We start from the raw sequence: 70,724 nt of genomic DNA on the forward strand, positions 1-70,724 counted from the left end.
AAGTGAAATAAGCCAGGCAGAGAAAGAAAAATATCATATGACCTCACTCATTTGAGGAATTCAATGAACAATGAGAACTGAGGAACAGAATTGAGACAGAGGAGAGATCAAAGGGACCAGAGGAAAAGAGGACAGAGGGAAAGGGGAAGATAGGAAGGGATAAACCTGAAGGGAAGGGGGGAGGGTGCTCTGGGGAGGGGGGCAAGGGAGATGTTGAGGGGAATATGGGGGATGGGGGATGCATTCAGAGCAACACTAGAATCTATATAAACACATTAAATTAAAATCAATTAAAAAAAGTTTCCTTCAGCCTTTATGATAATAATAATAGTAATAATAATAAAGAGTGACTCAGAAAGAGATGTAAAAACTTAGGGCCAAGAAAGTTAAGACTGAATTATATTCTGGGAAGTGCTCAGCAATGTCAAACTGTTATTAAAGATTCTATTCTAGACATCTGAGCAAATACAGCGACCTCACACTAAAAAAGAACACCACACTTTGTGTGTTTTCTTCCCCCGAGGACGGTCAGGGTTTATCAGTGCCGCGGCTCTCCGAGCCTTCCCCTGCTTGTCCGGGGCATTAAGAGGCGGCTGGATTTGGAGGAGCAGAGGAGAAGGGACAGGAGTGGACACCAGTGGTGGTGCCAGCGGGGTTGGGGAGCTTCTCAGGGAGGTAGGTCTCCAGGGGCCGTAAGGGTAAATAAAGGACAGAGGGCTTGAATGCCAAGCTGAGGACAGCCAAGCCGGCTTTCTCCCAGGACAATGGGGAACCACTGAGAGGCTTTCATCATGAGAATGACAAGGTGGAAAGGTGTTTCCAAAGCCAGAATCTCACAGAAACAGGTGAACCCCTGGAGCGGTCTAGAGGGTGACTGCGAAAGGAACCTCCTGACCACTCACTGAGAGTGTAGAAAGCAAGGTGAGCTCTCCTCCCCAAAACCAGTGACATTCTCTGCATGTGACAGCTGGGCCTTCGGGGCTCCCCCAGGCCTCTGCAAGAATAATGACACAAGCATCCCCAAAACGCTGGGCTGCACAGAGGTTTGCAGACTCCAGGATCACTGCTGTGGGCCCTCAGTTCTCCCGGCAGCTCACAGGAGTCACGGGAAAGTTGTAACCCGCTGGGAACCCCCAAACCCTGGTTTGCTCCGCGCCTACTTGCCTCTGTATGGAAGCAGGTCAGGAGCACGTTGGGGGAGGGCAGAGGTAGGTGGGAGAGGAAGGTGAGTCAGTCCACGGTCCTCCCATCCCATCAGCCAGGTTCCAAGGGCCTTTCAAACGGCACACATACAACAGCTCACTCCAGTATACCAATACGCATAGACATCAAGACATGCAAATTAAAACCGGGTACTCGGTTTACCCCTATCAAATTGGTGAGGACTTCTACCACCAAGATTTTAGCGAACACATCAATGATTGGCGAAGGGAATGGAAAAACAGGCACTTCACCACCGCTGTGGGAGATAAACCAGCGCAGGCTGCGTTGGCCGCAATTTGGCAAAAGCCGTCCAAACACTTCAAAGGCAGCATCGCCGTTGCCTTGGCTACTCTCTCTCCGAGAATAATTCTGAATGGGCCCAACGGCACATGCTTAGGAAAATGGCCGGGAATGAGACTGTTGTCCTGAGACAAGTCTTTGGTGCGGACTCTGGAACGCCAAGTCCTGCGGGGGCGGAACGCTGCCCCGGCAAGCACTGATAAGATTGTTTAAGGAAGCAGCTGATTTCTATGGCCTTTCCCCTACATACCTGAAAGCTATTAATTATCCTTCTCTGCACCTGAATCCACTCTAGGCTAATTTGACCCAGGCTCTGCTAACTTGCTTGATGAGCAAAGACACGAATAAATGCGATGAGGCTGCAGAGATCTGGGCTCTCAGTCCTAGAGGCTGGGAGTCTCCGTACCCGTCTTTTCTCTATGTGTGTCTTGTGTGTTTTTCTTAAGTCCTGCAGCGCCTTCCTCTCGTGCACGCTCATTGCAGAGCTGGTCACGGCACACACGTATCAGATGGCTCTCCTCGGTGATATCAACAGTAGTAAAAACTATGAAATCACCTGGTGTTCAAAACAGTAAATACATAATACTTAACAATCTGTTAAGTATTCCTACAATGGGATGCTAGAAACACACATATAATACTGTTTGTAAAAGCCCGTTTAAAAAAGTTCTCCACTTCCTCTTAAAGAAGGATCAGACACTTGCATTTATTTCTACTCCTTCCCCAAATTCTTCTAAAAGGGAAGAAATAAAGTCTTTAAACTAGAGGCACAAGGCCACAGGTGCCAACAGAATGGAAGAGGAGACCACAGTAGCAGCAGTGTGGGGACGGGAAAAGGGACAGAGCGCTGACAACTGTCTTCTAAGCAGAGAAGGTGAAAGTCGGTGCACGGGGAGGGGGGAGCCCCCAGACAAAGGGATTCACGATGGCCACGGCAGAGAACTCTCTGGATTTAGAGTTACCAGGTGCCTGTGGAAGTGGGGGTACAGATACCCCCATTTGTGCACATGGGGGTACAGCTCTGCCCTCTGAGGCCCACCCCCAGGCCAGCGTTCCCACGTGTGCCTCTGCCAGTCCTGGGACTGAACTGAGTCCAGGGAATCCAACCAACTGATTACGACAGAGATCAGAAGCCTTGGCAGGGTCAACACAATATGGTTCCTGTCCAGAAATCTGAGTGTCAAAAGGGGGGGAGTTCCCTGAAGCTCAAGAAGTGGCCGCTGTATCCTGCAGTGGCTCCGGATGATGCCAATGCCTGGCCACCTGCCCAGTGGTCATGATGGTGAACAATGTTGTTCCTGCCCTCATCTCACTAAGCGACCATCCATGGTCCACTTTTCCCATCAAGTAATTTATTTTCTGGGATGCAGTTTTGTAAATCAGTTGTTACATATAACAAAAGCCAAGAAATATACAGTAATTACTAAGAATAAAAGTGTAGAAAATACCAAGTATTGACAACAACATGGAGAACCAGACATCTCTCAGTCGGCTGGCAGGAAAGCGAATTTGTATGATCACTTTGGGAAGCTTTTGGTGTGTCGAATAAAACTGTCTTATGCAACCCCCATGACCCAGCAAAGCCACTGATAGATAAGTAGCCAGAAGAAAGGCATGCAGGTAGTCACTAAATGACAAGTTCTAGCACATTCATAATAAACTGAAACTGGAAACTATCCAAGTGCCCATCACGAGGAGCATGGATAATGTATGACATAGTCACGCAAATAGTGAGTCCACAGCAATGATTAAAAACAGCAGCGGCCACCTGCTAGCTGGAGAGCGTCATCAACACGATGTTGAGAGAAAGAAGTCAGATGCCAGAGTCCGCGACTCTGTGTCTGTGAAGTACAACATCCAGGCAAAGGACACTCACTACACTGCCCGGAGTCAGGACAGTGGTCACCACTGTGGATCGACGGGTGGTGGGCAGGGTCCGGAACTGAGTTCAAGGTGCAGGGATGCCGACCATGTTGTGCCTCGATCTGGATGCTGGGTACACAAACATGATCACTCATGAAACTTCATGAGGGTGCCACATAGTCTGTACATGCGTTACCTATACTATCCTGTACGTATGACATATTACATATCAGCATATATTATATACAGTAAAACCTCAGTTTTCACTGACTTTCGGTTATCATCTGTTTCAGTTTTCGTCAATTTTTTCCGTGAAAAATTTGTCTCGGATTTCCTCGGTGTGCCCACGTGACCTCCCTGCTAATTCTGTGAAAACAAAGGGCGACCCAGGCATTCTCCTGCTCAGTGTGACGTTGTTTCTCATTGTGTGAGCATCACCCCGCGCATCTAGCCAAACAATTCCATTGCTTCCCAGTGTTTTTGTGCTTTTTTTATTGATTGGGAGTGCTAGTACTACAATTACATGTGAGTGATTACTGCATACAGTAATTGAATTTACATGGATTCATATGGAAATAATTGCCTCCGTTTTTGTTGGTTGGGATTTCACCAATTCTTTTCAGACAGATTATCAACAAAAACCAAGGTATCACTGTATTATGATACACTACATATTACATGTTAACATTATCTATTGTTATACTATATATAACACATATATGTTTACTTTCCTATATGTATATTATGTTCAATTAAAAGCTTAAAAATTTGTTCTAGGTTTTAAGAACTTATTATCTAATAGAGGCAATGAGATTGTTATAGATAAAATTAGCAAAGATATATAAATTATAGAAATAGAATAGAATGAGGCCCTGGCCGGTTGGCTCAGCAGTAGAGTGTGGCCCAGCGTGTAGAAGTCCCGGGTTTGATTCCCAGTCAGGGTACACAGGAGAAGTGCCCATCTGCTTCTCCACCCTTCCCCCTCTACTTCCTCTCTGTCTCTCTCTTCCCTTCCTGCAGCCAAGGCTCCATGGGAGCAAAGCTGGCCCGGGTGCAGCGGATGGCTCCATGGCCTCTGCCTCAGGTGCTAGAATGGCTCCGGTTGCAGTGGAGCAACGGCCCAGATGGGCAGAGCATCACCCCCTGGTGGGCATGCCGGGTGGATCCTGGTCAGGAGTTTGTCTGCTGCCCCCCCTCTCCTCACTTTGGAAAAATACAAAAAAGAAATACAAAGAAAAATTACAAAATAAAAAAGAAAGAATAGAATGTAAATAGTCAAATGTGCAATTATTTTAATCAGGATTCTATTGTATGTACTAACAGAAGTCTTACTTAAACTTACCCAAAGTGTATATTGAATATATTGGCTCTTGTATATGAAAATTCCAGGAGGTAAATAGAGCTGCAAGTGCAATAATATAAAGGGGCCCAGATAGATTAGATAGATAGATAGATAATAGGCAGCTAGATCGGTAGATAAATTCACCTTTTACCAATCATACCCCCTGGGAAGAAAGAAATCTGTTTCCTGCAGGTCAAGGTTAAAAGCTTTCCATCTAAGCCTCCAAGACATGTTCCAGCAACCTCGCCCATGGCTGCCCCCGGCCATCACTGAACCTCCCTGGCCGCTGCCACCACTCCTTTGCTGGCCTTTACCCTCCTGTCCATCCTTTCAGTCCCAACCTGAACTCTGCCCCATCCATGGAGAACAGCCATCTCTTTGCCAAGAAATTGCTTTGTCCTTCGACATAATCGTTTGACAAGGTATGTTTCCCCCTCCCCGCTCCTTCCATCTTAGGGAATAAAATGATGTGCGCTCTGAACACAAACTACAGTGTGTCCGTAAAGTCATGGTGCACTTTTGACCGGTCACAGGAAAGCAACAAAAGACGATAGAAATGTGAAATCTGCACCAAATAAAAGGAAAACTCTCCCAGTTTCATACCTATTCAGGGCAGTTTGATGTGGCAGTAGATATCTATCTATCTATCTATCTAATCTATCTGGGCCCCTTTATATAATTGCACTTGCAGCGCTATTTATCTCCTGGAATTTTCATATACACAGGGCACAGATTTTTTTAGGGCTCCTTAGGTAGCTAGCCCGTATAGCCTCTACAGACTCGTCACTGACTGATGCCCTACCAGAACGGGGTTTCTCCACCAAACTGCCGGTTTCCTTCAACTGCTTATCCCACCGAGTAATGTTATTCCTATGTGGTGGTGCTTCGTTATAAACGCGCCGATATTCACGGTGCACTTTGGTCACGGATTCGAATTTAGCGAGCCACAGAACACACTGAACTTTCCTCTGTACCGTCCACATCTCAACTGGCATGGCCGTGGGCTGCTCCTCTGTATACACGGTGTTACGTCATCATCTGCGCATGCGCACATGCTATCACATCATCCTACAGAAACTGGGAGGGTTTCCCTTTTATTTGGTGCAGATTTCACATTTCTATCATCTTTTGTTGCTTTCCTGTGACCGGTCAAAAGTGCACCATGACTTTACGGACACACTGTATTAGCAGAACACAACGCACTGACTGACTAGGTCTGCCTCAGCTGCAGGAAGGGAGGTTTGTCTATCATGTGTTGCCTGGGGTAGCGCTAGGCAGGACAGCTTCCCAGGTGTTGGGGTGAGCCCACCTGTACCCTCATTTCCCTCCTTCCCCCCACCCCTCCATTGCCCAGGGAAAAAATCTTGACTTGCAGCCAGGGCCAGAGGCTGACAGGGAGGAGAATTGGGCTCGAGGTTGGGCAGAAAGGTCCGGAGTCCAAAGCACCGTTGAGGGAGGAAGAGGGAGCTAGAGGGGAAGGGACCCCTTTCTGCCCATCTGAGGCAGGTTCCTAGGCTAGAAGGACAAGTACAAACACTAGGAAAGAAAAACACAGCCAGCCCCAACCTCTGCTCTGCCCGTGAGTTATTTCCGCCCGACTTCTCAGGCGATAGACTGCTTTCTCGCCTTCCCAATGTTACAGGGAGAAAGGACAAGGATAGACAGTATTGGTTTGTAATTTAACTATTTTGACTGGTGTTTTCTTCCTTCCAAGTTCTACTCTATCCCATCGCAACCACTCAAGCCTCCGAGGGGAGGGAAGCAGGTTTTTATTCCCCTTTTATGATGCTTCCCTCTGCTGGAAATTAGGAAATTCACAGGCAAAGATATCTGATCTGGTTCTGGAGTTTTTTGTTTGGGTTTGATTTAGTGATTCTGATCTAGTAATTCGAGATTATTTGGGCTGGGGGAGAAGATTTTCTGTAAAAAAGTAAATATTTAATTTACAATTAGGAAGTCAAATATTTTGTTTTTGCGATTAGTAGAAAGCAGAGGTGGTTGTGAAATATATGTACTGGTGTTTCCCATGAATATCAAGTGTCATGACTCTTTGGGGAAGTGAATTTTAAGAACATAAGGGTGATTTTAAAAGTGCCTGGCCTTTGACCCTGTCCATCTTCTCCTTTAAATCCAGATGCTAGAAATAATTTTAGAAACTAAAAGTACTCATTCCCAAAGTTGCTCATCGAATTATGCCCACAAACGTGCAGGAGTAGGCTAGTGGCTAAAGAGATCACGCTGTGTTCACGACAGGCAGACATACAAGCTGATTTTTAAAGACCCTTTGGCAACTTGGACTATGCCTAAGCCACACTGTTACTACCGAGTAATTCTGAATCGGGGATGTTCACCGAGTGCCTAAAAACAGAAAATATAGATTTCCAGGCCCCTGAATTTTCTGCTTCAGATGACCTGGGGTATGGCTTGGGCATTGGAATTTTGGGAAAGTCTTCCAAGTTAATCTCCTAATCGTATCCCTAAAAGAAAACCCTGAGTTAAATGAAGAAATCGGGATGCCGAGTGGCATTTCTATTTCAACCTTAATTCAGTAACACATCTGATTGCACACGGACAGGAACAAGGAGGGAAGAGGGCCCCATCTCTGGATGATTTGGAAATAAGCTCTCTCTTGCAAGACATCTACCAAAATCAGAACCACATTTGAGGAGGCTGGGCCTATGAGCCGTATAGAAATAATATGTGTACTGTCATTTAATATGACAGTATTTTAAAAAGGAGTTGAGTGTTTTCTAGCCGTTAGTTTACTGAGATGTCAATGTAGAAACTAGCCTCCCTCTGCTGCTGAAGCAACTGAAGTTCCAGCGTGCTTCCGCGTGGCTCCGCCCCTCTTCCCAGAGCCCTGAAGCGGCCCGAGCATCACGGACCCGCCCCTCCAGCAACCACCTCCGCAGGAGACCGTCAGCAGCTCAGGCTCAGATAGATGCTGAGGGAGGCAGGCGGCCCAGTGGGAAGAGTCCTGCTCTGGAGAGACCAGAGACTCGGAGTCTGGTTTTGACCTGCTGCTAACCTTCTAAGGGATCTTAGGGGAATCCCTTCACCTTCTCAGATGACTGCAGGGGTCTAATCTTAAAAACACCTTCAAAGGTCAGATAATATTAGGGAGTAAAAAAGGTCAGGCATGAGACTAAGGGGAATGGTGAGGACTGTGGAAAGTTGAGAGCCCGTGCCTTTGTAACTGTGTGTGTGTGGGGGGGGGTCACCCCTCAGTTCCTGCTGATGGCCCTGTCAGGGTCACCGAGCACAGGGGAGCAGGCTGTGCACTGCACAAGGGCACTCCTTCAGAGGTGGGGTCGCTCACATCACAGATGTAGTTCTTTACCGACGACAGTTTCCCGGAGGATGTCTGCAGAGGCTCCTGAGGAAAGGATGCCCCCTAACTGGCACAAAGGCGCTGCATGCGCCGTCGGAACCCTGGTGACTATGTGAGAACGTAGCTCCAATGTTGCCTGTCACCTTTTAATTTTTTTTTCTGGAGAAGCTGGACACATGGCTATTAATGTGAACGTCCTCAAATTTTAAAATTAGTTGAAAACTGATTCCAAAACATTTCTGACCTTAGGGGAGTTAAAGAAAACACTTCTGGGTCCCGGATTCAGACTCTGAGTTGAGATCGCTGGCCCAGGGGAACCCTCAGTCACTGATTTCTGAGACATCCTCTTATCCTAGGCACATCATGCGTAACCTGGAAGCCATCGCAAAGAAAAATGACTACCCTGGACCCTGATGTCAGGAGATAATAGGGATTATGTGGATATAAAAAGTGAAAATGCACCCTTTGAGTGAAGGTCTATACAATTCTCCCTGTCCATCGTCTGGTTCATTTCAATCCATCCTTTCTTACTTTGTTATCTTTCCAGCGACTACCTCCTAAGACTTCAAGCTAGAGTAGGTTCTCTTAGAATGCCTTACTTTCACTGAGTGAACTTAACAGACGCACATGATTAGATAGTCACTTGTGTGAATGTCCGCATCCTGTTGATCTGCTCACTGTGGGGAGGAGAGCGTGTGTTGGATCCCTGTGGTATTCTAGTGTGTGTGTGTGTGTGGGGGGGGTGCCGGATGCACAGCAGACGCCCACTGGAGATTTACTGGATGATGGGTTAGTGTCAACCGCATCAGGTAAACATCTTTACTCCTTGGTGTCTGTGACCTGACCTTGTTACATGAGGTTTGCCTTCTGGGTTCCTGCCCTTAGAGCCGGGGTAGTCAACCTTTTGATACCTACCGCCCACTTTTGTATCTCTGTTAGTAGTAAAATATTCTAACCGTCCACTGGTTCCTCAATAAAGGTGATTTATAAAGTAGGGAAGTAACTTTACTTTATAAAACTTATAAAGCAGAGTTATAGCAAGTTAAAGCATATAATAATAATTACAAGTACTTTATGTCAGATTTTCGCTAAGTTTGGCAGAATAAATCTTTATAAAACAACTTACTATAGTTAAATCTATCTTTTTATTTATACTTTGGTTGCTCCGCTACCACCCACCATTAAAGCTGGAACGCCCACTAGTGGGCGGTAGAGACCAGCTTGACCACCACTGCCTTAGAGGATGCCTGGTTTCTATCCCTGGGAAGAAGGCTTTCTGGCTTGTCTCCCTCCCCCACTGAGTGAAAGAAGGAGCCCGGCTCTAGCCAGTGATGTTCAGGACATCCATGCTTGGCTTGTGGCCGAAACCTGCCTGGACTGGGGTTGGGAGACTCGCGTTGCACATCACACAAACAGACACCTTCTCTGACAGGCACGCCACTTCATCTTGGATGTCTGAGGCTGGGGAGAAAAGGGTAGTTTTCAGCCCAGAATTGAATTCTATTCCCTGTACGTAGTTTCCATTCTGCTTTTATTTCATGTGCATGACAAGATCATGTTTATGCCAAGGAGCAGGCCAGCCCTCCTGCAGACGGACGGAACTAATCTGGTAGCCTGCACGGCAAACTGCACTTTCTTGATGTTGAAAAGAATTCCCTGAGGACCAGCTCAAGCAGCCGATTCCAGCCAGTAGCTAAACACAGAATGAAGCCGGTGATGGCGGGAGAAATTGCGGTAGGAGACGGGAAACCAAATTCACACACGGGTAAGTTCTCAGTGAGCCAGAGAGAAAAAGAAAGGCAGGAGCAGGGAAAGGAAGGTTAAGGAGGAAGGAGGACCGCGGCGCTCTCCGGAAGTGGACATGATCACAGGGACGGTCTTCGTCCAAAACGCCACCGCCGGCGCTTTCAGCCTCCGTCCCACGCTCTGCTTCAAGGCCAGCTGCATGTAGCGCTCCTCCTGAGTGTAGGCTGGCCACTGAGGCAGGTTTTTCCCATTCGGATTCCTGGGAGGGAGAGAGTACAGAAACGGGGTGAGCTTTCTCCACCCTCAAACAGCAGGGAGGTTGCGGGGGAGGGGGGGGAGGCCGACTCACCCGGTCCGAGCGAAGTTGGCCCAGTATTTCATCATCTTCCTGCTCAGCGACTTCTCCTCCATGGTGGCCCCTTCTGCAGGACAGAATCACAAAACCTGGCTCCCACAACGACCTGCCAGAAGCCCTCGGGGTCTCACAGGTGATGAATGCCTTTCACATCTCTCCTCCGTTGGGTCCTCACTGGCCTGCCAGACCATGTTTCTCATTCTGTATTTGCAGATGCTGAGGCCCAGAGCCCCTGTGTCTTCCCCAGGAAGTCACGGCTTCCAAATGGTGGAGGCTGAACACCCATCTTCCTGTGCGCCCGCTGCTCTGCCAGCCCGTCCCCTGAGGCTCCAAGTTCCATGGGGCACAGAGACCGTCCACCTTTCTCTCTCTCTTTCTCTTGTTCTCTCTCCTCCCTGAATTATTGTATTTCTTTATTTGAAAAAGTATTGCTCAAAGCATGTTGCTCAAAGTACAAAACCAAAAACGCAGAAAGAGTGTCTAATAAACATTAGTTTCCTTCCCATCTCTTCTCCCCCACTGTTCCTGGCCTTGGAGGCAACCAGAGCTACCAGGTGCCTGGGCGCCCTCTCTCCAGAGGCAGGCTAGACAAGTGCCAGGGTGCGGGCGGGCACGTTCCTGCACACGCAGGAGTATAATGGACACGGGCTTGGCATCTCTGCTTTTGCTAAAATTCTATCTAGGTGACAATTCCACAAGGTCACCCATGAAACGTCCATTTATTATCACTTATTGTTATATATGTTTTATATATATATATGTATGTATATGTGTGTGTGTGTGTGTGTGTGTGTATCTCTCTCTCTCTCTCTCTGTATGCAATTATATAAGCATATACTTCGGGTACCCAGTTCTCTACTGATGGGTCTTTACATTATTTCCAACCCTTTGATGGTAAAAGCAATGCTCTAGGGAAGTGGTCCCCAACCTGTTTTGGGTCACGGACCAGTTTAATGTCAGAAAATATTTTCACGGACTGGCCTTTAGGGTGGGACGGATAAATGTATCATGTGACCGAGACAAGCGTCAAGAGTGAGTCTTAGACAGATGTAACAGAGGGAATTTGGTCATTTCTAAAAAATAAAACATCATTCAGACTTAAATATAAATAAAACAGAAATAATGTAAGTTATTTATTCTTTCTCTGCGGATCGGTACCAAATGGCCCATGGACCGGTACCGGTTTGCGGCCCGGGGGTTGGGGACCACTGCTCTAGTGGACAGGAAGAAAAATTGTGCACAAAGAAAAACAACAAAACCCCAGATGTTGAATGGCTAGGCTAAGAGACCATACGCATTTCAGATTTCACAGTTTTCCACTCAGACTCCAGGCTGGCGGACTCCCCACGCCTGCTCCAGCAATTGTGTAAGACATGTTGTTCTTCCCAACCTCGGTCAGTGAACAAGGATCCTCCAGTCAAGGCGAGTCTGCAGACCACTTGTCATGAGGGAGGGTGGGTGGCTTTGCATGTTTTAAAAGCCACTGTGTTTCTCTCGCCACAAACTGTCTATTTATATCTGTTACCCAGTATTCAACTGAGGTGTTTATTTTCGTATTGATTTTCATATTGGACACACAGGTCACTCATTTCTTTTCCAGTTTGGAGAGTCTGTGGACCCATCAAATAGTCCCGGCGTGGTCACGGTTGCTGAGTAATAGCAATAGTATCACTCACTGTGTGCTTATGAGAATTATTTCACCTAATCCCCACGACAACCTAGGAGGTAGTTATTATCTGTACTATAAGAAGAGAATGAATAAATGAAATGCTAAATAAACCACAGGGCACACTTATACTCTAGACGAGAGGCTCTGTCCTCCTTGTCAAGAGGTCAGCATGAACTGGCCAAGAGCCTGCATTGTGCCATTTCTTAAAACTAAATACCTTAGTGATAGTTTCCGAGTGTAGTCACTATAACGTTTTCTATTGAGAACCTCGTTTGAATGGCTTATTATTGTAGGCGCTGAACAGGTCGTAAATTCAAGAATAAACGAGCTAGCCTCGGTAGTAACAGTTCACAAGCATCTGTATTAGATCGCCTGGATCCAGACCACGTCAAGTAGGGGTTATGAAAAATGCGGTTCTTGTCTTTGAAAGCCCTGGGTGTAGCCCCATGGGAGGTCTGGAAAGGGTAGGGAGGTTGAGGCCGGTGGCCAGAGAGATGGAAGAAAGTGGTTCTAGTTTTTTTTTTTTTAAATTACATTGCACGAGTGCCCCCAAGTGCCCACCCCTTTGGGCTTTAGTACAAAGGGGAACGCTCATCAGGCCAATGTTGGCAGCTCTTCTTCATCCTGGTTTGTAAAAATACGAGTAGGGGGCATCTTCCAGGGGAGGGTCAGGTGTGTAAACCACAGACCAAACGAGAAAGTTACGACTTGTTTTGGGACGGGTGAGGGGCTTCTCGCAAACGGTGGAGAGTCACATCTGCTGCCCAGCTCACCTACTAAAGATTGCCGAGCAGGAACCCCTGGGCCAGCTCCTTACCGAACATGACTACATCACCCTTCAGGAAGGCACCTCCGAAGACAAAGCGGATCTCATCCGTGTGGTCGGCTTTGACGAAATCAGGCCTGCTGTCCTGGAAGCAGTGGGCCCGGTGCTGGAACTCGTAGAAGTAAACAGGTGCGCCTGCATCTGCAGAGAGGGGAGAAGGAGGCCATGGCAGGCACCCTCGCAGGGGGAGCCCGTGCCAGGCACCGACACAGGGGGAGCCCTGCCAGGCACCCTCGCAGGGGGAGCCCGTGCCAGGCACCCACGCAGGGGGAGCCCGTGCCAGGCACCCTCGCAGGGGGAGCCCGGCTGGCCCTGCATCCCCACTCCTCTGTGCTGGGTTCGCAGGTCCATGGGGAGCCCAGCTGGCCCTGCATCTCCACTCCTCTGTGCTGGGTTCACAGGTCCATGGGGAGCCCGGCTGGCCCCGCATCTCCACTCCTCTGTGCTGGGCTCGCAGGTCCGGGGGAGCCCGGCTGGCCCCGCATCCCCACTCCTCTGTGCTGGGCTCGCAGGTCCGGGGGAGCCCGGCTGGCCCTGCATCCCCACTCCTCTGTGCTGGGTTCGCAGGTCCGGGGGAGCCCGGCTGGCCCCGCATCTCCACTCCTCTGTGCTGGGTTCGCAGGTCCGGGGGAGCCCGGCTGGCCCCGCATCCCCACTCCTCTGTGCTGGGCTCGCAGGTCCGGGGGAGCCCGGCTGGCCCCGCATCTCCACTCCTCTGTGCTGGGCTCGCAGGTCCGGGGGAGCCCGGCTGGCCCCGCATCTCCACTCCTCTGTGCTGAGCTCGCAGGTCTGGGGGAGCCCGGCTGGCCCTGCATCTCCACTCCTCTGTGCTGAGCTCGCAGGTCTGGGGGAGCCCAGCTGGCCCTGCATCCCCACTCCTCTGTGCTGAGCTCGCAGGTCTGGGGGAGCCCAGCTGGCCCTGCATCCCCACTCCTCTGTGCTGGGTTCACAGGGGTGAGCCCGGCTGGCCCTGCATCTCCACTCCTCTGTGCTGGGTTCACAGGGGTGAGCCCGGCTGGCCCTGCATCTCCACTCCTCTGTGCTGGGTTCGCAGGTCCGGGGGAGCCCGGCTGGCCCTGCATCTCCACTCCTCTGTGCTGGGTTCACAGGTCTATGGGGAGGGGCGGCCTCCGATTCAAGAGGTGACCCAAACAAAGCTCACGTCCCTCTTCCTTATTGGACACTGTCCTGACCTGCTCAGAGGCACTCACACCCTGGTGACAAAGAACTCACCATCCCTCAGGGCAGCCCGAGAGGGCAAGAATTCTACTTTAAAAAAAAGAAGAAGAAGAAGAAGAAGAAGGAGGAGGAGGAGGAGGAGGAGGAGGGGAGGAGGAAGAAGAAGAAGAAGAAGCCCTTCCTACTGATCCAAGTGACTTCCTCTCACTGACCTGGTCCAAATGCCTAAGAAAAACAGAACTAAGTTACTCCCTGCTTCCAAGATGCTCCGCGTCTTACATTTCTTCACCTCTTTATACTGAAGGTCTTTGCCCTCTAACTCCCCCCCCCCCTTTCTCTGAATCATCATTTTTTTCTCTACTGGATAGGGGCACTCATGCTTGCAAAGTCTCCAATTAAAGCACACAGACAAAGACACATGTGCACAGACAGCCATATACATGCACACACGTACACATGAACGGGCAAACACAAACATCTTGGTCTTGGTCTCATTCTCGCCTTCAGTTACCGGCTGATTTCTCCCACTCCCTTCTAGCAAGACCTCCCAATCCAGTTATGATCTCTGCTTCCTCCCCTCTCCTTTTGTCTTTTCACTGCGGTCTCATTTATGGACAATAAGAAGCACAGATTTCAAATGTATGGTTTGATGAGTTTTTATACATGATGTGTATACACATTCACATAACCACTACCCTGGTCAGGCTACACAGTATTTCCATCACCCTAGAAAGTTCCTTGTGTCTCTTTGTGGTCACTCTACCAAGACACCATGTCTTTTTTCCGGTCACCATAGATCATTTTTGCCTGTTCTTGACCTCCGTGCAGAGGGAACAATATAATATATATTGTTTTGTGTCTGGCTTCTTTTTCTCTGCATAATGCTTCTGATATTCACCCATGGTGCTGTGTGTATCAGTAGCCAATACCTTTGCATCCCAAGTCATTTATCTATTCATCTGACGATGGCCATTTGGGTTCGTTCCAGCGTGGGGCTATTACGATTAAAGCTGCTACGGAGAACCACAGGCCAGTCTTTTATATGAACGCATGCTCTCACTTCACGTCAGTGAATACCTAGGGGCAGAGGGGCCGAGTGAAAGATCGGGCGGTTGTTTAACTTTACAAGACACTGGCAGTTTTCCAGAGTGGCCGCCCCATTTTCCATCCCCAGCAGAGCAGAAGACCGCTCTGAACACTCCGCCTCCGTGGCAGCACGCGCGGTCTGGTCTGTGCTCTGACGTTAGCCATTCCAGCAGGTATAAGTGGTCTTACCTCACTGTGCGTTTACTCTGTCTTTCCCTGGTGACTGACGTGGAGCCTCTTTTCCTGTGCTTTTGCTTTGCACATATCTGCTTTTGTGAAGTGTCTTTTCAAGCCCTTCGACCATTTGTAATTGGATCCTTTGTGCATTTTGGAAAATACACATAACATAAAATTCACCACTTTCACCATTTCAAAGTGTGGAAGTCGGTGGCTTTAAGCACATTCCGGATGCTGGGCAGCCATCAATCACCACGGTCTAGGTCCGGAACATTTTCAGCCCCCGAAACAGAAACCACAGCCCAGCTGAGCAGACCCTCCTCATCGGCCCTTCTGCTCCCCCCAGAAACCTTATGTTTCTATGGATTTGCCTATTTTAGACATTTCATATAAATGGAATTATACATGTGACCTTTTGCATCTGGCTTCTGTCATTTAACGTGTTCAAGGGTCATCTGTATCACAACATGTATCAGTACCTCTTTTCTCTTTACGGCCAAAAACTAATCCACTGTATGCAGAGACCACGCTTGGTTTATCCGTTCACCGGTGATGCGCAGTTGGGTTGCTGCCACTTCCTGCTTACTCTGATAAGGTTACTGAACATTCATGGACAGTTTTTGTTTGACCATCTGTTTGCATTGCTTGGGTATGTCCCTAGGAGTGGAATTGCTGGATTAGATGGTAACTCGATGTTTAGCTTTTGGAGGAACAACCAAGCTGCTTTCTACAATGGGCTCACCATTTTCCATTCCTATCAGCAGCCTGCGAAGGTTCCAGGTTGTCCATATTCTCAATGGCTTTATCATTTACTAGTTTTTTGTTTCTTTGCTTTTCGTTGTTGTTGTTGTTCTTTTAGTATAGCCTCCCTAGTGGTTGTAACGTGGTATCTCATTATGATTATGATTGGCATTTCCTAGTGACTAATAATGTTGAATATCTTTTCATGTACTTATAGTCATATGCATATCTTCTTTGGAGAAATGTTCATCCAATGCTTTATTCATTTTTGAATTGAGTTGTTTTTTTGTTGTTCAGTTATAAGAGTTCTTTATAAATTCTGAATAATAAGCCCTTATCTGATCTATGCTTTGCAAATATTTTCTCATATCACGTGGGTCATGCCTTCACTTTTTTTATGCTGTCCTTTCCTTTGATACACGATAGTTTTCCATTTTGATGAAGTCCAGTTTATCTATTTTGCTTCTTGTTCGATTTTGCTTTTGGTGCTATACCTAAGAATCCGTTGCCAAATCTGAGGTCTTGGAAATTTACTCCTATGCTTTCTTTTAAGATATTTACAGTTGTGGCTCTTAAATCCAGGGCTTTGATCCATTTGAGATAATTTTTATATATGGTGTGAGGTAAGGGTCCAACTTCATTCTTTTTTGCATGTGGCTATTTGTCCCAGCACCATTTGTTGAAAAGACTATTCTTTCCCCCATTAAATGGTTGTGGCAGCTTTGTCTAAATAATCAACCATAGGTATATAGGGTTATTTCTGAACTTTCAATTCTATTGCATTCTTTAGACTTTTCTATACATAAGATCATGTCATTTGTGAATATAGTTTTGCTTTTCTTTTCTTTTTTTTTTCCAAATTTGGATATCTCTTCATTTCTTTTTCTTATGTAATTGCCTTGGCTAGAACTGCTGGTACCCGGTTAAGTAGAAGTGGTGAGATATCAGCTGTGGGTTATTCATAGAAGTTCTTTACCAAGTTGAAAAAGTCTCCTTCTATTTCTAGTTTTTATAGTGTTTTCATCATGAATGTGTGTTGAATTTTGTGAAAAATTTTCCCCTGCATCTATTAAGGTAACCATGTGTTTTTTCTTTATTCTCTTACAATGGTATGTTACACTGATTGTTTTACATATGGTGAACCATCCTTATATTCCTAGGATAAATTCTAGTACACCATAGTGTAAAATTCCCTTTAATATGCTGCTAGACTCAGTTTTATAGTATTTTGTTGAGGAAATTTGCAGATTTTGTTCTGTAGTGTTTCTTATGATGTCTTTGTCTGGTTTACTATCAGGGTAATACTGGCCTCGTAGAATGAGTTAAGAAATGTTCTCTTTCACTTTTTGGAAGATCACTTTTAGTCTTGTTGATAATTTATTACAATTCACCGACAAAGCCAAGTGGCCCTTGAATTTCCTTTGTTGACAAGTTTTTGCTTATTGATTCAGTGTTTTTATTTGTTATACATATATTCATATTTTCTATTCCTTATTCAGTTGGTTCTGGTAGTTTGTGTGTTTTTAGGAATTTCCAAAATTTACCTAAGTTGTTGCCATACAATTGTTCATAGTGTTCTCTTATAATTCTTTTATTTCTGTCATTTCTGTAGTAATGTCCTTACATTAATTCCTAAATTTAGTAATTTGAGCTTTCATTCTTTCCTTCTTGATTAATCTAGTTAAAAGTTTGTTGATTTTGTTGATTTTTTTTTAAAGAACCAGCTTTTGAGTTCATCCATTCTTTTTATTAATTTTCTATTCTCTATTTAATTGATCTCTGCTCTAATTTCTAGTATATGTTTCCTTCTGTTTGCTTTGGGTTTACTTTGCTCTTCATAAGGTGAAAGTTTATTGATTTGAGATCCTTCTTCTTCTCCTTCTCCTCATTCTCCTCCTTCTTCTTTGCTTACAAACTCCAGAAGTTTATTGCTCACACTTCTGGAGACTGGAAATCTGAGATGAGGGCCAGCATGGCAGGTAAGGTCCCTCTTCTGCATTGTAGACCTCCTTATCGCATGCTCACATGGGGAAAGGAAGACCTTCTTTCCTTTTTAATGTACATCTTAATGTAATAAATTTCCTCTAAGTATTGCTTTTAATGTATTCGATATGCTTCAGTATGCTGTGTTCTTGTTATTTATCTCAAAGTATTTTCCAATTTCCCTTGTGATTTCTTCTTTGACCTATTGATTATTTAAGAGTGTGTGGTGTAAAACCTTCTGTGTATCAAAGCACACTATCAATAAAGTAAAAAGGCAGTCCACACTAGGAGAAAATACTTGCAAATCAAATATCTGATAAGGGATCCATATTTAGAATATATAAAGAACTCCTAAAACTCAACAACAAAACAAACAACTGAATTCAAAAATGGGCAAAGAACTTGAACAAACACTTCTCCTAACACACATGCAAATGACCAACAGGTATATGAAGAGAGATACTCAACATTACCAACATCATTAATCATTAGGGAAATGATAATCGTAACCAGGATGATACCACTTCACAGTCATGAATAGAATGGCTATTATGTTTCTTTTTTATGCATAGAAAATAACAACTGTTGGTGAGGGAGGAACGGAGGGGCGGCTCAGGGACTCACCTCTGTGATATTGAGCAGTGAGCAGCCCAGGGACCACAAAGAACACGTCACCAAACAAGTCCAGTAAACGATTCCGTATTTCAAACGGGGATTGCTCGTCCTGGAAGTATTGAATAGCCACGAGCGGTAAGTACTTGGTGGGGATGCGCTGTAAAAGACCACGGTCACAGGACATCCAGGTCAATGACAATAGCCCACATGTCAAGCGTGTGCCTGTGCAGGCACGATCCTGCGTGTTTCCCATACACTGTCTCTCTGAACCCACACAGCAACCCCATGGCACAAGTATGAGAGTGAGTCCCCATTTCACAGATGAGGGAACTGAGGCTTAGTGAAGTTAAGTGGTTTGTCCAAACTGGTGGAATCACGATGCTTTCACAAATCTACCTGCATCTAATCCCATGCTCAACAGTATGCACGCTGCTCTGAAATTGTCCACAAACTGTCACCACTGGGCAGACCTGGCTGCGTCATCAGCAGGACCTAGTGCTTGGTAAAAATAGGGGGGGGTGTCTCTTGTTCAAAATATACAAGAATTTCAAGATGGTGCCAACAGGACAGCCAACCAAGTGTAGAGCCCTTCTGAGCCCTTGTTGACTACACAGGTCACACAGGCGTGAAGCCGGCCCTGCTCCTGGTACCAGCACTGTCTCCAGGCCTTTAACATAGATCTAAGCTAGCTGGCCTCTTTGAGTTTCCTCACCAACCAAAAAATGGGCTGCTCAGAAGATGACGTGAGATGAGACGTGAAAGTCTCGCAGCCGGGTACGGAGCAGGCCTTCCGTCCTGTTGTCCCCCGAGACCCATGGCCACGTCCTTTAGCCGGGCATTCTGTGCTCCCTTTGATCTGGTACCAGGCTGTCTCCCCCATCCATGTGCAATCTCACAATGTGCCCCAAGCACAAATGCTGGAAGGTGGAAAGTAAATCCACGAAGGGCCAGGCTCTGCCATCGTGGCGATGGTCTCAGGGGCTTGGTACCATGGAAAATGCTGGGGCAGCTGTTCACCTCAGAGTGCCAGCGCTAATGCAGAGGCACAGCCCTCTGAGGGTTTCTCCGGGGCCTGGGGGCACTGTGTACCACAGCAGGGCGCACTGCTCAGGTTTGTCCGCTGGGTCCTGCAAAGGCCGACCGCTCTGGGTCAGGCCCAGGGCAGTGGGGGCTCTGCAGCAGGGCCAGGCTCTGGTGCGAGTGCGCCCCACCTGGACCTATGACCAGCAGACACTCAGTGCTCAGAGTGCCTCCGGTGGGTACAGACGCTGGGTGGAGCCTCTGGCGAGCCAAACAGGGCAGTCACCCGGCAGACCCGACACCGAGAGCGAGGCCATGCCATCTGCATCTGGGAACAACTGACCCATTGAAAAGCACCTCCTGCCGTGCTGAGCCCAGGAGGACTGCACGCTCTTCTGGTCCTCCGGCCCCTTCCACACACCCTACCTCCCAGTCTTGGGACCTGCCTCAAGATACCTCCTGCTCAAATATTCCCCTTCCCCAAGACCCAGATCAATGCCTTTTCCTCCCTGGGGTCATCTGCAACCCAGCCTGAGAGAGCCCACTCTCTCCTACTTATATCTCCCCCAAACTTCAGTCCAAACTCCCATCGTCAAACAGCCAAGACTCATCCAACACCGCTTCTAAGCCTTAGGGCCCGAGGGGGCCCCTGGTCCAGCCTGGTCCACTCCACAGCCGCCGGACTCTTTCTCCAGTGGACACTGAGTCATGGCAGTCTTCCGTTCCGGCCCCTGAGCCGGACTCCATGTGTCTTCCAGAGTGTGTAACGGCCACAAGCACCCTCCCTGCCGCAGCCGACTCCTTAGACTGATTCCTCCTGCTTCTCTGCTCCTGGTTGGTCCTCTCAGTTCCTCCAGCTCCCCTCACCCCTGCTCCCCCGCCCCCCAGACAAACCTAACTCATCCTGCAAAACCCTTCCCTGAGTGAGCCGCCCGCTCCCTCCCGCGGGGCCACGGACGGACGCCACTCTGCCCTGATTTGTGTAGCAATGAACCGAAGTGTCTCGTCAGGTCTGTCCTTCCCCAAATGTCACACATTCCTCAAGTGCAGGGGGGATGCCTCCTAGTCACTGCACCCCAGTGCCAGGGAAGTGCTGGGGCAGATGGGCTCTCAATACATGTTTGACCAATGAACAAATGAATCAACTGAGCACGGCACAGAGTACACGCTGAATAAATGCCCATGGAACGAGGAACGGGAGGAAGGAAAGGACTCATCACCACCTCCTCATGTCTGGGTCTATCTATGCAGACATGAATGAATAAGCGGGTGGATCACGGTCCTCGGTATTGCTAGGACCTAGGACGCAGGCTGGGGTCTATCTATGCAGACGTGAATGAATAAGCAGGTGGATCACGGTCCTCGGTATTGCTAGAACCTAGGACGCAGGCTGGGGTCTATCTATGCAGACGTGAATGAATAAGCAGGTGGATAATGGTCCTCGGTATTGCTAGAACCTAGGACGCAGGCTGGCTGGCGTGCAGTGAATGCGAGTCCCCGGTCCCAGGTGGGTTTCAGAATTCAGAACTTACTTACCAGGATTTTGTTTACCATGTACAGGGCGAGGGACCTGTTGCAGCCAGTGAGGATCTCAGGAAACTCCTTCTGTGGAGAGAAGCGGGCACCTAGCTGAGCACGTCGGGCCACCAGAGGGGGGACCCGTCTCTCTGAGGCACCGGCACCTGCCTTGCAGAGGGGAGGCTGGGAAACGCAGTAACTCCCTCAGCCCCCAGGGGGCCACGCACACACGTGGCCTCAGTGGGTTCGCTAAGCAATACAGTGTCTTCTCCTCGCATGTGATAAAAGGCAGCCTTGTTAAACCTGTAGTCTGGTGGGACCCGAGTGGCTTTCCTGTGGAAAGGCCATGTCATGGGCTGGGTTGTGTCCCCCACAAACTCCAGTTTTGAAGCCCTGATGCCAGGACCTCAGAATGTGGCTGCATGCACTTAAAGAGGTGATAAAAGTAAAATGAGGACGTTAGGTTGGGCCCTAATCCAATCTGACTGATGTTCTCATAAGAACAGGACCTTTGGACTTGCAAAGAGACACCGCGGAGGTGTACACACAGAGAAAAGACCACGTGAGGGCACATCCAGAAGGCGGCCACCTGCAAGCCAAGGAGAGAGGCCTCAGGAGACACCGAACTGGCCAGCACCTTGACCTTGGACTTCCCAGACTCCAGAACCTTGCGAAAATAAATGCCTGTCATTTAAGCCACCCAGCCTGCGACGTTCTGTTCCGGCAGCTCGCAGACTAATACGGGCCTGTGGCTCCAACCCTCGCGACACACACCCCTGTCCCAATGGAGAGGCAGCGACAGGAACCACAGAGGAAACTCTTACCAGGGGCAGCTGGAAGCCACACTCATGGTTGTTGACTCCGATGATTGCAGGAACCGGATTAAATGTTTTTCTAAGCAATAGTCTTAAAGGATCTTTGGGAAAGAGATGACGGTCAACCACGCGCGTGAAGGATTTGGTTTTCTGTCAGAAGAAGAGAAAAGCCAGAATCTGTCTCTGTTTGCAGAATCTGATGTCCCCAACCTCTAGCCATGCTGAGCCAACCCGCTCCAGTAAAACGTGGTTAAGAAAGGAGGAAACCAGCCCCTCTCGGCCCATCCCACGCATCTGTGCCGCCTGAGCAGGGGGGGTGGACTTCTCCGTGCCTTCGTTTTCTCCTCTGCTGATAGGGAACGATAACAGCAGCGATCTCAGAAAGACGGTGCCCTAGCACAGTGGTTCTCAAAGTGTGGGTCCCAAACCAGCAGCATCAGCGTCACCTGAGAACTTGTCAGAAAGGCAGATTCTCAGGCCTCCCCCAGGCCTACTGCGTATAGAACTCTAGGCGTACAGTCCAGCCAACTTTTTAAAAAGAAACCCTGCAGCTGATTCTGATGCGTGTTCAAGTGTGAGAACCCCTGGTCCAATGCACTAAGCGGAGTGGGGCGCGGGCCGGGCCGACAGGGGGTGAGGGTGGGCACGAACCCCTTCCTACGACCCCTTCCTCGGCACTGCACCCTGGCTCAGGCTCTCTTGGGGCTCAGGAAGCAATATTTGCTTCTAGTCATTATTATTATTTTTTTTAGGACTGTTTGGAAGTGGTGTTAGTCCATCGAGTCAAGGATTCGTCTACTTCCCAGGCTCCAACACAGCTCACAGCAAATCCTCAATTCATGCCACATAACTGTTCAACAACTGTTGGAATCTGGCAGATAGTGACCTTGCTCTTCCAGGGACTGTCAGAAACTCTCAAGATTGAGAAGGACGTAAACGAGCATTCAGCCCAATGAATCATCCGGTGCAGGGATCCCCAAACTTTTTACACAGGGGGGCCAGTTCACTGTCCCTCAGACCGTTGGAGGGCCGGACTATAAAAAAAACTATGAACAAACCCCTATGCACACTGCACATGTCTTATTTTAAAGTAAACAAACAAAACGGGAACAAATACAATATTTAAAATAAAGAACAAGTAAATTTAAATCAACAAACTGACCAGTATTTCAATGGGAACTATGCTCCTCTCACTGACCACCAATGAAAGAGGTGCCCCTTCCGCAAGTGTGGCGGAGGCCGGATAAATGGCCTCAGGGGGCCATAGTTTGGGGACCCTGCGATCCAGTGACTGAAACTTGTCATCGAGACCCTTGCATTCCCACACGGGTGGGTATCTCACTGCCTTCTAAAAGAGCAGATCCTTTTTCAGACAATTGAAGGTTTAGAGAGTTTGTGGTCATACCAAGCCACGCCGACTTCCCAACAGGACTTCCAGCTCTTGATCTGGACTTCAGCTGCTGAGGTCCTGGGAAACAAGCATGGGCTCTTCCCTGTGAGCTGCCCTCCGATGACAGAGACACCGCTTTTGCCATGTGTATTTTGCTGAATCTTCTTCAGGCTACGTAGGCATGCCCGGCCCACCAAGTTCCTTAAATTACCTAGAAGGGTCCTACTGCCCACATTTTTTAACAGCTATGACTATGAATCTGTAGCTCCCCTCTTCCCAAGTCCTGAGTCGAAATAACAAACGGCAGTAGGGTTTGTCTACCGTGCCGCTCCGAGGGCAGCCCCGCCCCCACGCCCCCTGCCCGCCCGTCACCTGGCTGATGCTCAGCAGCTCCTTGGAGGACTTGGCCCTCAGGCACTGCACCAGGGCCTTGGAGTCTGTCGCACGGCTCCCACAGATGTTCGCAACCACCTTCAGCTATTTCCAGAGAAGGGCCAGGTTAGAGCACAGCACTGGCTGGAATGTGGCACTGAGGTCACCGGTTCGAAACCCTGGGCTTGCCTGGTCAAGGTACATATGGGAGTTGATGCTTCCTGCTTTTCCCTCCCTCCCTTTCCTCTCTAAAATGAATAAATAAAAGTAAAATAAACAAACAAAAAAAGACAGTATTGGAAGCCTCCAGGGAAATGAAAATTGGGACGAGCCTTCAATCCGGCCACAGGCTGGTCCTTCAAATTAGTTTTCAATTAGCAATAATCGCGCCTCGGATAAACCTCATTGGCTACGATACTGCCACTGCGCAAAGCTGGTCCTTCAGATTAGGACGCCCAGCCTGCTGGCCCTCCCCACTCTCACGCGCCCACAGTGGGATGGACACAGTGAGGACAGGTTGGCCCTGACTCTCCTGCCTGACCCTCCTTGTCATCGTTAGTAATGGCTAAGGCTTGCCCTCTCGCTGATTTCTCCACGTGAATAGAATTTGTCCCTTGGAAGTAGTGGTCTTAAATCTTCTGGGAGTCGTGGGTGCTCTGAGAGTCCAATGAACCCTCGAGCCCTTCCCTGGGAAAGGGCACGGACACATAGGGTCTGCAGACCGCTGTAGGAGTGTGAGGACCACCTCCCCAACATATCTACGGGTTCCAGGTTTAAAATCCTTGTCACCGTCCTCTCAAGTTCATATCTGCCTTCTCCCTTCTCCACTTAGAAGCCCACAGGTCCCGAGAGAGCGCCGGGAAAACAGAGGGCCTCGCTACGTGCGTGGTGAACGAACACATATATACACACGCCGAGAGTAGCTGGATATATCACGTTACCAAAATCCATTTTTCCTCTGCAGTAAGAACATTTCTGCACTATTATCGCTCCGTTTCTGCTCTTGGTGTGTGTTGCTGTTTTCTGTGAGATGTTTAAACAAGTGCACCGCTCTCGTGAATAACACCCAGGAGGTGGCTCCAGAGTCCAGTGTTTCATTAGCGTTCATTAAACGAATCCTCCCCTCTCTCCCCTCTGTGGGCCCATTCATTGAGCATTTAGAGTTGCCTAACGTGTGTCAGGCATTATGCCGGGACATGAAAGATACAGAAACCTTGGTCTCCAGATCCTTACTATCTGGTTGCACGCAAAGACAAGATGACAGATGACAAATGTCTGGGGCATCTGCCTCACTTCCCCCTGCGGTCTCACACCAGACAATACTAACAGGTCACAGTGTTATTTCCTACTGAGCTGGAAACAGCGTCAGCATCTTATCATCAAATTCTAGGTGGGATAGAATAGATATAGGAGATGAGACATATATAACACAGGGGACTATGCTATATATCATAAGCAAAGAATAACAATTATGATGTGAGAACTATCACACACACACACACACACACATACACACACACACACACTCATGCACACCAGCAGCACTGTGTTGTATACCTGGACCCGTTTCCCGTTGAACCGGGCCTTCAGGGAAGCAACAAGGCTCACCCTAGGACAGCATCACATTCTCTGCCCATGCTCAGGAAGGCCCAGCGCAGGGTCTACCAACACCTGACCAACGAACGAGTGGATGCAGAGAGGTGGCAGCGATATACCTACATCCTCATTTCTCTCCTTGTCCAAGGCCGTCTGGTAAGGGATGATGGCCACCCCACTCTCCATAATGGCTCTGTGGAACAAGCCTTTGGACAGTGGGGACAGGACCTGCAGAGAGAGCACAGGAGACCCAGCAAGTTACCCAGGGGCCTTCCCACCCATCACCCGCCACCCATCCCTTCTTTAAAGAAAAATTCCCAGGAAGCCTCCTCAAGACAGCTCACCTTAGAGGGGAAATAAGGAGTCCTCATTTGGGGGCTCAAGGACTAGTCATGAAGGTCCGGGACCTTCATAGAGCCTCTCTGAGCCCCAGGGTCCTCCTGAACATTGAAGCCGAGCCTTCTGGCGTGTGAGGGCTGGCTCCTTCACTTCTCAGCTGCGCGAACCCCGGGCGAGTGGCTGGGTATTTCTAAGCATCCATTTACTCTTAGAAAACTAGAGTCAAAACTGAATCTACATCACAGAATTGTTCTGCATATAGAAAGCTTCGCACCGTGCCTGGTTAGGTAAGAAGCACTCGTGAAATGGTGGCCAGATCAGATATGTGAAGTTCACCTCAGCCACCGGATAAGGTTATGTTGAAGATACGGAATACCTCCTAAGGCGTCAAGTGTTACACAGCAGAAGCTTAGCCCACCGCGCTGTAACTAACTGGTGATTAACATCTTAACCAATGGCCAGGAAATGCTGGCCCCTCAGAACTCAGAGCCAGGGAGCCGTTCTCGGGCACCTCTGCACCTCCCTGTTCCCACCGGTTTCTTGACGAGAGCCAGGTGTGTCTGCTTCCAAACCTGTCGGGTCAGTGACACTCGCTATTGTAAATTCATCATCAGTGAACTACCACGGGAACCAATGGGTGCATGTGTGTGAAGCGAAGACAAAATTATGTTTTCTTGGGGGGGGGGGGAAGAAAACCTTGACAGAGGCACGCAGCTAAAAACCTACGGTTATCAAATTAGGGTGCACAAGATAAGGGGACATCATGTAGGGGAAAACGGGAAACTCGGTCAGTGGGCCGCGCCCGAAGACTACTTGGCAGGCCTCTCTGAGTGCACGGTCACCTAAGTACACTGAGACCACCACGTGAGGACAATGAGTTCTGTGGTGGTTCATGCAAGAGAGCCGCGTGGGACCTCTGGGCAGCAAACTGACTCTGAGACGATAAGACCCTGTATCGAACCACTGGTAAAGGCGTGCACACTTTATGTTTTAAGTTAAAATAAGATGTTTATTTTGGCCTGACCAGGCGGTGGTGCAGTGGATAGAGCGTCGGACTGGGATGCGGAAGACCCAGGTTCGAGACCCCGAGGTTGCCAGCTTGAGCGCGGGCTCATCTGGTTTGAGCAAAAGCTCACCAGCTTGGACCCAAGGTTGCTGGCTCGAACAAGGGGTTACTCGGTCTGCTGAAGACCCGCGGTCAAGGCACATATGAGAAAGCAATCAATGAACAACTAAGGTGTCGCAATGCACAACGAAAAACTAATGATTGATGCTTCTCATCTCTCCGTTCCTGTCTGTCTGTCCCTGTCTATCCCTCTCTCTGACTCTGTCTCTGTAAAAAAATAAAATAAAAAATGTTTATTTTGTTTGTTAGTTTGTGCTGTTCCTTAGACACAGAGAACAGACTGACAGCTGTCAGAGGGGTGGGGGCTGGGTGAACATGGTGAAGGGATTAAGTAAAACAAAGACAAACAGAATTCACAGATAGACACTAGCACGGTGATGACCAGAGGGAAGGGGGTGGGGGCGGTGGAAGAGGGGAAAGGGGGGTAAATGGTGACGGAAGGAGACTTGACTCGGGGTGGTGAGCACGTGGTGTGCTGTGCAGGCGATGTATTATGGAATGGTACACCTGAAGCCTATGTCATGTTATTAATCAATGTCACCCCAATAAAATCAATTAAAATTCAATGTTTACATAGAGCCTTTGCTATTTTATGCTTTAGCTGAGATTTTTTTTTTTTTTTTAATTAAACAATGGCCAGTCGTGGTAAATGGATACCAGGGCTTCAACTGTACAAATAGAAATGATTTTTTCCTCAAATTATCACTCACTCTGTGATCTTGGATGATTCATTTAAACTCTCCAGCTCCCGCTCTCATCCTTGAAGTGAGACTGAGCCCCCTTAACCCACGATGCGAGGCTCCAGGGAGATCACGTGCACAGACGTGTCTGTTCAACATGACGCATCGCCCTCGTTTTTGTAACCTCCCCGCCGAGGTTCCTTCAAGTCCCGCAGAGGAGAACTCACAAGGCTGGACACGCTTATGGCTCCTGCAGACTCGCCGAAGATGGTCACAGAGCGGGGGTCCCCACCAAAGACTTTGATGTTCTCCTGGACCCAGGTTAGAGCAGCCAGCTGGTCCAGGAAGGCCCAGTTCCCCCGGGCATGCCGGTCCCCTGTGCTAGGGGACAGAGGCGGGGTGAGAATGCTCAGTGGACCACCGTCTGCCTCCCGTACCCCAGGGAGCTGGTGGCAGAGGCTGTGGGCAGATGTCAGGGCATTGCCACTCTCCCTGAGCAAAGATTGGGAAGCAGAAACCTGGGGCAGCAGGTAAACCAAGGATGGTTCTTCTCTCCCTCTGCTGGGATTAGGGTTTGAGAATCTGAGGAAAGCTACACACCCCAGAAAAAGGCACCATCTTGTATATGCGATTTCAGGGTATTGAAAGGTTCCCCTAAGGCTGTGGATTCCAGAAGAGCCCTGCTCCTGGGAGTTGCTCTGGCTCCCTAGGCACAGAGATTCCAGTGAATGACTACATGTACAATAATGCTAAAAACAGTGGCGGCAGTATCGTGCATGACACTGTCCTAAGGGCTTGACGGCTGATGCTCCCATAATCCTGCCCACCTGGGAGGCAGGTGGTGCCGGGTTTTCTCTCTCTGCCCCTCTGGGTTTTATCCCCACCTTCTCCACCCTCCTCAAAAAAGGTTGACCTCTATGAACAGCAGCCCCCCAGGCTTCCTGTCACATGTGGGAAGTGGGTGGCACTGGTCAGGGGCTTGCAGTGGGATATCTAGAGACCGGCATGTTTATTTCACCACCGAGACCCCTCTCTGCTGGGAAATGGTTTGGGTAGTGGCTGCATTTCTCCAAGGCCATAGCTCACGCCACTTGCCTCCTACGAAATCTGCAAGCAAGCCCGAAGGATGCTGCTGGATACATTGACTCCTTCTCATAGACAAGAAGTCGGGACACAGAGAGTAAATCCTCTGCCCGGGACCTACAATGTTGCAGATTTGGGACTCAAATCCAATGAGTGTAACCCCAGAGTCCACGGTCCCGGCCATGTCCCCATGCTGTGGCCCGTGCAGAGGGCACATTTCCCAGGACGGATGGACAATTAATGGGGAGGGAAGACAATGTAATGGAGTAACTATTTTCAGGTGAGCATCTGAGGAGCCTTGGGATGAGGCCCTCTGGCAGAGACTACTAACTGCTCACACACTCTGTGTCCTCATCTTCTGGGGCACACAGCTGGGCTACCTGTCCCCATGGCCCTTGTGTTGGGTGTGGCCACGTGACTGAGCTCCACCAATGGTATATGAACCATTGTGACAAGCGCCACCTCCAGGCTGACCCAGGAAGACCCTCCCCCCATGACTGTTCAATCTCTTTCTCCACTTGCCAGCCAAATGCAGAGGGTCTGGGGCCCTATGGGGGGGGGGGGGGCAGAGCCACAGGCAGAAGGAGCCCACGTCCCTGGCTGACCACGTGGAAGAATGTCTGTCAGTCAGGGACACTCAGTTAGATTCCTCTGGAGTGAGAAAGAGATTTTTTATTGCTCTCAACCACTAAAGCATGGGGGTTTCTCTGCTACACAGGCAGTTCTCGGGTTACGAACGAGGTAAGTCCTGTCAGTTTGTACTTAAGTTGGATTTGCATGTAAGTTGAAAGAGGTACATTTACCTATTACATGGAACTTAGATGTTTGTCTTAACATAGTATTTATTTTTACCTCTCTGTGCATATAAATACTTAAACCTTTCCAAACCTTACAGAACCTGTCTTGTTTGTAACCCGGAGACTACCTGGCATTGTACATCATTTGGGTCAGATTTATTCAGTGTCACTGAGGTCTCCTTCCTCCTTAGGATGCTGGGGGCTGAATCCCCCATGGCTGCTGCACAGCTGCCCCTTGGGGGCCAGGGGTGCCAATCACTGGGGGACACTCACTTGAAGAAGCCGAATATTCCTAGCCGGTACTGGGTCGTCACCACCAGCACGTCTTCATAGGCAGCCAGGGCGGACCCGTCGAAGATGGAGCCTGAGCCGGACTGGAAGCCGCCCCCCGGGATCCACACCATGACCTAAGGAGGGGAGAGGAGCTTTCCAGGCAGCCTGCCAGGCACTCATGTCCCCTCCCTGTGCACGTTGGGTCCTTCTTGCTCTATGAAAATATAACTGTCTCATTTTCCTCTCTAAAGAGCATCAGAGGTTTTGTCTTTTGAAGAAGGTTTAGGGTTAAGCATGTGGACTCCAGCACCTGAGTATTTAGATTTGATTCTGAGCTCTGCCCCTGTGTGACCTTGAGCAGATTACTTAACCTCTCTGAGCCTTGCTTTCCTCATCTATAAGATGCAAAGAATACAGGAATTTCATTTATGAGGCTATTATGAGGTTTAAACAAGATTCTGCATCTATAGTCCATAGAACAGTGTGGGCACGTTTCAAGTGCTCAGAAAGTAATAAGTAAATATTGAACTTGTGAGCCGCAAGAAGATAGAAACCATTGTAAGCCATGTATGAGAGCAAAAACAGCCTAAGCTGTTTTATCCAAGGTTTTTGTCTACCTACAAAGCAAAGAGAAGAGAGAAAAAAAAGGGAAGAGAAGTGTGGAAACTTTACGATGTATATTGATGAGAAAAACTGGGACCGGGAAATGTAAAACCTTATTCAAACGGTATTACCACTATTTATTCTTAATGATAAATCTTTTCCATTATCCTTTCTAAGGTCACACCAGAGACTGCCACTCTTGGCGCAGGAAGAAAGAGGAATGCCATGGAAGAAAAGGAGAACTGGACAAAGCCCTGGCCTTCCCACAAGGACCTGCCACTTCCTGTGGGTAGAGCAGGGGGCAAGGCGCTATGCCCCCTCTGTGCCACCTCTTCTCCGTCTGTAGAATGGGTCCAGTAACCCCGACCCTCCGAGTTGTTGTGGGGGTTAAATGAGATACTGTACTGTGCCTGGCACGTGTCAGCAATGAATAGATGTTGCCATTATGTTGCAGATAGAGCGAGTGTCTCCTTGCACTGGCATGGGGGAAGAGGAGATGATGGGAGGGTGTGGTTAAAATTAGATGGTAGATTGTACATTTTGTACTCACGGAGGGACCGTTTACATTCATAAGTAAAATGCCTCACATTATTACCTGACTGTCTTCATTACAAAGAAAATCATTGGAGAATGCAATTATCTTCTTTAAAAAAAAAAAGGATTTCCCAAGCAAGCAAACAAACAAAAAATAATCAAAGTCTTTTTAAACATGTCTTTTCTAAATGTTTACAGACCATTAAATACTGAACGGGGGCGGGAGGGGCAAAACAAAATGAAAACCAAAGCTCAAGTCACTGCCAACAAAGAGGCAATCGGAATAGAAGAGAAAGCGAATCCGTCATTAGAATTTTTTATGGAAGTTATTGACATGCTAAATGACTACATGTCTCTTTTACCCAACAGGAGCCCCGCTGCAGACACTCAGCCCCTCTGCCCGGGTCCCCGCCCCAGGACCTGCCAGCGGGAGCCCCCCCCCCCCCACGGCAGCAGCCTTACGGGAAGCTTGGAGCCACTGTTCGCGTGGGCTGGTGCGTGGATGTTAAGGTACAGGCAGTCTTCTGACAGTCCCAGTTTGGGGTAACGCACCATGAGAAGCTGTTGATCTATGAGCAGCCACTGTGGATCCTGTAAGCACCTTGGAAAAGGGGAGGAGAAACCCCCAGAATTGTTGTCAGCAAACTTGCTCGGGAGGGGCCGGTTTTTGTGACAGCAGGAGGTCTGGTGGTGGCAGTGCCTGAGCGGAAGCTGGCTATGAGGGGCTCTTGGTACTAAGTTAATCGTGCCCCTACCCCTTGCTGGGACCCGCAAACAAACCACGATTCTCTTTGATCTGGTTCCTGGATAGGAAAGTACACAGTGCCCAATAATTGTACCACTATCCCCCAGCACCCACCCATACCTATACCCACCGTCATCACCCTGATACACACATAAAAGACTCAGACTGGCTCAATATCTCCCCAAACTGTAGAGGTCAGGACACTGGGCTGCATATCAAGATCTTTGTTCTGGCAGCTCCTTCTTCTGCCCCTAGAGGAACCGAAGGATGTGTGCAGGCTTCTCCACCAGGAGCTGACTGTAGTACATGTGCAGAGAGACCCCTGCATCCAGGCCTTTTGTCAATCTGGTTCCTCTGCTAGACTGTCTACTCACTCATGTTCTTCCCTTTCTTTCAGATTCAGTCCAGAGAAGGCTCCCTCCTCCAGGAAGCCTTCTGAGATTTCTCCAGTTAGACCATAGATATCTTTGGAAACACTGTTTTGTATTTTTTTTCCCTAGAACTTCCTTAGACTGTGAGCAGCTAAAAGCCTCGGACTCTGTATTAGTCACCTAAGTACCTCATAGACCTTATCACAGAGTCTGACACACAATAACATCAAGTGAATATTTCTACAAAATGCTCAAGTAATGTTATTATTATTATTATTATTATTATTATTGATAGACTAGTAAACAGATTTGAGGCAAATCTACCCTGGACAAGTCTTGATGCTTTTTTGCCCCTTTGTAGGTTGTTATCAAGAATCGAGGCCTCATGCTCTCGACAAAGCCATCCCTGACCTCCTCTCAAAGCTAGGGGCTCTCTGTTTCCTCAGCACCCTTCTCTGATCCCTGTGGTAGCCTCTGTCACTCCACGTTTTCATTGCCATTGTTTGGGTCCCCACTTCCGTTACCACTCTGCAGGTGCCCAAGGGCAGCCATGTCTAACCCATGGTGGAGTCATCCAGGGCCTAATGGAGATCCAGGCACTGAGCCGGTTTTCAACAGATACGAGCTGAATGAACAGACGAGTTTCTGCTTTGTGTCCCAGTCTCTAGGCCACACAAGGTCTTTTCTGTGGCTCAGGGAGCTTCCTGGCACCAGGGTACTCCTTGTGCCTGGGAACCCAATGCCAGGAATACGACCAGTCTGAGGACTTGACAAAATCTAGCAGGGAACAGATTCCTGGGGATTTCCAAGTCTGAGCTCCCACCTAATAATGCATGAGCCCCTTCCCATAATTGACCGGGGAACTGTTTGCCTGCCTAAGCTTGAAAATCTGCCGTGACCGGGAGCTGCATCCTTCCCAGTCCCTCGTGACAGAGGGGCACATTCATGTCACACACCACAGGGACTGATGGTTCTCCACCGCGGGCCAGCCACTGGATGGGCCACAGCATTGACTGTCACAGCTACGTCCCCTTAACGTGTTTCTCCCCTCTGGGGCCTGTGTCCAGTCTGACCACGGAGCCTAAGGCCAGCTGAGAGGTTGCACGTGAACACCAGACAGTCCCTTCCAATCGAAAGAGCCAGTAAGCCCATCACAGCTGTTCCCAAACCGGACCGGACTCAGAATCCTTAGAGAGCTTTTCCGGGCACAGGTCTGGAGCTGCCAATCAGGAAGTTCGGACAGGAGCCCAGGGGATCTGCATGTTCTCGGCGATACCATGTGATCGCTGAAGCCACTGTGACTCCCTCCCCTCTCCCTTCTCCCCGATGCCCGCCCCCTCCCATGGGCTACATGACCTGTATTCCCCCTCAGTGCTCTGCCCCCACTCCCAGGTCGCAGGCCACCCATGGGACCAAGCCTGGCCTTACGACTTAGGGTAGGACGTGGCGTCTCGGACGTCTTTCCAGGACAGGGCGGGCTGTGGGTTTGCGAAGCGCAGGGGTCCCAGCGGGGGGGCAGCAAAGGGGATCCCCAGGAACACGTTCACAAGCCTGGCGCTGCCCGACACGCTGACTTGCTTTCCCCGGACCCGTCCCAGCCGGGTGCTCCTCACCGGGGCATCGCCGCCTGGCCCTGCGGGAACACGAGGGGAAGAATCGGGAGCTGCCTGGGAAGAGGCCGGGAACAAGCCGGACTCAGAGCTCCCCCAAGCGGGGGCTCTCTCTCTCTCTCTCTCTCTCTCTCTCTCTCTCTCTCAGCCCAGACGCTGTGCGACAGGAAGCATCTGGATTCCTTCTCGAGGACCCACGTCCGCCGCTTCCTTCCAGAAGCCTTAGACATCCCCTGCGTCAGAGCGCCAACTCGGTTCCTCTTAGGGGCTCAGCACCAAGCCACAGGTCTCCCCTGGTTACCCTGGGAACCCGGGTCCCTTCCGAGCACCGAAGCTTTTCCTTCCTGCGGACCCGGTGCTACCCACCCGGCTCCGTAGATCCTAGGACTGCACAAAGCCACCTGGCTGGCCCAGCGTTTCCTACAGGTCAGTCCTGTCCGTACTCACCCACACAGGTGTCTGTGCGTCACCTACAGGACGGCTGACTCTTTAGTTCTCTTCAGATTACATTTACATAAACTTTTCTCATTTACCTCGAGGGATCTTAAGCAATAACATCTATGGAATCGCAGCTTTGCTGAGTTAGGTATATGCTTTTCAATACACATGGAAGTAAGTACACAGCTATGAAAATAAAAGCACCTCTCTCAGATGCTCACTGAAATCAGCTTGTCTACCTCCGGGGTCTGGGGGTGAGACTTCCGAGACGGACAGTGCCGGCTCTTGGTTTCCACATAGAATCTGAAGCCTTGAGACGTTAACTGCCCAGCCATGGACTCAGCTTGACCCAGGTGTCTTAGCGTCACCTCTGCTAAAGTCACGCCAATAGGGAAAGTCCTGCCTGGGCAGCCAGCACCCCAGAAGTGAGCGCAGGCTCTGTCCCACACCCCGCCTCAGTGCCCAGGACAGAGGGCTCCCTCAAGGTCAGGACCAGGGTCTTCTGTGCACTACCCACATTCCTTAGAAGGAGACTCCCGCCCTGGGGTGTTCAACAACACCAGCTCATCAATGAGGTGCCCTGAGGTGAGTCCACAGCTCTCCTCGGGCCCTCCGAGAACTCTGAGCAATACTTTCATGTCCACCAGTGGAAAATTCTCCAAGACAGGAGATCCACCCCCCGTCCCCATCTTCTGAGAGCCCTCCGCTCCCACTGGGTGTCTCACCCGTGGCGGCAGCTGCTGCAAGGACCCAGACAGCCCACATCAGGGTCCGGCCTGGATGCATCCTCTGCCCCCTCATCTGGCGGGCCCGCCTGCACGCCTCGACACCCCGGCTGCTGCTGGGCTCAGCGAGCTTCGCTCGGGGACACGAAAGAGCCTCCCGTTAGCAGGCAGATGCTGAGCAGGCGGACACAGGGTGCAGGATTGGTGAAGAATAGCATCAGACCAAGATTCAAGAGAGGAATTGGCCAAGCGGGACTTTCCTGTTCTGATTTACATCAGAAGCTAATGATTAACTCTTGAACTGGAGAAAGAGAATTCGTAGGGCTTTGGGCTCATAGAGAAGTGGAAGTAGATCTGGGATCAGGTCGGCCAGAGACCTCGACTTGGATGCCTGTTTGTGGCTCTGGCCCTCCCTCGTTGCCCCTGGAAAAAAAAAAATCCTCCCTGCGCTATAACTCGGTCCCGCCAACCAATCAGAAATAACACCAACCATCTCGCCCGCAACTCCTCCAAGTTATGAAGTGCCTCCACGTGGACTACGCTGTTGTCACACCTCCCCTGCTACACACACGTTTAAGATGTCTTGTTTCTTCATCTTTTTTATTTTTTTAAAGCCCAATTCAACTGCCGCTCCTTCCAAGAGTCTTTCCTAGATTCGCCCGGACTCGCGGCGCTTTGCCTCTCCAGCCTTCCCGTCTCCCAGTTCACTGGGTGCGTGACTGCCTTTCTCCTTGAGAAGGAGGTCCCTCTCCGTGGGCAGCCATCATAGCTCCCCCGTGTACCCTGGTACTTCCCCAGACTCCGCCACTGACCCTCTAGCTTCACAGTTTGTCTCATTCCCTGCTAACTTGACCAGCAATTTACTTTTTTCTTTAAATCCATCTTTTTAAGAAAAAACAACTGTTCATTTTCAAAGCAATAGTTCCATATCTAATGCAATGAGGGTAGCGTTGTGACATCACTCGCTAGGACCTTGATGTCCCCATCAGTAGCACAGACCAGTGACCTGAACAGCCCTCGAGAGACACAGGCCTGGGATGGGTTCTCTCTGTTCTCCCGACTGCTCCGCTGAAACCCTGAGGAAGAGACCAGAGTGAGAGAAGACCTCGCTCTCAGGTCTGGTTTAAAACACGTGCTAATCTACCCCAGCTGGGAGGCCATGGGGAGCGAAGCCCGCTTCCCGATTCCCGCAAGGGGAGGCTGACAGAACGCTGAGGGCATCGGAGCAACTCGGGTGGACAAAACACTGTGAGAATCGCAGGACAGTTAAGTCCCCTCAACCAAAGAAGCCTCTGGGGGTAATCTGTACACTGCTCAGGAGGCAGGAGGTCCTACTCATGTCACTGGGCACTGTGGCAAGCTTGTGTCACCCCGCCCGGGCAGTGCTGGACCCTCAGAGCTTCCTCTTACAGCCTTTCTTCAAACACAACTCACATTCACGTGAAAACAAATATATTAACAGGATGTTCAAATCTTTTCCCGTCCGGCTCCATCCTGTCATTCCAGATGGCAGCATCACTGCAACCTCGTCACCGCACCCCCACATCTACACCCATCATGGGGCCTCCATATCTACGCCCATCCCCACGCCCCCGCAGCTATGCCCATCACCGCACCCCCCACATCTACGCCCATCACCGCACCCCCCACATCTCCCCCCATCCCCACACCCCCACATCTACGCCCACCACCGTGCCCCCCACATCTCCCCCCATCCCCACACCCCCACATCTACGCCCACCACCGCGCCCCCACATCTACGCCCACCACCGCGCCCCCACATCTACGCCCACCACCGTGCCCCCCACATCTACGCCCACCACCGTGCCCCCCACATCTCCCCCCATCCCCACACCCCCACATCTACGCCCACCACCGTGCCCCCCACATCTACGCCCATCACCAGCCCCCACAACTATGCCCATCATGGGGCCTCCATATCTACGCCCATCCCCACGCCCCACATTTACGCCCATCACCGCACCCCACCACTGTATCCAATAGTTGTTAATTGCATTCTCCTCTCTGCAAATGTTCTGCCTTGACTTCTTCACCTGGTGAAATTCTATTTGTCTGTCAGGATCCCATGGAAATACCATCTCCTCCATGCAGACTTCCTTATTTTCAAATACTGGAATCATTCTCTCCTTTTCTTTTATACACCTAGTTGATGTCTCTACTACACTATTTACAATAAACCAGTGGTAGTCAACCTGGTCCCTACCGCCCACTAGTGGGCATTCCAGCTTTCATGGTGGGCGGTAGCAGAGCAACCAAAGTATAAATAAAAAGATAGATTTAACTATAGTAAGTTGTTTTATAAAGATTTATTCTGCCAAACTTAGGGAAATTTGACATAAAGTACTTGTAAGTAATTATTCTTATATGCTTTAACTTGCTGTAACTTTGCTTTATAAATTTTATAAAGTAAAGTTACTTCCCTACTTTATAAATCACCATTACCGTGGAACCAGTGGGCGGTTAGAAAATGTTACTACTACCAGAGATACAAAAGTGGGCGGTAGGTATAAAAAGGTTGACTACCCCTGCAATAGACTGTCTTAATTCTATATCTGGTTTAGACACAGATAATGATGATGTTGATGATGATGACACTAACAATGTAACAATACTCATCCACTGAAAACATAACCTCAGCCCACTTCTGGTGGAAGTCATAGCCCCCAAGGCGAGTTGTGTGCAGGCTCGGCCTCCCTTTGCATTGACAGCGTACCACTTGAAGCATGGGTGAACCAGATGACTTTCTATTTTCTGCTCCAGTGCCTTCTCTCCCATCACTCAAGTCCCTTCCTTTTTTGCTCAAGTGAGACTAGAATTCAGGACAGTTAAGTCCCCCTCAACAAAAGAAGTCCCTGGGAGTAATCTGTACACTGCTCAGGGGACAGAGGGCCTGGAGAAGTGGGGCTCTTATCACTCAGCATAGCAGTCTCAGGAAGACATCCTTATCTTGTCTTTCTGTCCTCCCCTCCCTGCCTTAGGCTCTGCTCCCAGGGAACCAAACTAAGCCAACCGGTACTAGAAGGAGACCCGGATAGAAGACTCTCAGTGGGATTCTGTACCTGCGTCACTCACCAGTCAGACACCATCATGTCAAGAAGACTCTCAGTGGTGAGCTGGGATGCGGTCAGCTGGAAGGGAAGCACAGAGGTACGCGTTAACCCCAGCACATCAAGGTATAGTGGCGATGGTCATGAGAGGATGGTGGGTTGGCTGGATTTTTTTAACTGCCACGGAAACTTTGAAGAAAGTAAGAGACTCGTGTCAATCAGCTATTAACACAGAGCATGCCATGAAAATAAGAAGGCCTCTGGCAGCTTTTGAAGATAATTTTATCTCCTGGAACCATAGTTGGACCATGCTGAGATTTGAGCAGGGATAGGGTTCCAAGAAAGAAGATGGTTAAGCTGAGGGAGCCCAGCAGATACCCACTTATTTTTCTCCTATAATTATACTTATAACTGTTGGATCAGTAGCTCCCAGCCCTCACCTTGATCCTCCTCGCAAGTTTAAGGCTACTTCCTGTCCTACCTTCCCCCTGTGAGCTTCAAACCATGACGTCTAAGCCCAGGAAGTCGCAGGGCCCTGCCCAAGAAGAAAGGGTGCTTCAACCCCTATCAGAAGGAAGGGTAAGGAGGAGGAAAGGACTCTGGTAAATTATTATAATAAAGGCTCAAATTTTGTCCACACCTACCTGTATCTATATCCATTGGCATTGACTTCTTCTACATAACTCTGAACTTGGCCTTGTGACTTGCTTTGGACACGAAACAATAAAAACAGAAAAGTGCTTGTGTGTTAGGATTTGCCTTCTCTTGTTGCCCTTTGGGACCCTGAAATTGCCATGAGTGAGCCAGTCTGGCTAGTGAACCAGTCTGGACTGCTGGATGACGGCAGTCATGGGCCCAGTGTCCCCACTCCTCCAGCTCACAGCCATCCGAACCACAAATAGGACCTCCCAGCTGACTGGCAGCTGACCACAGACGCATGAGTGAGCCCAGCTAAGACCAGCAGAACAGCCTGAGCAAGCCCAGCTCCAACTGCTCACCCACAGAAACATGAGCTGAATAAATGGTTATTTTGTAAGCCACTCTGTTCTGGGATGGTTTGTTGCACAGCAACATATAACTGAGACATAAGCTGGTATGTGGAAGTTGGATGCTGTCATAAGAACAACAACAACAAAAACCCCGAAGATTCACAAGACTGAATGTTGTATCATTTGTGTGCTCCCAGCTGCTTATGCTAAGAGAGGGGAAGCATGTGGCAAGGCAGAAAAAGAATCAGTTTCTGCCAAACACTTCAGTTCTAGACTATTGTTTCCAGAAGGTCAGGCCGGAGAGGGGGCGGAGAAGGGTGAAGAAGAGAGGAGAGGAGAACCCTGCAAATCCTGGACAGAGGGAAGTGCATCGAGGTTCCTGGCTAGTGGGAAAGTGAATCTTGGCCCCCAAGATGGGACGGTGACATGCATCCTCACAGAAGACGCCACAAGCCATTGTACAGGTGGCTAAATCCAGTGACGCAGATGTCGCCTCCAAAGGGCATGAATCTTCTGGGCCTGCAGGGCCAATGCATGATGGGTACAGAACCCTATGTAGACAAGGGTTCGAGAAGTACGTGGCCCTGCAGGCCTCTTGTCCTCAACCCACGTCTTGGCACGGAAGCCCAGGGATTGCGACCCAATCTTCAAAACTGGAGAGGGGGGTAGAAAACCCAGAACAAATTCAGGCTAAATTTCCCCACCATTTGAGAGTGGGGGCTCAGCATCTTAACTTAGCATTGTAAACAATAAAGAACATTGCATTTTGATACTAAGTTTGACATACTGACCTTACAACACACTCCTTTACTCTAGGTGATTGTTGTGGGAGTCAAGACTTACGAGTTCAGCTCCTTGCAACTGCAGGAAATTAATTATTTAATTATATGAGTGCCTGACCAGGCGGTGGCGCAGTGGATAGAGCGTCGGACTGGGATGAGGAAGACCCAGGTTCGAGACCCCGAGGTTGCCAGCTTGAGCGCGGGCTCATCTGGTATGAGGAAAGCTCACCAGCTTGGACCCAAGGACACTGGCTTGAGCAAGGGGTTACTTGGTCTGCTGAAGGCCCACAGTCAAGGCACATATGAGGAAGCAATCAGTGAACAACTAAGGCAGGGGTCGGGAACCTATGGCTCGTGAGCCAGATGTGGCTCTTTTGATGGCTGCATCTGGCTCGCAGACAAATCTTTAATAAAAATAATAATGTTAAAAATATAAAGCATTCTTATGTATTACAATCCATTCATTTCCTACCTCTCATGTTCATGGTTGTGGGTGGCTGGAGCCAATCAAGGCTGTCTTCTGGGATAACACCAAATTTTTATTGGATAATGCATAACGTACATGGGTCATTGTATGGCTCTCATGGAATTATATTTTAAAATATGTGGTGTTCATGGCTCTCTCAGCCAAAAAGGTTCCCGACCTCTGAACTAAGGTGTCGCAACGAAAAACTGATGATTGATGCTTCTAATCTCTCTCCGTTCCTGTCTGTCCCTATCTATCTCTCTCTCTGTCTCTGTAAAAAAAAAATATATATATATATATATATAATATAATATATAATATATAATATATTTATGAGTAAGCATCATAATACTATACAATCATTATGTAATATTTACTGCTTTTGTTATTATCATGGCCTCCACTGAGCTAACTGCTTTGCATAGATTATTTGATGTTCCTATGACTGTTTGAAGTGGGTATTATTAATCCATTTTATAGATGAGAATATTAAGACATAGGGGAACTATTTGATTTCCTGACTCCTAAGTCAGAGCTTTTATGCACTACCCTACTTTGCATATTTGTCTTTGGAAGGAACATCTCTGGCTGCACAGATTCTAAAAGAATTACAATTAGGAAGGCTCTAGAGATGACCAAAGCCATCTTCCTTATCAGAGTCATGAGGACACTGAGGGTTAGAAGGGGTCGGGCTGGGACCAGGACTGAGGTTCCTGACTGCTGACCACTGTTCATGCACAAACAACAAAGGATTCTCACTTTCCTCCCAGGGTGCTGACCTTACATGAATACTGTGGACTAAAGAAGGTGACATGCATTGTCTCATTTAATCCTCACATGGGAGAGAAGGTTTGTCCTGAGTTCAAATATGACAAAACTGTGGTTTCCAAAATTATCTCGCCAACATCTTGGACGTAGAAAGTAAAACTCTATTAGGAAGAATGTGCTTTGTTGGTCAAATAAGTTTGTAAATGTGATATATATGTTTGCTTGCTTGTGACTTATATTGGGTGTGGGGGACAGGCTATAGGCAGGCCAGGTCGTTGTAGCCTGGGGTTTGGTTTTGGGACTAAGCTTTTCCCCACACCCTTGAATGATTGTATTATCTGGGTGGTGCACTCTCATGAGGAATCCAATTATGCCTTGGATGGGTGACTTTGTATCGGGGACTTCCTTGTTTGTATATTGGATTAAGGGATTTTGGTTTTCTACACTATAAAGTGGGACAGACCGGGAGCTTGGACACACAGTTCCTGCTATCACAATTGCCGGGGCTTCCCTGATCCCTTGCCCTTCATGGGAAGAGCTGGTTTTCTGCTTTTCCCTTGTCTTCTTTTGTGGTTTGCCTGTCTTGGTGAGACACCAATAAATAGGATGGCCCCCCATCCTCTGACTCCGCCATTTCTTTATCGTCTGCCCGAATCCAATGGGAACCTGCATGTGAATGGCCACGATGGCGGCTCCTGGCCCTACAACTGGCGTAGTTTCCGGCAGGATTCAGAGATTGGTATGGAGCCACCACCCTTGATGGGTGGGATAGAGTACTGGTTGCCGCTCTGGCTCCCCATGGCTGTCCTTTTAGGGGCCATGGGCTACATGTTTTTTACTCAAGAGGAAACTGCCCGAGGTCAAAAGCTTCAGTATGAATTGAAAATAGAACGGCAGAAAAGGCTGGAATTGGAGCGAGCACTGGAGAAGGAATTACGGGTTCGCGAGTTGCAGTTTACCCTGGAAGTTGAACGTGTTCACCGGCAGTTATTGGAGAAACAACTGCGGATTCAAGAGCTCGAGTCTCAGCTTCTGGCCAAAAGCCAGCAGCCACAGGAGCCTAAACGGTCACCAAAGGAGCAGCAGCATCCGTGCCGGTGGATTGGCTTTGAGTCAGCGGGAGCAGGCGCTTGCGACTCCTCTTCTGAGGATGAGAAGGCTCAGGCTGAAGCTGCCATACGCACACTGAGAGCCCGACCAGTTGTCGCCAAGAAGGTAAAAACCCAGCAACAAAGAGTCCCTCAGGGGCAGCCACAGCCTCCAGCCCAGGTAATGGAACACTCTGTGGTCCGGCCCTATACCCAGGCAGAGCTGATGGAGTTGGGGGCACAATTTAGGCAGAAACCTACTGAATCCCTGGTAGCCTGGTTACTACGATTATGGGATATAGGGGTCGATGGCATCATGCTCTCCGGAACAGAGATGGAGAAATTGGCCGCCGTTACCGCACACTCTTCCTTGAGGCAGCGTCTTCAGAACTGCCATGGCAACCCAGGAGACCATACCCTATTAGAATGGGTGATGGCTGCCATTCGTATGGTCTGGCAGAATGCTGGAGAATTGCCGGGGGCAATGAGTCAGTGGCAGTGCTACAGTGAGTTAGTAAAGGTCCTTCGAGAACTAGGTATGAAGAATGCTGTTTTCAACCCTGGGTCTCGTGGGCCAGACGAGGAAGTGTTTACGGCCAAAATGAGGGAATTTGTCCTTGCTAGCGCCCCGTCAGCCCTTTTTGGGTCACTTGTGGCTATCTTGGGCCCCTATGTGGGGCAGCCCATCAATGCAGTTACACAGATGGTAGCAGATTTGGGAGAGCTGGAGGCCGCTCGGGATCATAAAGCAGTGAGGGCTGCTGCCTATGTTTCCCCCCCAACTAACAAGGGAAACGGGTCTGTAAAGGTTACCCGAACACAGACGTGGGTAGACTTGATTGCGGCTGGAGCAGATAAGGGGAAATTGGATGGCCAGTCTAATAAAATTCTTTTGGAGCTTTGGCGGCAGCTTAAACCAGAACAGAAGTTCCAGCCACTGAGACAAAAGGCCCCAGCAGCTACCAATAAAACGTTTGGTGCGCGCACAGCTCGGTTACAAGATTATATGATAGAGACGGCCAAGGGAGAGGGGAACTCCCAAGACCCACTGTACCAGTTTGAATAGGAAAAAGGCCGAGGGACCCGTCTAACGGGGATGGGCGGGGACCGGAGGCCACATGTGGAACTGGCTATCCACTGGTCCCCTTCCAATGTACAACAGGTGTTGGCCTTGGTGGATACAGGTGCAGAATGTTCCCTTCTCTATGGAAACCCAGAGCGGTTTGCTGGGACCCCAGTGGCCATTGACGGTTATGGGGGCCAAACTGTTCAAGTGAAGCCAATAACTATTCCATTGGGGATAGGGAGACTGCCTCCTAAGCCATATAAGGTGTATGTATCTCCTATTCCTGAATATATTTTGGGGGTAGATGTCTTGCAAGGACTGTGGTTGGAAACTACAGCTGGGGAGTTCCGGCTGCGGATCAGGGTTGTGAAGGCAGTATTGCGGGGACATGCATCACATTCCCCTTTGCAATTACCCGTCCCTCGGCGTGTGACTAACACCAAGCAGTACCGCCTGCCAGGTGGTTATGAAGAAGTCACAGGGACAATCCTTGAGCTAGAAAAGGTGGGGATCATCCGGCCAGCACACAGTCCTTACAACTCCCCAGTATGGCCTGTGCGCAAAGCAGATGGAACCTGGAGAATGACAGTAGATTACAGGGAACTTAATAAAGTTGTTCCCCCTTTGCACGCTGCTGTTCCTTCGATAGCTAACATGATGGATCGGCTAAGCCATGAGTTGGGGACATACCACTTTGTGGCAGACTTGGCCAATGCTTTTTTCTCTATTGATATAGCCGCAGAGAGTCAAGACCAATTTGCCTTCAGTTGGGAAGGGAGACAATGGACCTTTACAGTGTTACCCCAGGGCTATTTGCATAGCCCCACCTTGTGCCATGGGCTGGTGGCTGCTGACCTGGCTAAATGGAAACAGCCAGAGGTAGTCCGCATGTACCATTATATTGATGATATTATGCTAACTAGTGATTCTCTTTCAGAATTGGAGCAAGCAGTCCCTACCCTGCTATCCCATTTGAAAGCATGTGGCTGGGCAGTTAACGAGAACAAATTACAAGGACCTGGGTTATCTGTTAAATTCTTGGGAGTTGTCTGGTCGGGTAAGACAAAAGTTATCCCTGACGCAGTTATAGATAAGATTCAAGCCTACCCCGTGCCCACTATGGTAAAACAGTTACAGGAATTCTTAGGTTTGTTGGGGTATTGGCGAGCATTTATACCGCATTTGGCTCAGTTACTACGCCCCTTGTACAACCTTATTCGAAAGGGGGTTCGCTGGGATTGGACTGAGCAGGCGCAAGGTTCATTTGCAGCTGCTAAGAGAGCTGTCAAGGTGGCACAGGCCTTGAATGTGTTTGATCCTGCCAGGCCCTGTGAGCTGGATGTTCATGTAACCTCGGAGGGGTTTGGATGGGGCTTGTGGCAGCGGACAGAGCGCCTACGGCAACCTATTGGATTTTGGTCCCAATTGTGGAAAGGTGCTGAAGTTCGTTACTCATTAGTAGAGAAGCAGCTGGCAGCTGTGTATGCTGCCCTCCTGGCAACTGAGAGTATTACAACCACAACACCAGTTACAGTCAAAACAACATACCCTATAGCTGGATGGGTGAGAGATTGGGCAACTAAACCACGTAGTGGTATGGCCCAAATGTCTACCCTGGCCAAGTGGGGTGCCTATCTGCAACAACGCTGTGCTCTTAGCACCAGCCCATTGAGGGCAGAACTGCAGGAAGTCTTGGGTCCAGTCACCTATGCGACTTTAGAGTCAGGTGCAACTGGGGCTCAGGAGGCAGAACCTGAGGTCAGTCCCTACCAGGAGGGGCGGGTGCCCATCCCCGAAGATGCCTGGTATACTGATGGTTCCAGCAGGGGCCAACCTGCCAAATGGACGGCTATCGCCTTCCATCCGGCCACTGAGACTATTTGGATGGACACGGGTACAGGCCAAAGCAGCCAATGGGCAGAATTAAGAGCTGTTTGGCTAGTTGCCCATAATGAACCTTCACCTCTGGTGATCTGTACTGACAGTTGGGCTGTCTATCGTGGACTGACCCTTTGGATTGCTACTTGGCACATTAACCAGTGGATGGTAATGCACCGTCCATTATGGGGTCAGGCCATGTGGCAGGACTTATGGGAAATAGGACACCAGAAGCAGGTGACAGTATATCATGTCACAGGGCATGCCCCTCTAGCCCATCCTGGGAATGATGAGGCAGATACGTTGGCAAGGGTGCGATGGTTGGAGACTGCACCTGCAGGTGATGTGGCACAGTGGCTCCACCGGCGCCTGCTCCATGCAGGACAGAAAACTATGTGGGCTACGGTTAAGGCTTGGAACTTGCCTGTGTCCTATGCAGAGGTACTTGCAGCCTGTGAGCAATGTGCAGTATGTTCCAAGGAATACCCTCGGAGACCACTGGTGTCACCTGGACAGATTCAGAGGGGTCATGTCCCACTGACACGATGGCAGATAGACATCATTGGACCCTTACCAAAGTCAGAAGGGTACCAGTATGCAGTCACTTGTGTAGATACTGCCACCGGGCTGCTTGCTGCTTACCCCGCTCGTAACCCTGACCAGAGGGCAGTCATACAGGCTCTGGACCGCCTGAGTGCTGCATATGGGCGACCGCTGGTCCTTGAAAGTGACAATGGTACCCACTTCACTGGTTCAACGGTGAGGCAATGGGCTCAAAAGCTGGGGGTGGACTGGAAGTACCATGTTCCCTACCACCCCCAGGCTGCTGGTATCATTGAGCGTTATAATGGACCCTTAAAGCAGGGACTGCGACAGGAGGGGGGCACCGGCTCTCTTACTGGATGGACACACCGCTTATGGACAGTACTTCGGATTTTGAATGAGCGACCTCGACGGGGAAGCCCAGCTCCAGTAGAGGCCCTCCTGCATCGGACAGCTGCCCCTATTCAGTTGCAGATACGCACCAAGGACATTTTACTCAAGCCAGGTTTCGGACAGCAGGGCAACGTGCTCTTGCCTGCTCCAACAGCCCTTCTTAAAGGACAACGGCTTCAATGGACTTGGCCCTGGACTGTACAGGCCCCCCATCTGAGATGGGTGGCCTTGTTGGCACCATGGGGAAAGGGGTTAGAGGTGGACCTCCAGTTAACTCCTTGGGCAACCAGCACCTGGCCACCTAAGGTAGAAGTGTATTATCCCTTGAGTGCTCAAGGGGACAGCATTTTGAAGGGCACCTTTGTAATTTCTTTATGGCCAATAATGAGTTCCCCTATTTTACTACACATAGAACCAGCAGATGCTGGTGTATTGGCCAATAAGGTTTGGTATGCCCGCTCAGGGCGGCCTCTGGTGCCAGCTACGGTGCTGTCTGCAGACAAAACTCTGGCCTGTATTCTGCCAGAGGGAAAAGATTTGCCTCTCTTGGTGCCACTGACAGCTCTCTCATTTCGCCCATAGTTTTTGATCTGTTAATCCTATTGCTGTAGTTGGTACTATTTCTGTTTATGCAATGTATCCTACTCCTTGCACAGTGACCATCATGGAAGATGCCTGTGGTTTAGATTGTAAAGCGAGCAAAAGGGGTGGAATGTTGGTCAAATAAGTTTGTAAATGTGATATATATGTTTGCTCGCTTGTGACTTATATTGGGTGTGGGGGACAGGCTATAGGCAGGCCAGGTCGTTGTAGCCTGGGGTTTGGTTTTGGGACTAAGCTTTTCCCCACACCCTTGAATGATTGTATTATCTGGGTGGTGCACTCTCATGAGGAATCCAATTATGCCTTGGATGGGTGACTTTGTATCGGGGACTTCCTTGTTTGTATATTGGATTAAGGGATTTTGGTTTTCTACACTATAAAGTGGGACAGACCGGGAGCTTGGACACACAGTTCCTGCTATCACAATTGCAGGGGCTTCCCTGATCCCTTGCCCTTCATGGGAAGAGCTGGTTTTCTGCTTTTCCCTTGTCTTCTTTTGTGGTTTGCCTGTCTTGGTGAGACACCAATAAATAGGATGGCCCCCCATCCTCTGACTCCGCCATTTCTTTATCGTCTGCCCGAATCCAATGGGAACCTGCATGTGAATGGCCACGATGGCGGCTCCTGGCCCTACATGCTTTTAACTCCTATGCCGCCCTCCTTCCTGCGGGAGAGCAGGGCTCATCCAGGTGGTGCGGTCACAAAGGTGACTTTCTGTTAGCTGGGGGCCTCGGGAGCATTCCCCCATCCCTAGACCAGCTCCCCCCCCCCCCCCCAGGCTGCAGCTAGATCAGGCCTGGCCTGCTCGCTCACTCATGTGGAAAGGGCTCTACGCTCTTCTCCAGCTCATGTCTCCAGGGGATTGCTACGTGTTCTGTTTGCCCGAGGTCCTGGCAAGAGCATCTAATGGCTAGCGACCAGGCCAGTGACCACTCCGCAAGGTCCCCTGTGAGAAACAAAGCACTCTGCCTGGAGGCAGGAGAGAGGAGAGCCAGCAGGAAGCCCCGGGGGGGGGGGGAATCTGTTCATTAGTCTTCAGGGTTAGGGGATGGGCTTTCAGGAAAGGAGAAGAAATGGTCCTTGGACCTTCTAAATAACCCAAGTCTAGGAGGCAGGCCCAGATAAACATCTGATTTGCCTTTCTCAGGAGATAGCTGGCCTTTCTTGTCAGTCAACACCCAAACCAAAGGGAAACAATCTATTAAAGCCTGCTGTCAAAGTTAATTGTACGTATCTTTGACCAGGCCTACAGCTGGTAAGACACTATTTCTGGGTGTGTCTGTGAGGATGTTTCCAGAAGGCATTAGCATTTGAGTTGGTAGACTGCTTAAAGAAGATGCCCACACCAACATCAGTAGACATCCTCTGATCTGTCAAAGGCCTGAATAGAAGAAAAAATGTCGAAGAGGGGCAAATTTGCTTTTTGCTTGAGCTGTGACATTATCTTCTGCTGCCCCTGGGCAGTGGTGCTTCTAGCTTTGAACTTGGACTGAAAACTATGCGATTGACACCCCCGGTTCTCAGGCCTTCAGACTCAGATGGAATTTCAACACTGGCTTTCCTGGTTCTCCAGCTTGCAGATGGCAGACCCTGGGACTTCCTGGCCTCCATAATAGCACACAATAAATCTCTTCTTATATTATCTTTCTGTATATCCTACTGGTTCAGTTTCTCTGGAGAGCTCTGATAAACAGAGCTTCTTTGGACCAGAGAAGGACCAGGAAGGTGCTGGATGTAGAGGTGCACTCCCAGAACGCCTCATGTCCCCGATAGAAGGACCCTGAGAGGGCATCTCCTCTCAGATTCTCAACGTACAATGGGGAAGCCAAGATCCAGCATGAGGCAGACATTTCCAACTCTTCTTTTTCCTTAAGAGGCACTGACAGCCCTGGCCGGTTGGCTTAGCAGTTGAGCGTCAGCCTGGCATGTAGAAGTCCTGGGTTCAATTCCCGGCCAGGCACACAGAAGAAGCGCCCATCTGCTTCTCCACCCCTCCCCCTCTCTTTTCTCTCTATCGCTCTCTTCCACTCCTGCAGCCAAAACTCCATTGGAGCAAAGTTGGCCCAGGCACTGAGGATGGCTCCATGGCCTCTGCCTCAGGTGCTAGGTTGGCTCCAATTGTAGCGGAGCAAAGCCCCAGAGGGGCCAAGCATTGCCCCCTGGTGGGCATGCCAGGTGGATCCCGGTCGGGCACATGTGGGAGTCTGTCTGTCTGCCTCCCCCACCCCGCTTCTCACTTCGGAAAAATACAAAAAAAAAAAAAAAAGAGAGAGAGGCACTGATAGTTGACAAAGTGTCTTTACCATTGGGCTTTAGAAAGTTAATTTATCATGCATAGCAGCCATTTTTATAATAGTTGAAAACTAGAATCAACTCCAATGTCTAGCATCAGCAGGATAAATAAACTGTGGTATAAGGCATACCCCATTTTACTGCATGCTGCTTTATGATGCTTTACAGATGTTGTGCATTTTTACATATTGAAAGCCAAACCCTCCATCCATGACTCACTTTACTTTGATATTCACTTTATTGCAGTGGTCCGGAACCAAATGCACAATATCTCTGAGGTATGCCTATATCCATGCACTGGAATACAATACAGCAATAAAAAAGAACAGACTGCTATTATGTGCCATGAAATGAACTAGTCTCCCAAACAATGTCAAAGTAAAAAAAAAACTCAGCACAAAATAGTATATACTGCATAAGTTCCATAATATAGAGTTCGAAAACAATACGGGTAAACTATGGTAACAAAGTCAGAATAATGGTTGCTTTGATGAGATAGGTAATGATTGCAAGGCGTCTGGGATGTTGAAAACGCTCTATTTTTTTATCTTGACCCAAGTCCAGTCTCCCTCCGTCACCTTTCCTCCCCTCTCGGCCCTCTTCTCCCTCGCCCCACCCCCCTTTCCCTCTGGTCATCACCAGGCTGCTGTCAGCGTCTGAGATTCTTCTGTTTTGGTTAATCCCTTCACTTTTCCACCCAGCCCTCAAAACCCCCACACTCCGACAGCTGTCAGTCTGTTCTCTGTATCTGTGAGTCTGTTTCTATTTTGTTTGCTTGTTTTGTTCATTAGACTCCACCTATACTGCTCACAAAAATTAGGGGATATTTTATCACTTCATATTCATTTTGAAATATCCCCTAATTTTTGTGAGCTGTGTCTAAGTGAAATCCTAAGGTACTTGTCTTTCTCTGACTGGCCTGTTTCACTTAGCATAATGCTCTCCAGGTCCATCCATGCTTTTACTAAAAGGTAAGATTTCCTCTTTTTTATGGTCATGTAGTATTCCACTGTGGAAATGCACCACAGCTTTTTTATCCACTCTACTGATGGACACCTGGGCTGCTTCCAGATCCTGGCTATTGTAACTAACACTGCAATCAAGTCAGGGGTGTATACATTCTTCTGAATGAGTGTTTCGGGTTTCTTTGGATACATTCCCAGAAGTGGCCACTGGGTCATGGGGCAGTTTCATTTTCTATTTTTTGCAGTAACTCCACACCGCCTTCCACAGTGGCTGCACCAATCTGAATTCCCACCAACAGGCCGTGAGGGTTTCCTTTTCTCCACATCCTTGCCAACACTTGTTTGTTGACTTATTGCTGACAGCCATTCTGACAAGGGCGAGGTGATAGGTCATTGTGGTTTTAATTTGCATTTTTCTGATGATTAGTGACATTGAGCATCTTTTCATATGGCCATTGGCCTCTGTGTGTCCTCTCTGGACCGATTTGCTGCTTGGCTGCCCGGCCCTAGATGCTGTTTCAGAGGCGGCTGCTTTCCACCAAAAACTTGGGCTGACATTCATCCAGAACTCAAAAGAAAATCTGTGCGCTTAGAAAGAAAGGAAAGAGGAACAAAAGAACCTTATCCCCAAACAGGCAGGCGAAGTGAGGCCAGCTGCGTGGGAACTCAGAGAGATTAATACCCACTCATGTTAATCAAGAGAGAAAAAGCCCGTGCGAAACACACAGAGAATGACAAGGCTCTCCTCTCGACGAATAATCGCTGGGCCTCAGATGGACAAGGAGCTTTTCACTCTGGAAGGATGAGCCCGGTGCCGTCCCATATTACAGCCAGGACAGGGACCTCTGGGAACCCAGGGGAGCTTGCCCTCCAGGAAAAATGAAATTAGGATGCTATGGCTACTTTGAGGGGCTAAGGACACACAGCCTCCAGCAGGGCTCCACTTGTCAGAGTGGGGGAGAACCTTGGAGATCGCCCGTCCGTCCGTCCGAGGGCAAGATGCAAACCAAGTGAGGCAGATTCCGGGTGGGGATCAGCAGTCAAGCTTGCCCAGGGCGCTGCACGGCCGATGACCACGCCACCTTGAACTTCACCTGCAAACACTCGTTTTTGTACTAGGACACATAAACCCCACCCACCCCATGCTTTGCCCAAGTTTTATTGAAACATTTTTCTAAAAAGCGCACCCAGGAAGCGCTTATATGGTCACATCCTCATTGAAGATGGGGAAATCAAGGCACAGAGAGGGGTAGGGGCTTGCCTGAGTCAGGGAAGAGCTTCTGACCTTACTGGAAAACAAGCCAGCAAGCAAAGACCTTGTGAGCATTCCAAGTGTTGGTTTTTTTTTTTCCCCTAAAGGTTTACTATAAAGTTAAAATAAAGCCCTACAGTAACACAATACACAAAACTGCTGACCATACAGTTTGGGAGGCAGACTCCCCATTCTCACCAAGGAAGCCTTCCTCTTACAAAGCGCATCCGAGCCTCAGCTCTGACCTCTCCAAATCTCCTGCTCAGGAGACCTTGTTTCCCCGGTGTGCCTGGTGCCCGCCCACGACGCTGGAGGCCTGCGCTCACCTGCCAAGACCCGAATTCTCTCCGCTTCCCTCTGCCGGTTTCCATGGCAAACACCTCCAATCCACCTCCCATTTGCCCTGCAGGATGTAGGTCAACGCAAGGGCTCTTGCAAGTGGTTTTTCTGACCCCACTAGTGTTGACCCTCTTCTCCTCTTCTAAATCAATGGGTTTTATTTTGATTTCAAGGCCTGCAGTTACACGGCAGCTGTTCTGGAGGTGTCTGTCCTTCCGCACGTGGCTCCGGCAGCAGGCCGCAGCCCCAGTCCCCAGCCGGTTCCTCTCTGCAGAGGATGAGCGGCGCCCCGGTGCCGGCTGTGATGGACAGCCGCGGAGTGCACTCTCAGCTGAAGCCCTTCCCCTTTGATCTCAGCCTTTCTGATCGTGCCTTTGACTGCGGAGCGCTGCTTTGATCTTCCACCTGCCAGAAGCCACCAAAGACTTTCCACATCCTCTGCCCTGCTTCGAGTGAAATGGAAATTTCCCACCTGGCAGGCAAGGGCAGCGCGCTGCGGGAATGAGAAATGGGCGCATGCACTCTCTGAGGGTGACTGGACACTGCGGGGGGCTACGGTCCACGGGCACAGGACGGGCGGGAGAAGTTTTCTTCCAGGCTGCCTCTGTCCGGTGTGGCCAAGCCCCCCCAGCAGGGCTGTCCTTCACTTTCAGGTGGGAAGTGATGGTACAACTTCTCTAGTGACCACCAGGACGGACCTCCCACGGACCTGCCCATAGAAGGTGAATGCAAGAAGAGGTCGCTTTGGTTTCTTCCTTCAGTCTGACTAACATTCCGTGAAATCATGGTTTATTCAAACCTTCCTAAGAAGATACTTACCATGGAGGAGGTTTATCAGCCGTGTCATCCACAGCTGTCAGAGCCCTGGTCCTAGCGAGGTTTGGAGGGGACTCAGAGGACACAACAGTGTGGTCCCTGCTGGACACATCCTGATGCGCCTTGATTTACAGGAAAGCCAGAAGGGGATCGTGTGAATTCCCATCTCCTCCCACTGCCCGAAAGGCCGCTGGTGTCTTCTTCTGTACAACACGGGCGCCTTGGGGGAGGGGGAGGGGTGGTAAACCTCAAGGCCTCAGATGAGGGGAATGAGTTTTTCCAAAGAGAAGGATTCAGGTTGGTGTGAAAGTACTGGGAGGGGAGGGGACGTGGGGAGGAGAGATGCAAGAAAGACAAAAGGAAGAGGCAACAACAAGGACAAACTGCCATTTTCACAGCTCATTTCTGACAACATGGATCAACCTTGAGCACACCGCGCTCAGTGAAGTGTGTCCAACAGAGGAAGAAGAGTGCTACAGGATCTCATTTAGACATAAGTCAAATCTGTAAAAAACAGAGTAAAATGGTGGTTACTGGAGCGGGGTGGGGGTGGGGGGGAAATAAAATCGATGTTGTTTAAGGATACAAACTTGCAATGAGTAATAAACAAGCCATGATACAAACTCGCAATGAGTAATAAACAAGCCGTAAAGATTTAATGCACAGTATAATGAATATAAACAACAATATTGTACTACAATCATCAGTCTTGCTAAGAGACTAAAACTTATTATACCAATTCACCATAAAAAAGGATAATTATGTAATGTGATAGAGGTGCTAAATATTGCTACAATGGCAATCATATTACAATATAAAGTACATAAAATTAACACATTGCGTATCTTAAATTTATAAATGTCAAATACATTCAACTAAAAGAAAGCTGGAGGTGTTTAGACTGAACTTAAATCTAGCTATATGTAGTTTACAAAAGATATATTTAAATTAAAATTTTAAAGGGGTTGAAAGTAAAAGGACAGAGAAATAGATTTCACCATATTGAAATCAGAAAAAACGAAATTTAAGTTGAAAAACATAAACAGAGATACAAATCACTATATGACAAAAAAAAAATCCATCAAGAATTTAATCAGCCAATAACATGTAAGTACCCAATAACATAGCTTTAAAATATATAAAGCCTCACCTCCCAGAAAAATAAGGGGGAAAATGACAAGTTAACAGAAAAAAATATAGGGAAATTGAAAAAGTCTATAATTATAGTGAATATATTCTATTATAAAGGAAAGGAAAGTTAGGCTCAGAAAATTTTAGTGACCTGCCTTCAGTAACACAGCTAATAAGTGACAGAGTTGGGATCAAACCCTGGTTTGTCTGATTACTTTTGACCATTACATGGCACTATTTCTTGACCCCTAAGTGCAAACACTCACCTGGCACAGCATGATAGCAACAGACCCTCATCCTTCAAGTCTGAGGTCATCCTTCATGTTGACCTCTTGTTCCCAGGGAGAAGTCAACATCCATGTTTCTAGGTCATGCCTTCCCATCTACCTCTCTAAAAGACAGTGAGCACCCCAAGAATGGCAACTAGTGTTGTCCTTCTCTGGATCCTCAACTCATATCACTTGTCTGACCCAGAGAAAGAATATCAGGATGTTTTAGTTAAATTGAATTGAACAGGTTGGCAAAAAAAAAAAAAAAAAAAAGGAAGCCAAATTCTAGCGCATCAAACACCATCTATACAAATAGAGGTACCTGACCACTTGGGTCTCAAGTCTTACGAACTTTCTTTCCAAACAGGCTGCTAAATGAGCCAGTGGCCCAGGACAGGTTCTTCCCACAGCAGCAAAGCCCTCCCCTGGCCATCGTGGTGCTCCGGGGCCCAGTATCCAGGTCTCTGTCACACAGGCAGCTTCCTCTGCAGACCACTCGTGGGTTCTCAAGATGGGGTTGTGAATGGAGGGAGTTTCATGGTTTGGGATCATTGTCCCTTTCTCCAGGACACCCCAGCACCTCCCAAAAGAACCATACATTTGATGTTACATTTGATTCTTCCCCCTATGCCTAGAGTAAGCCCCAATTTCTCCAGGAAATCTTCTCCACATGGGGTCCTCTGTGGCCTGCAGAAGACCGGGAATGTGAATAGGGTAGGGACTTAACAGCTATCCGCTGAAACAAAGCCCTCGTGATTCCAAAACCATCCCCCAAATAGAGAACAAAGAACTCAATAAGGAAGAAGTGGGAGGAAAGGGAAGTTTTTTTATTTATTAATTGCCTGGGAAATCTTTTGATGCTTTAAACACACTGTCTCATTTAATCATTGCAACAACGCTCTCAGGACATATGAATAAGCTGCATATGAGCCATGAGAACACTGAAATTCAGAGAAGTTAAACCCCTTGTCCAAGTTCACAGGGAAGGACAGTGACAGATGGCAGTTGAACTGAGGTCTGCTTGCCCTGCGGGGCCTACAGCCTCAAACTAGACAGGCAGTACCTTCTACAGACTATTAGGGGTGGTCAGCGCTGGGGTCCCTCTGAGGATCACACCCTCCCTGGGCACCAGAAAGAAGCTTGCGCTTAACAGGACAGCGCCTTACTGAGCTCGGCCCTGTTTCCCGGAGAGAGCACTGGAGGAGAGGGACGTTGATTGATGTGCGTTGTAATAATACTTATTTGTCTGTAATTACTCCTTGAATTCCAGCCAAAATGGGCCCTGCGGAGCTGCAGCTACACAAAATGTCTGGATTCTCCCACAGGGCAGGGTTGGGGAGGGGCGGTCAGGAGAGGAGCTAGTCGGGGCAGAAGGACAGAAGGACGTCTCCATTCCATAAATATTTCCTGAATCCCTGCTTCACGCCCGACCTTGGCAGGCGAGGGAGAGGGAAGGCATGAGGTTAAACAAAAATGAAGTTTCTTTATATACCAATTACATGTATACTTAAAAATGCAACAATAAAATAAAATAAGAAAGAGTGGCTTCTTGCTTTGAGGGAAACAACAGGCCAACGAACAAGTAACAGCAGCATAATGTGACCCCGTGATCAGGGTGCGTCGGGGAGCCAGCGAAGGCTTCCAGACAAGGTGACTTTGAAGTGAGGCCTCACAGGCGAGGTCGCAGGGCTGTCCACCGAGAACTGGGAGGACGGGGCCGACAGTCCAGGCAGGAGGTCAGCCTGGGGCAAGGCCATGAGGAACCAGTGAGCACGGTGTGCAAGAAGTCAGAGTCTCAGGCACCCCCGGTTCTGCCCCACACTGGCTGAGAGACCAGCGCCTTCTCTGTGCCTCAGTTGCCCCTCTTTATGAGAGAGAGAGAATGATAGCTCCTCCCCGTAAGGTTGTCATCAAGATTAAACGCTATTACCCTGGCTGGTTGGCTCAGTGGTAGAGCATCGGCCTGGCGTGCAGAAGTCCCGGGTTCGATTCCCGGCCAGGGCACACAGGAGAAGCACCCATCTGCTTCTCCACCCCTCCCCCTCTCCTTCCTCTCTGTCTCTCTCTTCCCCTCCCGAAGCCGAGGCTCCATTGGACCAAAGATGGCCCGGGCACTGGAGATGGCTCTGTGGCCTCTGCCTCAGGCACTAGAGTGGCTCTGGTCGCAACATAGCGACGCCCCGGAGGGGCAGAGCATCGCCCCCTGGTGGGCAGAGCGTCGCCTCTGGTGGGCGTGCCGGGTGGATCCCGGTCGGGCACATGCGGGAGTCTGTCTGACTGTCTCTCCCCGTTTCCAGCTTCAGAAAAATACAAAAAAATAAAAAATAAATAAAAATTAAAAAAAAAAATAAAAAGATTAAACGCTATTACGTTTACTGCTTCGGAGAGTTCCTGGCACAATAAAAGCTGGCTGATTTTAATTCTGTTGACGTGGGATTAAGGCGCATCATGCTCCACAGGAAACCGCCCATCTTCCCGCTTTCTGCCCCACTCACTGGGTTCCTCCATCCCACCCACCCCCAGGCCCCACCCGTAGATTTTGGAAAAGGGACGTGGATATCCCACTGTCCCATAAGCCTACCCAGGCCATCAGAGTCTGGCACTGACCAGCTTGCTTCCCGACTGGACTCGGCATTGGATAATTGTCCCTCCCTCCCCCTGCCCTGCCTGGTTCTTTGCCAATTGGCCCCCTCCCACAATCCCCACCCCCCCACCCCTGAAATCAGCCTAACTCTCCGGCTCTGCCCCTACTCCTTCGCAGCACGGGACCCTGCTTTCTTCACTGTTCCCCCTGGTCCTGCTTCCTGGTCCTGCTCCTTTTCTCGTCCTGCCCGAATCCTACTGGTCAGCATCTGCATAGAGATTCCTTAGTCCATAGCACTCTCTCTGACCATTAGTGTCCATACTGATCTTTCCCTTCCTGCTGCCTGCATATTCAGGATGGGCCCGTGACCCCACAGTTTAGTCCGTCTATGTCTTAGATTGGCCATAAGCACCTTGACCAGCAGGTCTGGTCTCCACATCGACAGGGAGCCCCACAGAGGCCTCTCTCTACCTCCTCACCTGTACTGGGTCAGGTACTCAGCCCTAGCTACAGAGGGACTACCCCACAGAGGCCTCTCTCTACCTCCTCACCTGTACTGGGTCAGGTACTCAGCACTAGCTACAGAGGGACTACCCCACAGAGGCCTCTCTCTACCTCCTCACCTGTACTGGGTCAGGGACTCAGCCCTAGCTACAGAGGGACTACCCCACAGAGGCCTCTCTCTACCTCCTCACCTGTACTGGGTCAGGTACTCAGCACTAGCTACAGAGGGACTACCCTTCTTCCTTGGGGGGGGGGGGGTAGGAGGCTAAAACCCCTCCTCTTTCTTTCCATTCCAGACATGAATTTCCCAATTAGAACAAAGAAAACTGCTCCTATTTTTCCAAAGAGAATAAAACGCATAGAGAATGGAGAACAGAGGAAAACGCTTGCTGCACATTTGTAGACATGAGGAACGAAGACGGGATGGAATTCTCGGAAAGCAGCAGCAGCAGAGTGTCTCCTCCCGTCTGTCTGGCTCAAAGCTGTACAGCCCGCTGGCCCCTGAGCGACACTGCCCTCTACCCCTGCCTCCAGAGCCTTGAGGATGATGGGGCCCCAGAGAGCCTGGGTGGACTGCTTCACCCTTTTCTGCTTGTCCTTAATCTATTGAGGTTGGGGGTGGAGGGCTAGATTTCTCCCTGAACCCCACCCCTTCCCACAGAAATAGGACAAAGAATGAGGAAAAAGTAGATTTGCTGACTTTCACCCACTCTCTACAGTCATCAGCAAAATCAACCTGACCCTCCAAGTTAAAATAAATCAAACCATAAGTAAAGCAGGAATGACTGCAATTAGACACCAGGAAGAACTCACAGACCACTATGACAGAACACACAAAAGTGGCAGAGAGGTAGTTCGAGGCAGGGAAAGGTCACCTCAAGCCAGCTGCTGTGGCTGAGGATACACTCGTGCCTAGAGACTTAGGGACCCATCTGACCATCTCTTGAGCTCTGTTCTAGTTCTGAGGTGCCTATGAGCAGAGCAGCAAATGAGCCAGAGGGGGCCGGCTGCAGCTATGAGGCCTGCAGCCCCACCTCTCCCTGTGTTACTGCACCCCTCCGCCCAAGTCCCAGGAAGCCAGGAAACCCCGACTCAGGATCCTTACTAGCCTTCTAAATTCATTCCTTCTCTGGGCTCAGTGCTGCCATCTTCAAAATGAGGCGCCTGGACCAGATGGTCTCTAAGGGGCCCCCAGCTCTGCCGTCCAAGACAGTCTGAGTGCTCACTGTAGGCTGAGACAACCGGACACACTGCTCACACGGCGGCCTGGCCTGGGCGGTCCTCCAGCCCCAGTGCACTGTAGGACGCTCACCTCCGTCCCCTCACTGCGGGGTGGCCACAGCCTTACTGAGCCCGACAGGCCACCGGGATCTGAGCAGCACCAGGTGTATAATGAAGGGCGTCGGTCACTAGCTCCCCCTCCTCAGGACGCAGGACACAACAGTCCTGTGCTCTGTGGCTGGATCCCCTCCACCAAGTCAGTCCCAGCCAGAGGCATCTTTTCGCCCTGCCCTCTCAATGTACAAGGCAGCCGACTCCAGCACCCGCCGGCTGGAGACCACACTGCCGTGATGAAGTACCTGCTTACTCCGCCCCTGCGGAGGGCTACCCTGCGGCTCGGCGAGGTTGCCCTCCACCTCATCTCCCCAAGTCCTCTCCAGCAGATAAAGCTCAGCTTCAGTCCACCTCCTCCAGGAAGCCCTCTCTGACTATGCCAGTCCACACTCATCAGCCCCTTCTCTCGGGGCCTGCACCATTTACTGCCTGAGCCCCAGAAACACCGCATGATGCATGCTGTGGGGAGACACTCCTGCTCCTTAGCATTACCCTGGTGTCCCCAACCATGACACAACCTCCTCAAATATCACACGGAGTCCAGGGGCTTGGAGAGATTATATAAAACCCTGAACTTCCCACGTACATAGCATTGGGAAATTAAGTTAGGGTAAAAGTTAAACTGCAAAGAGTCCTCGATCTATAGTGGCCTGAAGAGCTCAGAAGTCTGTCTCTCTCCTGAAGAGCCACAGCCACTGCTAGGGGGCTGGGTTCACGTCCTCTAGGGCCCCCTCACCGTGCCTACGCCTACCTGCCCGGCTTCTGCCAGCCGGCACCTGCGTCCTTGGCGGGGGGCTGCCCCTCGGCTGCTGGCATTCACTGTGCTCACAGCACAAGGAAAATGGGAAGTGCCTGGGGCTGATGCCCCCCTCGGGACTGAGGGGGTGAGGATACATGTGGCCCAGGTCCCTCACCCTGGACTGGCTCTGAAGGCTGTGTTTTACTCTATTTCCCAGACATTACCCACGGAACGGTGCCCTAGTCATCCACGGTGGTGGCTGGCCCTTCCTGGCTGCCTTCTCTCCCCTTTGTCACCTCCCCGCTCACCTGCCAGTACCCTGTACAGCCCTCCCAAGCAAACCAGATGCACTCAATTCTCTTCGTAGTGTGTGAACCCAGGTTCCTACCGTCTTGTTGCTCTGCCATCCCCTCCTCTACCCCCAGCAGGTCACCTTGCTCTGCAAAGTGGTGTCACAGGTATATCCATGCCCTGGCTTACAGAAAAGAAAAGAGAAAAAATATCCAGGGAAGCAATTTACAATAGGTGAGTGAAAAAAAGTTGCATCCACCCCTTCTTTTCAAGTATCCTTGGTGAGAACGTAGCTGCAAGGGAGGCGGAAAACATGCCCATCTTAAAGCCCATCAATCGAGATGAGGAGAAATGATTGCAGTGAATGTTTTACCGTCTCGTTCACAGAAATGGGACGACACCTACCCATTTACTGGGCTCCAAAATAAAGGTGCTCTGCTGCATACCTTGCTGTGCCGCCTCGGTGAATCCCACAGCACAATGCGGACACCACCGCTGTCTCTCACAGATGGAGGGACTGAGGCCCTGAGAAGCACAGTATCTTACCTGAAGTCGCACATGAGCAGTGAGGGGCACAGTCAGGATCTGAGCCCAGGTCTTACTCATGGATTATTTTACTCCATGGTAATCCTGCTTTTTAGCTCCATAAATGCATTTCATCTGCTTCAATATCCTAACTTTAAAGATGACAAACTTGGGAGTCGGAGATGGTCAGGGACTCACCTCAAATCACCGAGGGAGCTCACAGCCGAATCGGGCCAGGAGCCAGAGGTCCTGGCCATTGGCCAGCGCGTCCACCAGGAAGCGGGCTCCGGGCTCGCCGCATCCAAGCAGCACCTTCGCTGACTCAGACCCGTGCAGATGGGGCTGCCAAAGAGACAGATGTGCAGACCGTGGACTCACTGAGTCCAGAGCCTGACTCCACAGTGGCATCTAGGGTGGCAGTGATGGCTTAGTGTCCCTTGTGACCTGTGCAGCATCCTCTGTGCTTAGCTCCCAGGCCCTGAAGCTGCTTCCTGGCTTTTCCCAGAAGGAGAAAAATGCTTATTCCCTTGGGCCTGGCTGTTGGCATGCAGGACTTAGACAGCAGAGCGGGAGCGGGCCACCAGGGTCCCCAGATCCTCCATGAAGTCATCCCCTTGCTGTCGTCAGTGTCAGTTGCCTAGCAACCGCCTTTGGCAGATGGTGGCACTGAGAGCATGCCAATCTCTCCCACAGCTAAAAATACTTCCCGACGACAACGGGTCTATTTTAAAAGATACAATGCGCTGCCAACGTCTTTCCTTGTCTGCAAGGACCTGGGCTGTGGCGGGTCCCTCTGGGCTTCTGCTTTCGTCTGATGGGGTGGTGGGGGCACTGGAGGAAAGGAACACGAGGCCAGACTGCATTGGGGTGCTCAGAAAATTGTCGTGGAGGGGGAGGATGGGAGAGGAAGAGGGGAGAGAGAAGAAACATCGAGCTTGGAAGTAAATATCTAGTGGTCAGCAGCAAACCCCTTCACTGGGCCGTATTTGTAACACACCAGGAAGGTGAGGTCAGAAAGGAAAAGCGCAGAACCGCAGAAGCCTAGAGCTAGAAGGGACCCAACCCCACTTCCCAGTTGGCAAAGCAGAGGCCCTGAGAGGTGACGAGACGAGTCAGCTCTCTGCCCCTGCTCAGGGTGCAAGGGCTGGGCTTCCCAGGTGCGGGCACGAGACCTCCGGCCCTCCAACTCCTCTTGCCTTGCTGTCGGCCGGTTTGCCACACAGCACCTCGAGCTCAGCCTTTCCATTGAACCAGCAGAGTTTGCCGGTTTCTCTGGCACAAAGGAAGTAGCGAGGCCATCTGTGTACACGTAGCCCTTCATTCATTCAAACAAGTAACTACTGTCGTATTGTGCCAATGCTGGAGGCATAGCAGGGGACAGATACACTCGGTCCCCACCTCCTGGGGCTTATGGCCCAGCAGGTGAGGCGGGCATCGAGCAGGTAAGCACAGGGTACCCCGTGCTGGAGACACTGGAGCCAGATCCAGGTCGAGGCCTACTTACCGGATCTATCACCAAAGGATAGCACGTAACTTAGAGTTATAAGATAAAATACAGGAGGCGCAGTGAAATTTGAATTTCAGATGAACACGAGTTGTTGTTTTAATTTAAGTATGTCTCCAGTATTATCTGAGGTTCAAATTGAGCTGCGCCTCCTGGCAGCCCGACACTTAACGTCAGCATGGTTCAGTTTCCTCATTCTGAAGAGGGGAACGTAGCATTTACTCCTGGGGGTCATTTTGTGGGTTGAGCGAGAACGCGTATACATCAGTGGCTGACCGGTGAGTGTCTTCCCTCCCCTCTCCGAGCGGGGCTGCTCTGGGTGTTGCTCCGGCCTGCAAGTTAGCCCAGTCCCCCCCCCCCAGGGCCTGGTCCCTCGGGGACGGGTGAGGGTGGCCCTGCTCCGTCCTAAGGTCAGGCCAGGGGATGAGGGAAGTCTGCAAGTTGACAACTGACCTGCCAAAGGACACAGTGACCAACCCAGCTTTGCTTGGAGCGCTGCTCGGGGCAGCAATTTTCTGCTGCCTGGGGCGTTTGTTAACGACATAGAAGCCAGGCTTCTCCCCAAGACTCACAGAATTAGAATGCCTGGGGAAGGATGTGCTTTTTAAACAACATCCCTTTCAAGCAGCGGTTCTCAACCTGTGGGTCGCGACCCCGGCGGGGTCGCCTAAAGCCATCGGAAAATATATAATGCATATCAGGTATTTACAATTCCGAATCATAACTGTAGCAAAATTACAGTTATGAAGTAGCCACCAAAATTATTTTTTGGTTTGGGGTCACCGCAACATGAGGAACTGTATTACGGGGTCACGTCATTAGAAAGGTTGAGAACCACTGCTTTGAAGCAAAAAAAAAAACACACAACCTAATTCTCAAATGTATGAGGCCCACTGACCAAGGGTGCGAGGAGGGATGGCAGTCTCCGGAGGCCATGGTCTCAGAAGCTGCTTTGCAGTGTGGCGCCCTGGACCCGATCCTGGAACAGAAATAAAGGACATTAGTGGGAAACGGAATAAACTCCAGAAAACATCAGCAGTTTAGTTCATGGTATTGTACCCATGCTAATTTCTTAGTTTTGATCATTGTACCGTGGTTACATAAGATGTTACCATTAGGGAAAAGCTCAGTGAAGGGTGTATGGGAACTCTCTGTACTATTGCCAGAACCCTTGAGTAAACCTCAAATTATTCCCAAATTTAAAAAAAGAAAAAGAAAAAGGAAAATACCGCTTTGGCCCAAAGCTCGCCTGGGTCCTGCCCCAGCCCACAGCGCACCGAGGGCCGGTCGGCAGGTGCAGGCGGCTGAGGGCGCCCCGCACCCAGGCCGGGGAGAGCGTGGCCTCTTCCCTGCCACTCACACTGAGGTTTAGATGTCAGCCTCAATGAATTACAGTTTAATCTGTTATCAACCTGGCCACAGCCCTAATTGGAGGCCAGGCACACCGCTGAAGGGCATGCATAATTCATCAGCTGGGAGGGCGGCCACAAGAAGGGCTTTCATCCCGGGCCAGGGACGGAGGAGAGAGAGTAGGAGGGAGAGGGAACGAGGGAGGAGCTGGAAAGGGAGAGAGAGCAGTGGGGGTGAAGGGGAGGCGAGAGACGGGCCTGGAATAATCTTCTCAACACAGTGCTAGCCACTGTGTCTTTAGGCCTCAGCTTCAGGGCCACCTCCTCCAGGAAGTGTTTGTTCACCACTCCCCTCCCCCCCCCCCCCGCCTCCAGCCCCCCATCCCAAGACAAGCTCAGGCCTTCCTCCCCTCGCTTTCTCATAGCACGGGACACGCCTTTGTTATAATGTTTAAACATCTGTCTCCCCTAGACCTTATGTCCTTTGGGGTGATGTCTGACCTTTTGACAGCTCACCCCTGCCCGGCAGAGTCCTATACACAGTCAGTGTTTGTTGAATGACCAAAGGACAGATTTCTCTGTATGCCAAGAATCCACCTTCACTAATAAACCCTTTGCTCTTGAGCTCCCAAACTTCCTTCAGCTGCACCCAGTTCCCCAGAGCCGTGCTCCATTCTTCCCAACGCTGTCTTCTCCTCCGGCCTGCTGTCGCTCAAGGCCGAGAATCTCACAGGAAAGCAAACTGGCGCGGTCATACTGGAACTGGCAGGGGAAGTCCACAGTGCTGCGGGCACGCCTCATGCGACACAGTCCCTCCCACTCTCCAGGCGGGCTTCCACCCCACTCAGATGGCTCTTGTCCAGGTCACCAACCAACTCCATGTGGTTGAAACCACCGGCATTTCTGTCTTTGCCTTGAGGCCCTCTCAGCAGCATCGAGCCCTCTCCTTCTTGACACGTGACCGTCTCCTGACTCCCGACACGCCCTCTTCCCGCCTTAGCCATTCAGGTCCACTTGCTCTGCTGAGTCTCTCCTTCGCCCAGCTGTTGAATGCCGGGGAGTCCCAAGGCTCACACCCCGGACACCTGTTCTTCTCAGGCTACTGTTTCGATGTAAATAATAGTATCCAGTTCCATGGCTTTAAATGCCATCATATATTAATGATTCCTAAACATATATGTCTACCCTTGACCTCTCCTTTAAGCCTTAAGTTCTAAGTGCGAATATCCTCTTGAGACTCTATATTAATTATTTATTGCTGTGTAACAAATGATCCCAAACTTTAGCTTCTAAGCTCACCCCCGTGGCTGTTGGCAGGGTCCAGTTCCTGGAAGGTCACTGGACTGAGAGCCCCAGTTTCTCGCTGGCTTTTGATCAGTGAGAAACTTCCTGAGCCTTGTTTTGGGAGTCTCTATAGAGATTGCTCACAACATGGCAGCTGCCCTGCTTCGGAGAAAGGGAGCAAGAGAATAGGAGAGAGCACTCAGTTTATCCCTACGTCCTAACTGAAGGTGCAAAGAGCTGAAGTGATTGCCCATGATCTCAGAGAGGAAGCAACAGAAGAGGTAGTAAGAGGGGAATCAGAACCTGGTTCTGCCTGAGTTCTGGTCCACTCTCTCCATCCCGTTGCAATGCCTCCTCCTGCCTGAAGCTGGCACCGGGGGTTTCTCAGTCTCTCAACCTCGGTGGCATCTGTTAACCACAGGCACCTCAGAGATTGATCGTGAACATTAATAGTACTTAATAACCTTTCATCCTTTCCTGCTTCCCAACCACTACAGATCTCAAAAGCCAAGGCCAGTATCTCCCCAGGGTGGGTCCCCAGAGTGCAATCACGGATGCCTAGGGTTCCTTTGAGCAGAGGGCACAAGTGCCCTCTCCAGGACCAGGTGGCAGATTTCATTCTGGAGCCTTGGCAGTGCCCTGCCAGAACCCCTTCCTCCCCCACTCCTGCCTCTGCTGGTACTCTCAGGGGAGCTGGTGGCCCAACTCTTAGCACACACAGAATCAATAACAGAAGGCCCAGGCCATGGACCAGGCCTCCTGGGTTACTCCCAGGAGCCTGGCTCCGCCTCCTCCATGGTCTGCACCAGCTTCCTGTCAATCACAGCCTGTGGTCCCTTGCGATACGGCGGGGCTGTGTGAGTCCATCAAGGCCCACGGGGAGCTCCTCTGAGGTTACGCACCATGGAAGCCACGCAGCTGGAGAACCAGTTTCAGAATCCAGCAGGTCAAAGGGCCACAGAGAAGCCAGTGCCACTGTGATTAGCTTTATCTCGGGTACCTGCTGGATAGAGCCCAAAGTCCTCACCTACCACCAGGCCTCTCTGAGCTCTGTCTTCAGCCGGGACAACTTGTCCAAACGCTCTGCTTCTCTCCTCCCTAAGAGGCCGGTCCGCCTGCCCTTTGACTAGCTCAGAGCACTGGCCCCTCCCGGTGACCTCTCCTCTTGACCCACTCCCTACGCCTGCTCAAGCTGTCGCACGAATGATATACGCATGAAACAAGCCCTGCCGCTGATTTTCTTACACGATTTAGAAAAATCACTACTCTTTCATCAATTTACACATTCTAAAAATGTTTCCCATCTGTGTCTCATTTGACCTATCAGAAGTTACTAGGCGGGTTGAACCTAAAGCAGCCACAGTGTGAAGTTGTGCAGATAATCATTGCTGACACATTTTGGGCTCTTTCTCTTTTCCCAAATGTGTGCCGAGCACGTCCTGTGAGTTAAATGCACTGAGTCTTTTCAGAGGCCTAATAGAAAGCAGCTGTTACTGATCCCATTCTCTCTCTGCCTCAGAAAACTGAGACAGAGGCAGAGATACTTATTCTTCGCCCCTCAAGTAGCAAAGTCACAACCTGAACCCTGGTCCCCAACTCAAGTCAACTGCTGAACTGTACTCAGTCCCAAAGAAAGGCCCCAGGAGGAAGAGGACCTTGTCTTGCTCAACACAAATGCTTTTCAAATATGTGCACAGACTCCTCTGGGCCTCTAGTTAAAAATGGATCAAAATGAAGACTTTGATTTTGCTGATCCGGGGAGAGACCCAAGATCCTGCGTCTCTAACAAGCCCCCAAACCTGCGTCTCTAACAAGCCCCCAAACCGCACTTTGAGTCGCAGGCTCTGTGCCACACTGAGGCTGGGAAGTACCTGCCTCTCTCCCTCCCACATGGAGTCCTACTGGGTGGGGAAGCCCTTGCACATATCACTCTTGTCACTGTGACGGAAAATCCAATTCAAAGTTAGTTTAAAATGAACAAACAAAGGGATGTGTTGATTCGTGCCACTGGGAAGCTCCGGCGTCAGGCACAGCTGTACCAAGGCGCTCCAATCATGGATTAGAACCTGGGCTCTTAAAACCGCTCGGCTTTGTTCTCCACACGGGCTGTGTTCCCAGGCTCTGCACACTGATCCAGAGGCTGCCAGAGAATGAAGCACCGTGCGGTGGTCTCCAGACGCCGAAACGCAGGCTGGTGAGCTGGCATCAGAGTTGGAAAAAACTAAAGAGCCGGTTAAAGGCAGCTCCTGAGTCCCTCTTCATGCCATCACCAGTGTGGAAGGCTCCAGGTGCCCCATCTCCGCACACCTGACCTGGGGTGTTCTTAAAGTCTGGGGTGGCTACTGATGTCAGTGCCCTGGGGCAGATCCGACACTCAGCTAAGGAGCAGGTGGAGTAGAGTGGCCACACCCTGATGTGTAGCAGCTTTGCATCTCCCCTGGGTTATTCTTGGCTCCCCCAACTGTGGGATGGTGAGTCACTGGTCCCAATTCTTCTCTCTCCTGTAGCAGTGTTATATACCCACACCTCTGCCATAGTTTCACAGTGGGTGGGGTCCACTTCCCCACCGCTTGATTTGGAGGTTGGTGACTTGCTTTGGCCAATAGATGTTAGAAGATGTGAAACGGCCAGACACTTGCTTTCCCAGGGTGGCTGTCTTGTGCCGTGGTGACCAAGGAGCAGAGCACACATTCTGTCGTGTGAAGTGAACCTGCGCCGACCTGCAGCCCAGGGCCTGGGGGCCTGCCTAGCCCAGCCGAGGGGCGGTTGGCCACAGCACTGTGAGCAGGAGGACTGACGATTGCTATGTTAAGGCACTGAGACGGAGTGGGGGTTTGATTCGTCACATTAAGCTGATACACCAGCTTAATGGTTCATCCTCAAAAACAGAACCACAAATTCTTCTCCTCTTGAGCTCTCATCCCTACAGAACCTACTACATAATCAGGTATCAGAAACACCAAGAGCCCCCCAGCCTAATTTCCTAATATGACGCCCAGGGAAACTGAGGCTCAGAGAGGCAAAGTAGGTAGCCCAGCAGCCAGGATTCAACCTGGTCTGCTGGCTTCTGAGCCAGGGCCTTTCCCCTGTCCCTTCTGCCCCTCTTATTGCTTTATTCAGAGCCTGAGACAATATGCTCCTGATCTGACAGGCTTGACAATCCTGCCCACGTCCTTGAGACTCAGAGGTACCCTTGACTCTGACCTTGCATCATGGGATGACCTTCAAGCACGTGCTCAGGGCCCTAAATGGATGTGCAGGGTCTGCTTCCCAGCTACAGCCTGCAGGACCACAGAGGTCGGTTATGCTCAAGGTCTGAGCACAATCTGAGACTTTAGTGACATCGGCAGGTCCACACCCTCTAAGGTCTCAGGGTCTGTGGCTGGTGGCTCTGCACAGACCACACAAGAGAAGTCACAGCCAGGTCCAGGGATCACACGGGCTGTGTCTGAGGAGGAGGGTGGGTCAGAGTCGGCACTTGAAGGTAGCAGACAGAGGTCCGTCTATTTCTGGGAGCCACCTCAGTTCAGCCCCAAGGCAAGGTCTTGTCCAACCACAAGGTACTCCCCACTTCCTGGGAAAATAGTTCCTCAACAGCCTCGCTGAGGAAAATGGGTACTTGGCTCACCAGTACCCACTGATGGGCAGGCGCACAGTGCAGATGGGCTGCTGACAGCATCTCTCCCTTGCCCCCTCCTCAGAATATTCTGGAAAGGGAGCGAGCAGCAGGCCTGCCAGCACGTCTCCGCCTGCCCGCATTTACACAACCCGACTCCATCTCTCACACGCGTCCCGCGACGCCCCACCCCCAGCCACGCTGGCCCGGCAGACCGCCACTCCCAGCAAGCTTGCCCATCACCTCAAAACCAGGGTAGGGACTACGGCCAGGTGGGTGAGGCCCAAATTTATAGAGGCTCCAAAAATACTCACCAATCAATATATACATATGTAATGTTTTCGTGCAATGGTTTAAAAAAATTGAAATTAATGCAAAAAAATAGATCTAAAATGAGCAAAAGATTGAAACGTACAGAAAGACAGCCTCTAAAAGGGAGGGGATGAGGGTGAGGTGAATGAGGCCACCCTGTGCAAGTATAGGGTTAGATGTCTTTATGAAACATTTTCTGCATTACTTAAAAATATTTTTAATATGGCATTAAAATATTAGTTACCGTAATTGCTGATTTTTGGCCCTCACTTAAATTCTGCACCCAAGGCAAGTGCCTCAGTTTCCTCGCCCGGTTCTGTCCTGTAAAACCCAGTTGTGGTCCCGGGGCCCACCATCATCTGCCCAGCAGTGGCTTTTCATTGGCCAGAGCCAGTCACATGACTCTAATCTGACTGCAAAGGACAAGGGGTAATGAAAGGGAGGACATGGGATAGCTGGTGAGCTCTTCGCCTGTCACAGAAATGGACTTATTCAAGATATATTTCGGAGATAAAAGTGATCTGACTTGTGGACGAATCAGATGTAGAGTGGGGGTGGGAGGATGGTAAGGAAAGAGAAAAAGTCGGGGGTAATTCCCAGGTTTCCGGCATTGGCTGTTGGGTGTAGACTTAACATATCCAGAACTAAACTACTGCCCTTCCCTTCTCATGAACCTGCTCCCTTCCTCCTTTGTAACAGGCGGCAATTCCATGGCGTGGGCTGCCTGGCTCAAAAACCTTGGCATCTTTCATAAATTATACACTTGAAATGGGTGAATTATATGGTATGTCAATGGTATCTCAATAAAGCTGTTTATATAGATACAATGTGTACTATATATTGGATATACTTACCTATCTTTATATTATATATAACATACACATATGTAGACATACACCCAGAATTTGATCGCTTCCTTCGCCTGTGCCACCATTACCCTGGTCCTAGCCGCCACTGTCTCTCACCTGAGCCACCGCAGCACAGCAGCCAGAGGGATTCTGCTATGATGTAAAACAAATTGCCTGACCTGTGGTGGCGCAGTGGATAAAGCATCAACCTGGAAACGCTGAGGTTGCTGGTTCAAAACCCTGGGCTTGCCTGGTCAAGGCACATATGGGAGTTGATGCTTCCTGCTGCTCCCCCCTTCTCTCTCTCTCTCTCTCTCTATAATGAATAAACAAAATCTTTAAAAAAAAATTTAAAAAAAAGTTAAAAAAAAAACAAACAAATTAGGTCACTTCTGCTCAGAGCTCTGCATGTATCTCAGCATCACAGCCAGCTTCTTTACAATGGCCTGCAAAGCCCTACACTCGGACCTCCCCTCCTTTACCCCTGGCCTCACGTACCCTTAGCCGGCCACACCGGCCTCCGTGCCATTTGTCAAACCTCCCCTCCTTCACCCTTGGCCTCGCGCACCCTTAGCCGGCCACAACAGCCTCCATGCCATTCGTCAAATGCACCAGCGTGTTCTCACCTCAGGACCTTTGCACTTGTTCTTCCTCTGCCTGGTCTGTCTCCCGCCAGACATCTGCCTGGCTCACTCCTTCACCTCCCTCTCAATTCTTTGCTCAGATTTTACCTTCATGATGAGGTCTCCCTGGCTATCGTATTTAAAATTACAACTTAGCTTTAATCTCAGTTTGCCTTTTTATTATACTCAACATTATCTATATGCAGGCGTCCCCAAACTACGGCCCACGGGCCGCAATGCGGCCCCCTGAGGCCGTTTATCCAGCCCCCACTGCACTTCTGGAAGGGGCACCTCTTTCATTGGTGGTCAGTGAGAGGACCACTGTATTTGGCAGCCCTCCAACAGTCTGAGGGAGAGTGAACTGGCCCCCTGTGTAAAAAGTTTGGAGACCCCTGGTCTATAGCATTTATCACCTTCTAACATACGGCATAATTTTAATTTTATAAATATCATTGTTATATCTATTGTTTATTGTTCTGCCTCCCCTCATTAAAAGGTAAATGTTAAGAGGAAGATGGATCATTATTACGTTCATTGAGCATTTCAAGTATTCAGTAAATATTTGTTGATTGAATAAACGAATATGTGAAATGTGTCAACCTAAGGGATGGAGAAAACCCTTACCCATAGTAGGTGTTCATTAAATACCTGTGAACTATGCATCAGGACAGTATTATCCCACAGGCCAGACTCAGAAATGTATTCCACTTCTCATGTAGAAAGTGACAAGCACAGTGTTTGACCCATAGTATGTTCTCAATAAGTATTTATTTACTACAATTTTGCTTCAAAATTATGTTCTTCATCTTGGAATACCATCCTTTCCACATGTCCAAAGTCCAGCCACCCTTCCAGACCCAGTCAAGAGCTACCTCCTGTCCTGGCCGGTTGGCTCAGTGGTAGAGCGTCGGCCTGGCGTGCAGGAGTCCCGGGTTCGATTCCCGACCAGGGCACACAGGAGAAGTGCCCATCTGCTTCTCCACTCCTTCCCCTCTCCTTCCTCTCTGTCTCTCTCTTCCCCTCCTGCAGCCGAGGCTCCGTTGGAGCAAAGATGGCCCGGGCGCTGAGAATGGCTCTGTGGCCTCTGCCTCAGGCGCTAGAATGGCTCTGGATGCAACAGAGCGATGCCCCAGATGGGCAGAGCATCGCCCCCAGGTGGGCAGAGCATCGCCCCTTGGTGGGCATGCCAGGTGGATCCCAGTTGGGCATATGCGGGAGTCTGTCATCTGTCTGACTGCCTCCCCATTTCCAGCTTCGGAAAAACGCAAAAAAAAAAAAAAAAAAAAAGCCACCTCCTCCTAGAAGTCTTCTGGCTCACTCTCTCCCAGCTCTGAATTCTCCATCTTATTTTATAAAATCAGGTAATCTCAGATCTCTCCGTGGATGCCTGTGTGTGTGACTGCTTCGTCAGAGCATCTTTTCCATGAACTGTCCTGGTACTCAGTTTCATTGATCAAAGCCTTTTTGGGGGCATATCCTTCCTTCCACACACATTCCACCTAGTCCTCCTGGAACCGTAAAAAATACGAGACAAGTGTGCCTGCCAACGCTGTCATCACGAAGTTTTCAGGAATAGAACTTAATAAACAGGAAGCTACATATAAAAACATTGAGTCAGAGAAATGACACACAAAAGCTGAAATTGCCTCTGCTGCCAAAATTCCTATATGGAGATGGGTCCTTCTCGGTTACCCAAGAAGAGACTCCATGCTCTCAGATCTTTCCTCCTGAGCGCAGCACCCTTGGATGTGGAACTTCCACGCTCACACCTCCTTGCAGCCTCGTCTCATCTCTGGTCTTCCCAGGACCCCCAGTGACTGTGCTGGTATTTCTGGACCAACCTCAGCAGCTTTCCTGACTGCTTGTCATATTTAGAAATCCACCTCCCATGCCTCAAAGAATTAACGGAGAGAAAGAGAAAGGAGAAAGCTGCTGTTCGCTTTGCATAACGCCAACTCTGCAGCCCTCCAGGACAACGTCTGCCCGTTTACAGCGTGCTTATTTGGAATGCCTGCTGGATAGCCCATTTGAGAATCCACTAGGATCTCTCT

The 70,724-nt window shown here is 49.8% G+C and overlaps 2 protein-coding genes, 1 long non-coding RNA gene and 1 pseudogene across 9 annotated transcripts; 2 read left to right on the forward strand and 2 right to left on the reverse strand.

The window, feature by feature from the left end:
• Positions 1-6,164: 6,164 nt before the first annotated feature.
• LOC136381544 (uncharacterized) lies at positions 6,165-10,828 on the forward strand. Of its 3 annotated transcripts, none has more exons than XR_010747070.1 (5): positions 6,165-6,287; positions 8,396-8,514; positions 9,609-9,804; positions 10,182-10,273; positions 10,354-10,828. It is a non-coding gene; the product is annotated as an uncharacterized lncRNA (long non-coding RNA). The 3 variants fall into 3 exon arrangements; XR_010747068.1 differs by having other exon boundaries at positions 9,592-9,804; positions 10,354-10,826; XR_010747069.1 differs by having other exon boundaries at positions 9,592-9,804; positions 10,214-10,273; positions 10,354-10,826.
• CES5A (carboxylesterase 5A) lies at positions 9,798-34,555 on the reverse strand. Of its 5 annotated transcripts, none has more exons than XM_066350252.1 (13): positions 34,452-34,555; positions 33,107-33,311; positions 31,115-31,163; positions 29,426-29,559; positions 27,500-27,653; positions 25,251-25,355; positions 23,532-23,636; positions 21,779-21,919; positions 20,973-21,041; positions 18,426-18,573; positions 12,627-12,776; positions 10,135-10,207; positions 9,798-10,044 (listed from the first exon to the last, which is right to left on the reverse strand). In XM_066350252.1, exons 1-13 carry the CDS (start codon positions 34,525-34,527, stop codon positions 9,813-9,815), a joined length of 1,641 nt encoding a protein of 546 aa, XP_066206349.1. In that variant the 5' UTR covers positions 34,528-34,555; the 3' UTR covers positions 9,798-9,812. The 5 variants fall into 5 exon arrangements, with proteins under 5 accessions (XP_066206349.1, XP_066206348.1, XP_066206347.1 ...); XM_066350251.1 differs by having other exon boundaries at positions 18,426-18,525; positions 31,025-31,163; XM_066350250.1 differs by having other exon boundaries at positions 31,025-31,163.
• LOC136381580 (U4 spliceosomal RNA) lies at positions 23,835-23,966 on the reverse strand (annotated as a pseudogene).
• Positions 34,556-36,008: 1,453 nt separating the features above from the next.
• LOC136381431 (uncharacterized) lies at positions 36,009-36,455 on the forward strand. The gene has a single exon (XM_066350173.1). The coding sequence runs from the start codon at positions 36,009-36,011 to the stop codon at positions 36,453-36,455; it is 447 nt and encodes a 148-aa protein (XP_066206270.1).
• Positions 36,456-70,724: the final 34,269 nt, after the last annotated feature.

This window comes from Saccopteryx leptura, chromosome 9 (genome assembly GCF_036850995.1).
Source record: "Saccopteryx leptura isolate mSacLep1 chromosome 9, mSacLep1_pri_phased_curated, whole genome shotgun sequence".
Classification (NCBI taxonomy): domain Eukaryota; kingdom Metazoa; phylum Chordata; class Mammalia; order Chiroptera; family Emballonuridae; genus Saccopteryx; species Saccopteryx leptura.

What these genes read in the sequence shown, in the direction of transcription:
- CES5A (XM_066350250.1), bottom strand. Translation starts at nt 34,527, where the DNA reads ATGAGGGGGCAGAGGATGCATCCAGGCCGGACCCTGATGTGGGCTGTC. An exon ending in GGAATATTCGGCTTCTTCAA is followed by an intron (nt 27,654 to 29,425) that starts GTGAGTGTCCCC and finishes TCTGTCCCCTAG; the next exon opens with CACAGGGGACCGGCATGCCC. An exon ending in GGGTGATGTAGTCATGTTCG is followed by an intron (nt 10,208 to 12,626) that starts GTAAGGAGCTGG and finishes TCTGTCCTGCAG; the next exon opens with AAGGGGCCACCATGGAGGAG.
- LOC136381431 (XM_066350173.1), top strand. Translation starts at nt 36,009, where the DNA reads ATGGGGCCTCCATATCTACGCCCATCCCCACGCCCCCGCAGCTATGCC.